Below are 52,720 nucleotides of genomic sequence, written 5' to 3' on the forward strand. Positions count from 1 at the left end.
TGGCCTACCTGTCAGCTGAAAAGCCTTGGGTAAAAATAGGAGAGTATACCCACTTCCTTCCACTTCCTACCAGCCACCACTACACCACTGGTGAAAGGTTCCTTTGGAGGAGGGTCCAAGTGTGTGTTTATACATCTCTTCTTCCCACAACGCTTTACAGTAACCATCTGAATCATTATAAAACATCTAGTACTTGAATTCTCCCCTCTGTCTTTAACTCTCAGCCTCCCTCGTCTCTCCCTCTGTCTCCCTCTTTGTTATTCTTTCCTCCCACATATTCATGTTTTTATGTTCCCTGACAGAATCTATGTGATCGGGCAAAAGTCATACAGTATGCCCCACGACAGAAGCCTGGCAAACTGGGGGGAAATTGCTTAAGGCCATCTCACACACACACACACACACACACACACACCAAAAAAACAATTTTCACAGCACCACTGTGTGCTTGGATTCTCTCCTCCTTCTCTCACGTTCACACAGCACTGACAATGGATTCCTGCCTCAAGTGCTGTGAACTGAAGCTCTTGTGTAACTAATGTGCTACTTTCTGTCTCCCTCCACATTAAGATGTCGCTCAGCAAATTGCTCAGTTTGGCGTGGAGGATAGAATTTGCTCAGTGCGGAGAGAACAGACTATATATGCCCCCCCCCCCCCCCCCCCCCCCACACACACACACACACACACACACATCCCCCCCTTTCAGCAACAGAGCAGACAGAATGTAAATTACCGCTGTTATCCCTGGCCATGAATTTCATCAACACCAGCACTACACACACCTCTTTCAACTCTGAAGGTTGCATTCAAAAGACATTATCCTGTTATGTTCATCAGTGAGGTGTGAATTATTGTGCTGGCAGACAAAGAAGTAATCAACTTGGACCCCCAAAATCCTCTCTGATGGTGCCAGCATCATTTACATTAATTAAGCATCTTCTCTAAAGCACAACTTCATTAAAGACAAACATTAACACTATCAAAACACCTTTTTTTGGAGCTATAAACTTTTTTCTTTTAAAGGCTGTGGAAGTTTTTTTCCTCGTGAATCTTTGGGAGGAGGGTGTCGGCCCTAAACGTCATTCCAAGGGAGTTGCAGTAAATGTGGACTTCCCCAAACTTGGAGTTTGATCAGTCACTGGGGCAATGAGACTGTGGCGCATGATAATAGCAGAGTAGCCGTGTTATTCTATGTTAGGAATATTTATTTTAAGGCGTTTGTTAAGTATGAACTGCAGAAGTGGAGAGATGGACTGGCGGTGGGCAGTTTTCACACTGTTTTTGAACTTACAGTTCACGTACGGGTCTCCCTCCTCATATGACTTGTTCCACGGGTCTGCATACACTGGAGTGGTACAGAGACACAGAAACAGGTAAGTAACGGGACTTTATATTTACGTGGACAGCCATTTTAATGTCTCTGTGTTTGTTAAAAGCCATCATCATAACCAGGGCGTTTCTTGAAACTTCCCCTAAAGGTAGAAGTTGTGCGCCTTTGTTGTGCAGCTGCCAATAAAAATGCGATGAAGTCCAAATCTCTCATTGATTGAGATGACATCAGAGCAGTGAAGATTTATCCACTTATGGTCATCTGTTACCTGTTAACCGTCACTGCGCTTTTATCAGTTTGTGGCTAAATTTGGACCGAGTTTGTCAGTGTTGCCAAAAGGTGATAACATCCAGATAAACGCAGGAATGTTGGTGATTAGTCCAATCTATCATCTACAGCAGACCATGGCAACTTTTCCTAGATAAACTAAAACAGGTTTTAAATGAAAAATCACACTGAAATGACGCAATCTTAAGGAAAGGCGCAGTCAAGCGTTCAAGTTTCATTATCCACAGTCACTAAAAGAAAATCTAAATATCTAATTCTCTGGTGTTTGCAGAGTATTTCTAATAAAGCAGTTCTTGTGTATATCTTTCAGCTCTTGTTTATTTCTGCCTCTCTCCTCAGGAACTGGTGTGCCTATGTGGTGCGGAGGAACGTGAGCTGCGCCGTGCAGGGGAGTGTGGAGAGCTTCCAGGAGCCCGTAGTGGCCCCCTGCCCAGCCTACCAGCCCGACTGCCAGCCACAAGTGACGTGAGCATCCGGGGGAGCCAGGGGAATGGGGTCGAGGGTGCATGTTTGGATGCATGAGATGAGGCTGGAGTTCTGATACAAAATGTTTCCGGAGGCAGAGATATTCACAGTGGCTGAAGAAACTCCACTGGCAGTATTTTCTAGCTGAGGAAGCAAAGGGTTAAACAGGAAGTGTAGCCTTCAGCTAATGAGGACTAGAAATCTCTGGAGCTGAAAGGCAATACAAGTGGTTACTTACCTGAAATTACCCTCTAAGGTAGAACCTAGTGTTAATAGCCAGTAGCAACCAGTGATCGCCTGTGGATGCTTTCTTAAACACAACTGTGTCCTCTTTGGGACACCATACCTGCACTTGTTCCAAGATCAAATACAGCCACAATATGCAGCATGCTTTGTTAAACTAACATAAGAAAAGCAACATAAATGCCATCCAGTTTTTGGAATGTTTCCCATTTAATTTATTTAGTTCCTTGGATATGTAAGTGTAACCGGTGGTTGATATGAAGAGGCCCAGACTGTAGATATCTTTGGAGGTGATCTCCGTTTATTCCTCACAGCAAGTGGCAAAGACAAAATCCTCCGTCAAACACCACCATACAAACTCGAGCCCCTCTTCCACGCAGCACAGTAGCAAAAGGGGCGGCCATGTTACTTTCAATTAAGCACAATAAAACACAGAAAACATACCTGACAGCAAGTGGCAAAAACAAAATCCTGAGCCCCTACGCAAATTAAGTGACACAGGACAAAAGCAATGTTGCTTACCTCTCCCATGGAGCACAACAACAAGTGGGAAGAGGCAAGGCGAGAGACACCCCTTTATAGGTGTGGTACCCCCAAAGATGAATGTAGGGGTATCAAACATTTCACATATTGACTACAGAGGCCTAAACGTGTCAGGTAATAACAACTGAAACAAATTTTTTGTAATTATAATACTTAATATTAAAAATGTACATTTGACTTTGTTACACATATTACTGCTGTGTAATTCCCCCTGTTACACATGATCCTTTATGTCATCCTATCCCCAACAAGCTACAAACTACATTTACAGACTTTGAACAATATCTAATATTCAATCATTCTCTTAATGTCCTTGTGGTGTTCAAGATCACCATCCCAATGGCCAGAATAAATGTTGGCATTGTACTGCAAAGCATGGATGTGTAATATTTGCACATTATTATGTAGTGGATATGTTAAAATTTAACATTTCTTTATGTTTCAACAAAGCTGTGGTAAACGTGGTTACATGTAGGCACAAAAAGCACTTAGAGGGGGGAAAAGATCATGTTTTGGCTTAAAATACCAAGTTTTGGTGGTTTAATTGGAGCTGGAAATGCCGCTGATGTCTCTAAAAAACGAACTAGTTTTGTTGTGTGTTGGTCTGGAACAGTGGTCCGCAGCTTGACAGCTGTCTCACTTAGGTGTCACGCCATCCACCGTCTCCTCCAACTCTCAATGACAAAGTCAGTTTATATATAGGCTACTGTAACACTTCAATTACAAGCCCGAGCTATTATTTGCTTAAATCACTGAAATCAACAGGCCTATATTTATATGGGACAGGCCTTTAATTGCTTTTACACAAAACTGTTGCTCAGCAAAGATCAGGAAATACAGTCAAACTGTTCATTTGAACCAGTATGAATATTACTTGTACAAAAATTAGGCTTCAGGTAATGTATCAATTATGAATCATTCACTTGATCTAGCTCTGACAGACAGCACATCAGAGGGAGAGAGTTACGGCACCCGAGGATTATAGTGTCCAAAACCATTTGATTCCGAGGACCCTTATGGACTAAAGGAATATGAATAACATACAGGGTGATTGAGGAATGGACACATAATTTGACGTAGCCAAAAAAACTTCTGTTAAAAAAAACAAAAAAAAAAACAAGAACTGCTTGGCGATGAGACCAGGCCCAGTGTTTAGGCTATTTGTCAAAATGTGTAGCCACACCTGGCTACTAAAAGGGACTGGGCATTTAATAGGAACTAGGCTTTTGATTGAGGTTTTACAGTATGTAATCTGAACTAAGTTTCTTTAGAAACATTAATGTGATAACATTTGAAATGTACAAATGTAACATAGCCATGGTTTGTAGAAAGGTAACGTGCCAACATTTTCTTCTGGCAATGTGGCTGGGATCACAGCGGCCTTGAGCTTATAACAGCATGCACTGGATAAAAATCAGCCACGGAGCTATTTGAGTAAGATATAGGAGGCTGCTGACCTTCCAAGATCACGAATAACAAAATCACAATAAATGAAAAAGGTCATACATTGGCTTTTACTCAGCATATTTGCTTATATCCACGCCAGAGTTTACTTTTACCTTTTTGAATTACCACTTTGCTAAGTTGTACACCTGTTGCATCAAAGTTAATCAAACTTAATAATATAATTTACACTTCCAGAACAGATGTAGCTCTGCTTTGATACATGTTTTATAAATCTGCACATTTGTGAATCTAATTTATCAGGTGTTCAAATTTGTGTTATCATACACTTAGACATATGCTTTACAGCCACTGATTTGTAATGAGCAAGCACATGGTCCTCTATATAGCATAAATCAATGTTCTTTTCGTAGCCTTTATCATAATGCAAAACTAACAGACCTTGTTGTCAATTCATTTGAAAACCACATCAAAATAAATCTAAGGAGCTGATTTCACTTTCACTTGGACTGAATAAGTCCCCGTAAACGAACAGCTGTGAGCAGTGCATGAGATCCATCATCAGGAAATCTGAAACTGAAAACTTAGTTCGTAGTAATTAGATAAACAAAGCAGTCTGTTCCTCTTAAGGGTGTAATTGTTTTTTTTCGTAAATAAGAGTATCTATACCAGTAAGTGGTGAGTAATACTTTTTATTAATTCTGTACCGGAACATGTTGCATTGCAATTTAACATAGCTTTGTGAATCATTGTTACTTGTGAAACAACACATGCTATCTGTGGTTGAGCTTTGTGATCCGCTCACACAAACACATCCACAGGAGCCACTGTGTTGTGGAAAAGATCCCTGGAAACAGATCATTCTTAGGTCACAGGAGCACATTTCCAAGTTTCTGCGTAAAGCAAGAAGAGCTGGCAGTAAGGCGAGACACCTCGGGTTTTTCCATTTCTAAGTTATGACACAATGCACTGGCTCCACGTATCTCATGTGAGGATGAGATTTAAGGACACAGTTGTTTACAGCCATGATGTTAAAATTTTCATTTTTTATTTGTCGAGCTAGAACAGTGTTATCAGTAAAGGTGAAAGTTTGGGAAATGTGCAAAGATGATTGTCTCAGTCATCAACTTTCCAGATGTTCTGCATGAGATGACCCCAGCCTTCAGGGAAGTGATGTCATCTATTGTTTCTTTGGGGATTGTTTGCCTTGGCTAGTAAGTTGACATTTTCGTCTAACGGGGAACAGCGGAGAAGCTCAAAAAAGCAGACGTTTTGGTGATTGCAGGAGACAACAGTTCCCAGTAAAAATACATACAGTTGGAAGAGTTTTGTCTTTTTGGAAAGGCAGAGTAGATGCAGCATCAACAAGCAAAAAGACAAGAATAACACTTCACAGATGGTCTGGATTTGATATTGGAAATGAAGCTCAGTGTACTCAATGTTATATTCATGTTTGTGTGAGATTCTGAAAAACGTATTACTCTGCCCTGTTTCGCAGATACCAAAATCGGTTTCGACCCACGTACAAGATTGCCTTTAAGACAGTCACAGAGTTGGAGTGGAGATGCTGTCCTGGTTACCAAGGTCTGGACTGTAAAGATTTAAAACCACCCCCAGACCGACAAACAGTTCAGGGAACACAGCCTTACCTCCCACCAAATCCTGGATATACACCCAGACACACACAGAGTAAGACATTTTCTGCTCTACCTTAAGTGTTTTGGTCAGTTCATGCTGAATATCACTGTGTTTCCAGATTTTACTGAGTACCACTGAAGAGCAGAGTATCATTCGTTTGTATTTATTAAGTAAAAATTTAATTTATTTCCTGATGATAGGGCCAGAGCGGAGAGAGACAGGACACCATGAGACGAGGCATGGCGGGACAGATAAGGTGCACCTTCTCGAAGGTGAAGTTCAGCGCTTGTCTCAGACAGTCCAGGATCTCCAGTCCGCTTTGACAGGGTTAACCAGCAACCTCCGCACAGACCTGCAGGAAGACACAAAGAAGATTCTGGTGACACTTCTCAACAACATGCGTCCGCCGGACAGTGCTACAACTGCAGGCACAGAAGAGAGCCCGGCAGTGCTTGATGGTCATCAGGCCACTAGAGGTGGGATCACTGGGGATAAGGCGTTAGAAAAAATAGTGACCCGGTTGGATGATATCAACAATGAGCTGAAAAGCAAGGATGAAGCGTTGGAAGACCTAAGAGGAACCATGTCAAGTCATGAGGGGCAGATCCGCGTCCTGATGGATGCCTCTCAGTCTCAAACTCCAGCCATAGCAGAGTTTGATGTCATACAGACCTTCATTGATGGAAAATTTGAGAAGCTGAAGAAGGAGCTGGACCAGAGTGTAGAGGAACAGATGGCCAAGCTACAAAGCTCATGCAATGACAAGCTCAAGATCTGTGAAGACAGCCGTGATCAAGGTTTGGCCAGCCTCAGCAAGCTGGTGGATGCCAAGGAGGCTGATCTGAGAAAGGAGATCCGTGCCTTACGTCTAGACATGGCTGCCGCAGATGGACCTGTAAGAACTCAAAGGCAGATAGATCCATCCAAAGTGTCAGAGGATCGTAGTGACCACAAAGACCTGTGGCGTGAGATTGACCGTATTGCAGAGGCTCACCGCATCCTGAATGTGCGCATTGACAATGAGCTGGCGCACCTGTCTGGTCCACGGGAAGACATTGATTTTAACCTTATGATGGAGGAGCTGGAGGCACGCATTAATATCACAGAGCAAAATGCAGAGACTCACTGTTTCTACATCGAAGAGAAGCTCACCCGTACAGTAACCGAAGAAGTGGCAGCACTCCGGCAGCTTCTTCAGGAGGGCCTGAACAACATGGAGGACCAGTTTACGAACACGCTGTTAGAAATGACCAACAGCTCCTTCCCCGGAATGTTTAGTTACTCCATGGATGCCATGCAGGCAGAGGTCAACAACAATAAGTTCCTTCTACAAGGTTTGGATGATAAAATCAATGCTGTTGGCGAGATGTGCTCTGCAGGATGTTCAGGCCCGGGAATTAATGAAGGTGCAATAAGATCACCATCCACAAGTTCATCGTCCACGCCTAAAGGTCTAGAGATCTTTTTGAAGGACCTGGGTCGGTATAGGAACGACTTGGATGTTCTTCACACAGATGTCAGCTCCAACACAGACAAGCTTAGGGAACTGGAAGATCTTGTTGATAGACAGTCAGCTGAAAATGATATACGCGTGAAGACGATGGAGGACTTCCAGAGGGGGTTGATCAACCTCCAAGACAATGTACTCAGTCTAGCTGGTGCTGTTACCGGATTAAGTGACTCGTTAAGCAAATACAACCAGGATATGCAAAGAATAAACTCAACATGCTGCCATGCTGAACAGAGTGGCACTGGGAGTCCAACACGGACCAAATGGGCATCAATACCCAGTAGTCAGGCAGATTACACCAGACGTGAGGTGGAGGAGCTGAGGAACAGGCTTGATACGCTCAACAGGCAGGTGTCATCTGAACTGAGCCAATGTAAACACAACACACACGGCATTTCTGCCGTGGATGGACGCGTGACCAGACTTGAAACGGTGTGTGGAAGGTTAGATGGGGTTTCTGCCAACATCAAAGAGCTGAAAGAGGGACTGGAGAGACATGTTGGCGGTATGCGGGACTGCGTGTCCAGGATGAACATCACCTGTGGAAATCACAGCGCAGACATCATCGCACTGCAGAATTCCTTGCAGAGGGTCCAGGCACAGCTGTCTGCATTGGCCAAACATGTTTCAAAGGACATCACTGCCAAAGAACCAGGTGAGTTGTTGGTTCGATGATGCTTTGATGGCTATCTGTGGTAATGTCTTGAGAAGGAAATGGCAGGAGTGATGAAAGGGCCTCTTTGGCTTTCCCTGACATAAACCAAGTCATGGTGCGGTCATATTTATTTATATGATGAGTCTTGAACATAACTCAGTCAGTTTTATCACTGCAGAACTTCAGACAGTGCACACACATGGAATGGATTATTATGTGAATGTTAAACATGCACAGCATTGGTATTTGACTCAAACCTTTTCACTCCCCTGAAGTAAGCAACCAGCTCAGCTAGGGATTGGAATTGATAAGATTTGATTGATACCAATTCCATTATCGATTCTGTTTATTGATCCAATTCCTTTTCCAATACCCTTATTGATTGCTGGTAAATTTTCTTTGTGGGAAATAAAGAGGCCTACACAGGTGTTCAATATCAATGCAATTGTTTTATCATCTCAGAGCACTGTAGAAACAAAGTAGAAAAAACACATGCAAGGGACTCATCATCAGGGACTGTCATCATCTAAAATGGATGAAACAAGAATATTTGTACAGCATTTGTTTTCATTTAGCCTTCAAAGAAAAAAATCTGGTCAGCCTGCATGGCTCTAATGTCATTATAACAGGATATTTGCCCTCGCTAACAGATGTGCTGCTCAATTAGGAAGCAGTGGCACTCAATGCACGAGTGCACTCAATGCACGAGTGCCACTGTCATGAATGCTCATAATAATAGGCTCCGAATCTCATCACTTGCCCCTGCAATTTCATTTTGCGAAAAACACAAACAAACATTGCAACATGCATCGCAGTTTATCAGAAAAACTGCCATGAAATCAGGTATTTCAGGCCGCAGCAATCCTAAAAACAGCCTGCGAAATCCTGGATGGACAGATAAGAGTGTTAAATACGTGGCATTCCTGGAATTTAAGCCTATGTTACATAGAAAGATGTTTAAGCTTATTGCTGGTGTTTCCATCTTTACTTGAAATGATCATTTTCCAGACATTACAAGCAGCACTGTTGTCATCTTTCTTTGTGAAGTGAAGCCATGCTTTAGACAGTTTCTTCCTGCCATGACTCCTTGTTGCAAGTTTCCAGCAATGTAGACGCATTAGTTTGACATTGTGGTTTTGCAATGCATAAGTGGCATGGTGGTCAAGTGGTTAGCATTGTCGCCTCACAGCAAGGGGGTTTCTGGTTCAAACCGTAGGGTGGGGTAGCCCTTCTGTGAAGAGTTTGCATGTTTTCTTTTGGTACTCTGGCTTCCTCCCACAGTCCAAAGACATGCAGGTTAATTGTTGACTCTAAATTGCCTGTAGGTGTGAATGTGAGTGTGAATGGTTGTCTGTCTCTATGTGTCAGCCCTGTGATACTCTGGCTGAGACCTGTCTACGGTGTACCCTGCTCCAGCACCCCCGCATCCCCCAACAGGATAAGCAACTGTCCGAAAAACATGCTGGCACTGATAAAAGGAATTGATAAATGCAGAGGCATACGATCGTACGATCAGCATCAGTTAATTTAGCTTATTATAAAGAGTGGAAACAGGGGAAAACCTTGAGCAAATCTGCCAAAATCTGCCTACCAGCACATCACTTATTAGCATGTCATATCTTAATCTGTAAGGTTTTGTTTTATCTGCCCAAAAAAGAAATGTAAAACATCAAGTTGTGGTTTTACACAGGGTTATATGCTTAAGGTTTTTTAGTACTTTTGGAGACAGGCAGGCTAGCCCTTTCTCCCAGGATCCACTTGTAACCCAAGCTAAACTGACCGGGTGCTGCCTTGAGTTTCATATTGAATTTCATCCAACTCCCAGCAAAAAAAGAAAGCAAATAAGCATATTTATTACTCTTAGGTTTTACTTTTTAGTGTGACTGTAAAGATATATTGTATATAGATTATGGCACAGTTTCAACACTTAAAAGTTATTGGGTTTATTAGCACAGTGAGAAACTGAAATGACTGAATACACACACTCCTTTGCAGCTTCTTCTCTAACTTCCACCATATGAGTTTATCAAGTGTGATTAACATCTGTGTAAACACAAACTTTTCCTGGAGATAATCCTCCATATAATGCATTCTGCTTGCTTGGTTTACATGGAGGCTTGGAGGGGAGGATAAGATCCCATGAATGGCCGCAGGGTATTTCCCGGAGAGGGAGGACACAAGTTCACGGGGCCTCCTGTGCTCGCCTTGAATATGTCATTCAATATGTCCCAGCACCAAGAAGCAGAGGCCCACATTGGAAACTTCCTTTGACTTCCACTCATGTTGTCCTAAGAATTCCCCAGTTTTTATATAAGAAATTAATTTCTTACATGCCGAGGTCAGCCCCTCCTAACTACTCTGATGATTTACTCGCGCTGTTTTGTGCCTCATTGCTCCCTTATGTAAATGTCAGAACACCCGAGCAGCCTGGTCCATCTTTCCCACTCCCTTTATGAACATGTTGAGCTGTGAGGTCTCCTTTCCTGCAGCATGACATTGCCTTTTTACTCATACCACAGGACTGCAGACTTAGATCTCAGTTCCCGGTCGCCTCGTACACAATTACACACCATTACTGTACACACACAGGCTCATACACAATACACCTCCCTCCCTCTCTTTCCTCTTACACATGTACACATACCAACCTCCAGAGATTCCCGTAGGGTGACCTCAGCCTGATGTGTGGAGTCTGGTCCTCATTAAGGGCCCTGACTCACTGCTGGAACCAGTCTTGATGGAGAGGGGAGAAGCAGGGCTCCACACCCAGGACCAGATGCTTCGACTACCCTCAGCTGTGATGTCATGACTGGGGCCCCATCACCCGTGCCTCCCTTTCTTAAACCATCGTCCGAAACAATGGTGCGATAGGGACCTGAGGCGAAAAGGAGTGTGGATGAATTAATGGTTGTGGTGTAGAGAGACGGAGAGCGTGAAGGCATTTATATATTCCATTTCACTCTTTGCCAAATATGGACAGTTATTTCCAAATTGTGATACTTGACTTCATTACTGTACACGTCACATTATACTGCACCTCTGCCCAGAATTCGAAAGTGTGCATTCTGCAGCAGGATTGTGAAACATGTTTGTCAGGTAACTTTAAATCAGGTCTTAGCTTTCATCATACTTACAACATGAAATTTTGGGAAATTTGCTTATTTGCCTTCTTGCTAAGAGTTAGATAAGAAGATTGATGCATGTCTGTATAAAACCCAATGTTTAGGTACAAAAACCACTTTGTTATGGTTAGGAAAAGATCATGTTATTGCTTAAAACACCTGCTTTTGGTGGAACAATCACAGCTGGAAATGGTGCCAATGTCATACCAAAAAGCACCTACATTTGGGGGCACAATCGTGGTTGTAAATGCAGTCAACATCTTGCCAAACACCAGCTTTTGGTGGCACAATTTCTGCTGTTAATTCAGCCAATGTCTTGTCAAAAAACACCTGCTTTTGGTCGCACAATCACAGCTGGAAATGCCATCGATGTCTCGCCAAAAACACTTGGTTTGGTGACACAATCACATGGCTGAAAATGCTGTCGATGTCTCACCAGAAACACCCACTTTTGGTAGCTCAGTTACAGATGGAAATGCTGCCAATGTCTTGTTACAAAACACTTGGTTTTGGTTGCACAATCATGGTTGAAAATGCCGTTGATGTCTTGCCAAAAACACCAGCTTTTGGTGGCACAGTCACAGCTGGAAATGCTGCCGATGTCTTGCCAAAAACACCTGCTTTTGGTAGCACAATCAAGACCGGAAATACTACCAATGTCTGACCAATGTCAACAACCAGTGTCAGCTCATGTTATCAGAACTACGTCACTTAAGAAACACTGATATGATATGTATGAAGCGTTTAAATGAAATGTATCCATGGTTTGCCAAAATGCCCAACACCAACAGTTTTCTTTGGTGAGTGGGCTGCTGTATGCTAAGTATGAAGCTAGTATGAAGCTACTGCTAGGAGCTGGTCTTGTATCCAAATGTGTTTTCCCATCAAACAGTGTTTCCCTCCTTTCAATGTAGCCTATCTCTTGGTGGTTAGGGTTCATGCTTAGGGTAGGGAGAGACACATACTGTTGGGGAAACAGTCTTTGACAATACATCGGCTAATGTAGCTTAGCATGCAGGCTGGAAACAGAGGGAAACGGCTAGACTTGTTCTGCCCACCAGCACCTCAAAAGCTAATAAACATGTTGTTTGTTGTTTGTCTGGGAACCAGTCTTTCACATAGCCCCCAGCAAATTGTTGTTTTCATGCTTTGGTCTTTGTACGAATTCAACAATTTTTTGGACAGAGCCTGCTGAGCTGTTTTCTCTTGTTGACAGCCTTTGTGATAAGATAAATAAGCCGGCTGCTGGTGGAAGTTTCATTTTTACTGTACAGACATGAGAGCAGCTTCAATAATCTTTTCTCACTCTCAGCAAGACAGTGAATAAGTGTATCGCCTTTAACCATGATTGTACTCTCTCTGTGGTCATAGTTTGTATCATAAATCCCATGAGAGAGGGAGGCGGTCTGTGTGGCTGAGGTAGCATGAGGATTTAATGTTTTCCTCAAGTTTGGGAAGGAGAGAGAAATAGTCTAAATGGACATTAAAAAAAATTCCATGAAAAATCCCAGCTCTGTGGGTGTGGTGGTGGTAGTGGTTGAGATCCTACTGAAATGTTTCCTCTCTGCGTTTGAGCTTATATTCTCGACTCGGTCATATGAAGGCCCCGAGGAGGCTGCGAACAGATGAGGTGTTGTAATAACATAACTGAAAGATTAACAGGAATAGCATTGCCCTTACTCAATGTGACTGCTGAATGGAACTGTGTGACTTTAGTTGCAAACTGTTTGGCCCACAGCAGCTGCTGCAGCAGAGGTCTGCCATTACAGCTTATGTGTGTTTGTTTCTGGCTGTTTTCTTTCCGATAGGGAGTTGTGGTTGAGCAGCAGCGACTCTGCTACATATAACACTGATGTATCAAAGTCACTTTAAAAATTAGGCGCGATTAGGCTTGAGGGATGAAGACTATAGACGTTATTAGGAAATGTAAAATATGGAAAATGCTTCTGTTTTCAAAGAACTTACTTGAGCACGCTGTCCCTCGCTCAGATGGTGACTAATCAGCTTTCTTGTGCTGAATTTTCTCATTCGATTCTCAAGATGTTTTTTTTCTACTCCTCCTTTTTCTTTTGGAGGTGATCCCAGTCTTGCTCAAATCACTTCCCTGTCATTTTCTTTCTCTCTCTCTTATCTCTGGATTGCTCTGCTGTTACTCCCTCGTCACTCTCTCTCCTTCTGTCAATTTTTTTTCTTCCAATTTGTCCTTCCAAGAATGCCAGAGGACTTCTTTTCGTCCTCTCCCTCCACCCTGTCCTGTAAGTGTCTATTGACAGGCGAGGCCTTCAGAGAAGAAAAAAAAAGCAGTTGTATTAAAGCGGGTATAAAATGAAGTCTTTGATTTCATGGATCAATGCTTTGCAATTGATCATTCTGACTTTATATAGGAGAGACAGGCAGTAAGATTAACTGTCTGCCGTGATGAGGGAATACAAGAAAAACAAGATATCAAAGGCTTTTTGAAGTCAAAGGATGTCTGCTGGGAAAGAATGGAAAATTGAACTCAACACCGCCACAAACACACGCACTGTATATATTTAGTCAGCCCCAGAATTTTGAGGGGGAGCACTGACTGCAGCAGCTTCCCCAGAGACAGATCTCTGAAGCCTCGACGTGAGGTGTTTCCATCTCTGACCCATGAGCCCATCTGGAAGTCTTCAGAGGAGAATGGACCCAGATACACAAAGGGAGTCCCTGAGGTCTGCCATGCAGTGCACAATTTGAACCTCCCATCATATCACTAGAGGAAAACGGGGTGGAGGATGAAATTGTGTCCATGTGCATAGCAAGGAAAGGAAAAATGTATGCCAGAGAAGGGAGTGATTGCATTATTGTATGCTTAACCACCACACCCTGTTCTGTGCCCCTTGACACCATTTTCCATCGCATGATCAGCTTGTCTGCTGCAATAATCCTTGAGGCTTTCAGACACTTTTGAACACTCACGCATTGTCACCCGAAGCCGTTGAAACGGCAGTGACTACAGCATCCCTCCCCCTGCAGTGTCTCAATCTGCTTTGTGAGCAATAACATCTGGTTTTGGTGATGCTGTTGGTTGCACCAGCACTAGTGTGTATATGTGTGTGTGTGTGTGCCTGTCTGTGTGTTTTTCAACTTTTGTGGTTGCCCCCTTAGTGAGACACAGGCTGAGAGCTCATGGGAAATATGCACTCAGGCAACCAACGTCCTGAAGGAGGCACAGGGAGGAAATGAGGAAGAGATTTCTGATTATCTCAGTACAACATGATTGCTGGGTTTAATTTGTTTTTGATTATACATGTGGTTTCTGAGTAGCTTGTGGTATCACTTGCAGTAAGAAGGAAGAATTCGGTTGATGGCTGATGATGTTTTATTTGATAAGAACAGAGTGGCTTTCATAATCCAGAATAACAGGCAGACTCTAATGTAATACAGTTGCTCTCAGGTACTTTAGGATTGATCACTTTGCCTCAGTGCTAGACCGAATTATTAGGTAACTTTTGATTCATTGGCTGTGGTCGAACTTAGAACGATTAAAATAATTATTCTAGTTTCAGGATGCTAAAAAGTGATTTAATTGTACCCTGAGCATTTGAGCATGAACGTTCATACTTAACCTTAGAAACAGTGCTTTGTCAAAATGATCCCGCAATTAAATATATATATATGTATATTTCCCTCTTACCTGAAGTGCTGTTTATCAATTGAGATTGTTTTGGTGTGAGTTGCCAAGTGTTGGCGATATCGACCATAGAGATGTCTGCCTTTTATCAAATATAATGGAATTAGATGCCACTCCACTTGTGGTACTAATGGTGGCAAAAAAACAAAAAAAGAAAGACTCAGAAGCAATGTCTCTTTTCAGAAATCATGACCTGTTTACCCAAGACAATCTTAAGACCTTGTTGTGAGCAGTTTCATGTAGGATCTATTTTCCTTCTATTGAACTACACCCGGCAACCGAATCACCGCACGGACGTATGCTAGCTCACCTACTACTATCAGCTAGCTAGCTAATGTTTAAGGTCAGCCGAGGAGGATGCCATTTATGTTTACATCTTGCACTCTCACAAGTACGAGCCTCTTGCCTATGAGTAGATGCACTCCTCCTTCTGCACATTAAATCCATCTATCAATCCATTTTCATCCATTTATCCGAGGCCGGGTTGCCTGGGCAGCAGGCCAGGCAAAGCACCCCAGACATCCCTCTCCCCAAAGCGTTCCCAGGTCAGATGAGATATATAATCCCTTCAGCATGTTCTGGATCTGCCCCAGGGCCTCCTACTGGTTGGACATGCCCGAAACTCCTCCAGCGGGAGGCAGCCAGGAGGCATCCTGATCAGATGCCTGAACCACCTCAACTGACCCCTTTTGATGCGAAGGAGCAGCGTCTCTACTTCGAGCTCCCTCCGGATGTCCGAGCTCCTTACCCTATCTCTAAATCTCTAAACAACAAGGTCTGTGAAGAGTAACCAGGTCATGATTTCGAGAGAGAGACATTGCTGTTGAGTTTCTCAAATGTATTTTTGGTGCTTTGGGCACCACTCAACAACTCACACCAGAACTATCCAGATTGATAAATAGTGCTACAGGTGAGAGGAAAAATATGTATTTCTGAGTTTGGGGTGGACTGATCCTTGAAGGTCCACTGACCAGCCTTCTCCAGAGCTTTCAACTACAATTTGTGGTCATTATCAGCAGATGTAGCTACAGATGGCGAGATATGGTTGATAAACTCCAGAAAAATCTTGAATCGAGGACTCAGATCGAGATTAATATATCAAAGTACCATGTGAAGGCTTCTTACATTGCAAAGCCAGTGTTTGAAGAGACACTTGCATTAGCTGATCAGCTGTTTCCTTGATGCTTCAGCATCTATTAGCCTGTTTATATGACAGCTGATCATTACTTGCAGACCAGTAGCATCCAATCAGATTCATGCAGGTGTACAAAGTAGCCTTTATAACATAACAGTTCTCACTTTTACACTGCTCATGCCTTCACATCTGCACTGCCTGCTGCTGCAGCACTTTTCACCACTCTAACATCCTTATGTACTGTACTGTACTGTACTGTACTGTAGCTTCTGTTTGTATTGTTGGTTTTGCTAAGATTTAACATTAATGTAAGTTTACAGTTATCTCTATATTCAGTATCCTATAGGATCATATTGTTGTTATCCCTGCAGTATCTTTGTTAGTATTCCTCGAGTGCTTCCTGAAGGATCAAAGCCTTTTCTGTCTAACCTCACTGTATAATCATTTGGAATAAGTGGTCATTTCCTTGATGTAAGTGTCTTTGGCTGAATTACATTACTGTAATCCTGTTACATGTACTCCAACCTCACCCACAAGGTTTAAACAGCACCACAGACTCGCATCAATCAGGCCATTCAATGTAGAAACTCCTTCACTGAATCTTAAATACGGTTTGACACAATCTGTCGGACACCTGGCTGTGAGACGGGACTGACACAAGGTAGGTACTGTAATTATTTTGGTTATTTGTCCCCAGGACGCTCTCACAGTGTCTCTGCGCTTACCTCAGAGGCCCAGGTGATGTCTGCGCCCTCAGGGGGTCTGGCAGGCGGCCAACTGGTTTCCGTTCAGATGGTTCTCGTTGCCTAAAACTCATACGGACCGCCTGCTCTGCTTTTATGAAGGGTAATAACGGTTGAAAAGAAAAAGCTCAGAGGTGCAGTGAAAGCCGGGTCTAATTTGGCCTGTCATCAAAATTTAAGTCGTTAAAAGTGAATTCACGAGAGAAGGGAGGGATGTGGTCTGAATGTGAGAGAGGAAGTGGGATTTATAAACAAAAAAGTAAATTGGAAGCTTGTGCCTTTGCAGTTGAGGCATTTTCTCTGACTTTCAATTGTTGTGACCAGATGGTAACGCCTATCACATGGTTAGACAGTGAGCCGTAATTTGATATATTTACGATCCTACCACTGTCTGTCTTTTTCTTGCACTTTCTAAGGAATGACCTTAAGACCAGAGAGGCCAGCTCCTTTGCCAGATTCGACTCAGGGCAGAACGAGAATCCAACAAATCCACATCCCTCTCATCATCCCACCGCCGCCATCTAGCCCCAGGCAGCCATACAATCCCAGCCAACCACAGCAGCCCAGCATGCACACGATCAAGATCAGTCCGCCAAACCAGCCGTTCAGACCCCAGCAACCAGCCCACAACACTCTGCCCCTGGTTCCCGTAAGGCCAGTGGTGGAGACGGGGGAGGCCGGACCTCCAGGGTACAGCCGCAGGGTGACTGTGCGGAGAGGGTCCGAGGACTCGTCCAGCATGCCTGTCAAAGGATTTGCTGGAGCTCCAGGTGCGTAGTGCTAATGGTGGTGGTCACCTTTGGTGTTGTAGACCACCGTCACACTGCAGCTCTGATTTACATGTTTTTATAACTGATAGAAATCTGTGGAAACACTGAACCTCTGATTTTAGTTTTACTCAAGACCAGTAGAGGGTATTTTTTTGGATAAACTGTGCTTCTAAAAGTGGTTGTTTTGCAGAATATTTTTTACTCTTACTTGAGTACATTTGCGAAAATGTATGTCTGTTTGCGTCTACTTGAATCAGTAACAGTAGCAACAGTACTTTTTACTTGGGTACCTTTTTTGTTTACTCCACTGATTTAGTAACGCTTTAAATTATAGCCTGAAAATTACAGTACAGAAAAATTAATATATATTAAACTGCAGGCACATAATTGTGTGTACAAGAGAAGAAGTACAAGGAATAAGTGTGTAACAAAGGAAATAAATTACACCTAAGTAATTTTAAATGACCTAAAACAATGATAATAATTACAGGGCACTCACCGGTGGCCAACAGACTCAGCCTATATGTCACAAAAAGGAGCCAAACTACTTGTGGCACTTTTCACTAAGTAAAATATTCAATCAGTAAATATAAAATATGATGTATTGAGTTTCGTTGTACACACATCAGAAAGGGGGAATAGCCCGCCACAATATTGTTTAAATTGTTGTTTAATAAACCAAAGTAAAGGGCCGTCCACACCAAGAACAATAACTAAAATCATAACTATAATGATAATGATGTAAGCATCCATATGATTATGTTTTGTAAAACACTTAAGCTGTGATGCCCTGAATATTGGAATGGATTGTGATTGGCTGTCAATGTTTCTATCGTTCATCAAATTGCTCCGAAATTTATCCCAATGATGTCTTTGACCACTGTCGCTGTTTTTGTTGGTTGTGGTGATTTTAAAACAATAAAGTTATTGTGATAGTTATTGTTAGTGTGGACAGCCCTTTAAGTTTGTCTTTGAGTGACAGTTTGTGTATTTGGCTACAGAATTGTCTGTAATCTGTTAAAATGTTAAAAAAGGTTGCTCATGAGCATCCGTTTCAATTATCAAATGGATCCTACATTTGGTCTTAAAACTGCAATACTGCTCAGCAGCATTTTATCACCATTCAAAAACCATAAACATGACTATTATTTTATAGTTACAGTCTCAGAGGTTCACCCTTCCTCCCATGCTTGGCCTAATGTTTGGTTCCCCAGAAACAACAATAATGTCCTGTATATTGTCAGTAAAACATTCTGCATATTTGAAAGCAATGTCCTTTTCTGAAATGTTTTTTTGGAAGTATGTCACAATTTTAAAATAAATAATACCATTACTAAATTCATTACAATAAAAATACCCTTTTCCCCATCCGTCATGTCTTGTTAACCATAAATATACAATTGTTAAATAGGTACTTAGTAATATAAAAGATACTTTACAGTGTAATCTAATTCAAAGTTAATCCCTTAATGAAACGTTTTTTAATTTGATGTATAGGCTGCACATTTTTACAATAATAATAATAATAATAATAATAATCTGAATGTTAAAAATAACCATCATTCATTTCCATATAATTTTATGTGAAAGCCACAGGGAGCCACTGTGGCTTCGGAGTCCCAGGTTGCCTACCCCTGTCCTACACGCTTGGCACATGGGGGAGAAGTTTCAGTTGGCTGCAATCTGCACCCCTTACCACTAGATGGCACTAAATCCCACACACGAGACCTTTAAACACAATGTTGAACCACCTTATTCCCTGACCTCCCGTCTTCACTTAGTATTTGTGTCAGTTTAAGTACCCATAAGTATTTTATTGTGTCTCCATATGTGCTTAATAACCACACTGTAATTTACAGGCTGTAATCTAAAGCGTTAATCCTGATTCTGATGCACAGAGTCTGCATGCATGAAAGCTGTGACTAGACTCTGTCATCGCTGCCATGACAAGAGGGGTGTTTTATGACACTGTGTCATAACTCTGGCACCACGGACAGCTCGGCTAGACCAGCATTACCACATGTGTGACATAATATAATGTATGTTCCTCTTCGCAACAGTGCTGTCAAACAGTCACATCAGATACGCTCACTGAAATTACATCAGCAATGACCAAATTTGGAATTGAGCCTCGGTCTGTTTGTTCTCATTAGCGTTTTTCACACATGGAGCCCATAAGAAAGGTTTAATTGTTCTTGTACTTTTTTTTATTGTCATCCACACGTAGGAATGCTACACTTAACGGCTTTTAATTGGGGCCAACTCAAATTAGACAGAAGAGACAACAGATAGTCTGACAGCCAGTTTTGGATTGAATTAACTGGACTGCATATAGGATGATTAGGCAAACTATCAAAGAACAAAACAAAGGCTTTGCTTCAGCCTCCACATGGAGTGTTGTAGCAGAAAAGGAATGAAGAACAGTTTTGAAATATGTCCTTTTAATCTAGAAATGAGAATCCTAACCCGAGGAACTGTGCATTCAAAATTCATGCACATCTTCAGGCTTTAATATAGAGCTGTAAAAGTTTTTAATTGCTCTTCATCATCGAAGGGTTTTCACATTTTTTCGTTACAGAGCTGTGGATCCTTGTGGTTGGTTTGTTTTATTTCTGTTTTATGGTTCTTGGTTTTATTTGGAACTCAAACTGCACAAATATCTGCAGGTTTGAATCCATTTCAAGGCTCTGAGGAAACTGTAAATGCCTGAAACTGCTTATAGATCCCATTGTCCCAGAGCAGCTAAACCAACATCAAACTGATTCAAAAAACCACTTGTAAACCCAAAATTGTGCAGCCTAGATTACAACCTGTTTTGTTTTAATTTATACCTTCCCTGGGAAACTGTCCCGCAGTGTTTTTGCCATAATGGTCAGATGGAAAACCAAACAACCGCCTCTGGCAAGAACATTCGCTAACTTTTCTCCTCACATGATTATAAAACATGATGTGTTTGTCATCTGTTTCTTTCACAGGCTATCCACCTCTGCAGCCCGCATCATTCAAGCCTCAATCGACCAGCCGCCAAGGTATTGTAGCAGTTCATTATCATGTTAACAAGGCATGCATCTGCAGACTTTGCCGTTCCACTACATCAGTGTAAAAAATTTGGAGAAGCAGTGAATAATTTATAGCCTGAGAGTGTGAGGGAGAGGGAACTGGATGTGTTTAGTTTAAGGAGGTGTGGGCGGGCTGTAGAAGGATTTTAGCTCCTCTGAAGGAAGTTAGCAGAAAGTTTTACCCTGGGCTCCATGGTGAATGTTACATTTGGTAATCAAAAGGAAAAGGAAATTAATTAAGTAGATAATGGCTTTAGTCACTGGAACAAAGAGCTATTTTTTCTTCCTTTTCAGCTACTTATCAACTCAGAAAAGCACAAGGACACTTCAGTTTATAAATGGATTATGTGTATAAATTTTAAAAACATCATTAGAGATTCATATAAATGACATGTCTTTAAAATAAAAGTGTCAAATCCTCAGCTCACAGCTGTGACTGTGGTAATTAATACACAGTTAACACTTTCTTTTATTGTACCTTGTAGTTCCTGTGGCAGCAAAGGTGCCCTGGAACCCGATGTACCACACTCCAGTTGAAACACCAGGTAAAATCCATCTCTCTCAATCTTAGAAACTGTCAATAAAGAAAAAAGTCATTAGCACAAAAATGAAGATCTGTGAGGAAGTTAAAGGAGCTGTATGAGACATTCAGAGTGTTAATGTAGCAGCAAAACAGTATTTGCTTTGGAAAGATTTAGTGGAATACTGGCGCCCTGAGCAGAGAAATAAGTCACACTGTGTGTGTAGTAATCCGAGCTTCTCTGTTTGTTGTTGTGGTAGACGATCCAGCTGCGTTAGGGCATATGAGTCCCTGTGTGTTTATCTTACAGGTTAGCTAATTGCCCCTGCCCTGCACTGCAGTCATACAGTGGTCACTGCTGATAATGCTGGCCTGCCCCACAGAGGGGAACAACATTGGCATAGAAGCATAGAGCCCACCCTTTGGTTCTCTCTCATGTTAAGAATGTTAGCTCTGTCAGCACTGTTGTTATTGTTAGCACTGTTAGCACAGTTGGCTAGCTGCTGGCTTAGGCCCTGATCACACACATAGCGTGTAGCGCAAAGCGTTATACAGTAGCAGCTGGAGGCACCTTTTTGTAATTGATTTTAATGAGAATGAAGCTTTTTGCTTGCGGTTTTTACATTGCAACATGCCTCGTGTTTCTGCGCTCTAAGCATCTAGTGTTTTTGCTGGAGTGCTCTGAACTCCTTGAGGAGAAAAAACTTGAAACATCAAAAAAATCTCTTTTCTCGTCATGGTCACGACAATAAGTTTACAGTTGGTATACAGCCCCATGATAGACAGTAGGTTGTCAAACTGCCCCTAGTCATCCTAACATATGCCTGGAAACAGCCATCATGGAGGTGAAGCTCCTTGACCAACTGGTGGTATTCTCCGTGATCCACCCTCTTTTTTGGGGCTCATGTACCCACACCGATCTCTGTTTCCCTGTGCCCAACAAACTGTTTGCTGACAGCCTCTCACCCTCAACCACAGCTACAGCAAGTAACCTCTGCCTGAACATTTTAGGAACTAGATACAAGTTGCTAGGGAAAGAAATGGTAGATTGATCACATGGGAAGGTCAGTGTAAGGACATGTTGGTGTAGTTGCCTGGCAACAATAAAAAGCAAAGCAAATTTTTTTTCACTAGTGGCATTCAATTAAAAAAAGGCAGTGTGCTTTCTGTGCGATCAGGGCCTTAGCCACCTCCATGTTGAGAACTGTGTGCAGGCAATCCCAGCCTAGACTGTCACAGATATGCTTTGAATGAAGCATACAGCTCCTTTGAAGTCATGTATTCCAGTTAATGTGCATAAAGTGAGAAATGTCATTCACTTTAGACATGAAACGCTAATCGACTTACATGGTTGTTTTCCGTTACAGTCTCAGCCGACAGCGGAGCCTTTGCAGATCCTTTCTCCTTCTCTGCCGGCCTCACACAGCAGCCCCTCTCTGGAGACTTTGGCTTCATCTGCTTTAACAGAGTTCTAGTCAACGACGGCGGACACTACAATCCCCACACAGGTACACAACAACAACAACAACGACGACGTCTCAATACTTGTGTCACTGTGTTACTGTACATGGGCTTATTGGATACATTTCATGTCAGTCATACAGAGCATATGGGACAAAATGTATTGCTTTGTGTCTGCAACATTTGTGGTTTTACTAGTTTGTTATCAGGTCTTCAAAAAATCAAAACTAAATATTTTTCCTCTTACCTGTAGCGCTATTTATCAATCTAGATTGTTTTGGTGTGTGTTGCAGAGTGTTGAGATATTAGATACTAGATGGCACTAGATCAAAGCACCAGAAACGATGACCTGGGGTCTCATTTATAAACATCGCATGCACAAAATGAGGCCTGAAAGAGGCATACGCCACTTCCAACGCAAAACTTTTGATCTATAAAAACAGACCGATGGGAGAAACTTTGACCCATGCTTACGAACATTTTGGAGACAGGCAATTTGTGATGCAGTTGGTGAGGTTGAAGCCTGATTGTAGAAACTGACGAATATTTTTGGCTTTTGTCCGTACATATATTTTTAGTATGTATCCTATGCATTGTTTTATTAATGAGACCCCTGGTTACTGAAGATCACCTACAGATCTTGTGAGCAGGTTCATGCTGGGATTATTTTCTTTCTACCAAACTTCAACTGCCAGCTGTATCACTGCACAAAGGAAGTGTGGAGCCACTGCTAGCTCTCCTAGGATCTCTACGGCCGAAATCTCCAACACTCTGCAACTCACACCAAAACAATCTTGATTGATTACAAAAAGTGAAACATGTTTTAATGTTCAAATGGGCACCTGAGAATGGTTTTAACAAAGATTTTAAAGAATTTGAACCCACTCATTGAGTCATCCATGAAGGCTCTGAAGACCCACAGGAGGAGCAACAAACAGTAAACATCTAACTCTCCTCATTGATCACACTCACTCTTCCCCTCTCTCATCTCTGCAGGGATCTTCACTGTACCTATAGATGGCCGATACCTTATTTCTGGACTGCTGACTGCAAAGCAGGGCGACCGTGTGGATGCTGTCCTGTCCGTGTCTAACCGCAGCGTCCAGAGGCTGCAGAGCTCAGCTGGGCCCGTGGCTGGTCACCACAGGGGCTCGGCTAATGGTAACTGCGGCTGCGGAGGCTCGGTGTCCTTCAGTCAGATCCTGCCCCTGAGGAAAGGAGACCGCGTGGGCCTGGTGAGGACCGCGGGCCAGCTGGCCACCACCGGGGCCAGGGAGATCCTCTCCACCTACAGCGCCATCTTCCTGTATGCACCACAGGACATGAGATAGCTGGAGCTCAGCTGGGAGGAAACAAGGACTAGTTTGATGACTGGGGGAGATGCTGAAGCGACCATAGTTTTCACTGATTTGCTGTGATGTGGTGCCACTGTGTGACGATCCTCACTTATAAATTCAGTTAAGAAAAGTCATTAAATTGCAATTTGTACGGCATTTGCCAAATATACCTGAATACAAGAAGCAGAATTTGTTTCTAATATATTTGATTATCAAGTTGCCTTTTTGTACCTATTGTGAATGTCTTGTGTAAATAAGTGTTTATAAATTAACATTAAAATGCATAAAATGTAATTATTATTTTAACAAAACCATCTCAGAGACTCAGTATACAGTAACATGTCAGCAGAATATGATATTGTTGGTTGGGCAATAAACCATGATAAATCAAAGTATGAGCTCACTTCATCTTACTGTGTAATCTGCGCTGTAGAGGGAGAGAATGACGACGATTAATAATCATGCATGGAGAGACTGACGTGGATTTAGCAACACAACAAGCTTTTATTAATGTTACAAATTTGGCTGCACTGAGAAAACAGGGTTAGAAGGCAAAGAAACAGTTTGGGTCATTACGTAAAGTGGGTGTGGAATGTGGATGAAAAATAAATTTCCCCTCACCTCACTCCTGAGACTTAAAATATTCCGACAGCAAACTGTAAGAACCAGCAGGAGCGTATTTAGCCTTCAGCTCAGCTTCTGTTAACCTTTAAAAGAAGAGAAAAACACCAATTTCTATTCACGGTTAATTCAGAGGACTCTTTATTTGGTTGTTATTCAATAAAACAAACAAATGTGATATTACCTTACCTCAGGTATTTAAGCTGCAATAACCTTATTCATGTGTTGATGATTAAAAACAAGCAACAGGGTAAAAGTTCCTTTTGTAGCCTGTGGGTGCTGTTGAACTTTTTAACTCTGACTGGACACAGGAATAATGTGGCACACGTGAATGTATTCAGTTAGAAACTTTATTTAATACAAATATGACCACAAGCCACACTCTGTTAGCTTCATTAGGCCTGTATTTTTTTTCTCTTCTTACAAGGTATTTTGTTCTTTAAACATACTTTAAACCACATTTCTGTACAAATCAAACACAGCATACACTTAAGGTATTTCTGTTGGTCAGACACAATCAGATAGCAAGCGTTACCTCCAAACAGAATGAAACAAACACACGAACGATCATACACTTTATAAGAAACGATAAAACAAACAAAAAAAACAAGGCATCGAAGACAGAAGAATGTGATGATCAGCATATATACCGGATCATTTTTTCCACAGCAGTTGAGTGAGAACAAACAATATTTTATATATATTTATACACCACGTACGTATCCCAGGATCATACAGGATGAAGTGTGATTCTTCCACACAAGATGCTTTACTTTCATAGAAAGAATGGAATTTCATTTTGTTAATCATAAGATATATATCTATTTGACTTCACCAAACTTTGTCGAGAACAAGCAAATAAAAATCAAAAGCAAAGCACGCATCTTAATCATCACAAAAACATCTGAGCTACAGAGTGAATGCGGAAACACTTCAGCCAAAATAATGACGATAATAGTGGCAATCTGTACGCAGCCATGATCGGAAATTGTGCTTTTTTTCATTGAATGGTTTTTGACCATTTTGGTTTTTGGTTTTTGACTTGAAGGGAGACTTTGTTATAATTCAGCACGGACGCTGTTTTCACATGATGTTGTGTCAAAGTGGTTAATAGAGACAACAATACTTGAAATTGGTCCACAGTCAGCAACCAAGAAACATTTTGTGCACTGTCAATTTACATCCATTAAAAGTGCTCATTTTTGCCACTGGCAGGCTCAGTGTCTGACATTGTCACGGAAAAGAACACTACATTCATCCTTTCATTCATTCAGTTGTAACCGTTTATCTTGCTCAGGGTCGTGGGGGGTCTGGAGCCTATCCCAGCTGACATTGGGCAAGAGGCTGGGTACAACCTGGACAGGGCGCCAGACTATCACAGGGCCAATTTAGAGTCACCAATTAACCTGCATGTCTTTGGATCGTGGGAGGAAGCCGGAGTACCCGGAGAAAACCAACGCCCCCGCCCTGGGTTTGAACCAGGAACCCTCTTGATGTGAGGCGACAATGCTAAGCACTGCACCACCGTCCCACCCATCACCACAGAGAAATACAATTCTTGTTCTGAAATCTTACGACAGGTGACTTGTTGCAGGATAAACAAAGGCGGAGACGTTCACGAGAGATGGAAGGTGAAGTGCTGGGAAAAGTTGGAGCACAGAAAGCGTAGCTTAGTATTATCTAAAAGATTTTCAGTGTCATGGATGAATATTGAGCTGATTTCCATAAGTCATGATGAGACTTTTCCTTGAACAAGACTTGGTTACACACAAAAAAACTTTAATTTCCCTGCAGGATACTGTCTGTGATGTTATCAGCCGTCCATTTAATGTTCTTATTTTTGCCACTGACAGGCTCGAATTGCCATTGCAAGTGTCTACAGAAAATTTAAATTCTTGTTCTGAAATTTCATGAGAGATGACTTGTTGCAGGATTAACAACAGTGGAAATGTTAGTGAGAGATCGAAGGGAAAGTGCCAGGAAGAGTTTGTTGTGTTGGAGGACAGAAAGCGTCGCTTTGTATTATCTAAAAGATTGTCAATGTCAGGGCTGAATATTTATCTGATTTCAGCAAGTCCACGAGATGTTAGGACGAGACTTTTCCTTGAGCAAGACTTGGTTACACACAACAATAAACAGAACAGCGAAAGGAGAAGAAAATTGTTTAATTTACCTGCAGGGTCAGTGATGTTATCAGACACAATCTAACAATCTGAGCCTGTCAGTGGCAAAAACAAGCACTTAAAATGGACGTAGATTGATGGTGCACATTGCCGCAGCATTCTCTCTGAATACTGTTGTCTCCATTAGTCACTTTGACACAAAAACATTGGAAAACAGGGTCTAGGTCGAAAAATATCAAAGTTTCCCTCCAGGTCTCAGTCGGACTCTATGTTTTTTATTTCTCACTACCACATGTTGTCATGTTACTGTTACACTTGTGCTGGAAGTATGATCCATGGCACATCTGCCCACGTCTTTTTCTATTAACAAACACAATATAATGCCACTGACGTGCTTTCTAATAGCTTCCTCAAGTATTTCCTGTTTATTTCCGAACAAGATCCAATGGCTCTTCCTCTGGTCACCAGAGGCATGGGATCAGTCTTTTGTCTTTTCACATTCACTCACACACACGCAAACATGCACACATGCACACACTATGGGGTAGCGCTGTCCAGCACCCCAAATCCCCACATTTTGCCTCGCAGCCTACAAACATAAACCCTCCTTCAACAATTGCTTATATTAACATATTTTCATAACAGCTGATTTGTCTGTGGTGTCAGAAGGTCACTCACACAACAAAGAGGTAAAACTAGAACTCTTCCTCTTGCATTAATTGCATACTCTGGTCTACTGTCTATGAAGACCTTCAGTGAAGTGCATGTGGGTGAGAGGCGTTCTCAGGGTGCAGCTTAGACAAAGTGCGTTGGATAAGTCTCGGTAAAGCCACTGAGGGAACATAAGCAAAGGGTGAATGAATCCTGCCACCCTGACAGCAGCAGTGCTTGGTGATTAGGTATGTATGCACGCACACACACAAACACACACACACACACACACACTCTTACATATTCCCATCTACAGAGGACCTTGCAAATGGAAAATCCTTCATTTTAAGCCGTCTCTCCAGATCTGCTTATTTCCACCGTTCCGACTCAAGCGTCATCTTTTACATTTACACACATACTTTAATACTAAAGCTGCGGATTCTGAGGTTTGCTGAGGAATGTGTATGTACCTTACATGTTAAAAGTTTCACTGTAAAACAAGGAATACAGATCGTTGTGAGAATGGGATACAAGGCTTAAAAAAAAGAAAAAAAACAAAAGAAACAGATCGTACAAGGCCTAGCAGTTACTGTGAAGTGCATGTTAACCAACGACCAATCATAACAAAATACCAATTTGAAGTATTTCCACATTGCATTGGTGATAAATTACTTTTTTTTTTCAGACAAGCAAAGGCATCACGATAGAAATCAATAACTTAAAACATACCAATTATCATAAATAATGACTGCATTGTTAACAAAACACACTTGATTCGCCAGAGCTTGTAGAACAGAATAAACATTAAAATAACAGCGAGACAATATAACATGAAGCTGCTTCATTTTGTTTTTAAGTCACATCTAAATGTGCATCTTCACATATTGTTGGCAAAACGTATATCCCTGGTATGACCTTGAGAATTAACAATACCTAACATGACTCAGTCAGTACAAGTGTCTTAAACTCTACAGGGGGAAAGTGGTGATCTGAAATCTGTTCCAACTAATGACCACGCAGCAGAGAGAGTCGGGAACAAAACTACACTAACTGTAGCTTTGTGTAAACTAACTGCTGCGTATGGTTCGTAGCAGTTGTTTACCTGCCACTATCACTATTTTACTTTATGTTACAAGACAGAATAAAGATCCTTCCTGCTTTGAACATTTCATATCACTTCTTCAGGGCGTTCAGGAAATGTGAAAAACTTGATTCAAGAAAAACAATGTCTTTTCCTTCTGCGCAGCGCACACTCTGGTGCTAAGGGCTAATGCCTCGCGTGGGGCTTCAGTCGTGTCCCTGATGGCAAATGCAGACCATCCTGTTTGCTAGAAGTTACAGAGAGAAATCTCAGATCTTTATCCCTGTGCTGTGATGGGGACTACAGAATTCTTGCTGGGTTCGTATTCCTTCACAGGCAAGAGGAAACATGATCATTTAGGTGGTGATTAGTATCGTCTCCCGGGGGTGACAATTTTAAGGGGATTATTCATCAGGATTTAACTTCCACTCAACTATAATTACTGTTTACCAGCTTATTTTGTGTTTATGGTGATAACCCTGTTACTGTGTGTGCATGTCTGAGAACTATATATGAAAGTTTAGGTTTCAGTCCATGTGTTTTCTGGAGATGCGTTCAAGTGCACAGCCCAGTTGCATGTATATGAGCACCTGGATATCCATATGTGCTGGATTAGAGCAGTTCATCAGGGTTGAAGTCTGGTATGGGCTGTCTCCAGTAACAGAAAGAGCTGTACTCGGGCAGGACAAAGGCCTCGTTCTGCTCCTTACTCAGCAGAGGGAACACATGCTCCACCAGCTCACTAAGCCGACTGTAACTGAGGTCAGAGAGACAGGAAGAGAGACAGAGAAGCGGGGATGGACAGATGGAGTGAAGAGAGATAATTAAGGGTCGAATACTGAATTGTGGAACAATTACTTACAGCTTGTTGGCAATCATGCAAAAAGATTTGACACACTTGTTAAAATGCTTTACTTAAAATACATAAATGCAGGACATCAAACTTAAAGCTGAAAACATTTTCTGGCAACTTGAGTGCAGTGAAATAAGGTGGCATACACTCAGTTACCAGTTTATTAGGTACACCTTTCTGAAACTAATGGTACAGTCCTGCAGTAAATTCTACTTTGAAGAAGGTTATAATTGTTTAAACTGCTTCAAAAAGTTGTTGACTAAACTGCAGGATCATTTTGTATATCTGAGGTATTTCTGTTATTTAGCCAGCCCTCACTGATACAAATTCAATTCAATTCAATTTTATTTATAAAGCCCAATATCACAAATCACAATTTGCCTCACAGGGCTTTACAGCATACAACATCCCTCTGTCCTTAAGACCCTCACAGCGGATAAGGAAAAACTCCCAAAAAAAAACCCCTTTAACGGGGAAAAAAAACGGTAGAAACCTCAGGAAGAGCAACTGAGGAGGGATCCCTCTTCCAGGACGGACAGACGTGCAATAGATGTCGTACAGAACAGATCAGCATAATAAATTAACAGTAATCCATATGACACAATGAGACAGAGAGAGAGAGAGAGAGAGAGAGAGAGAGAGAGAGAGAGAGAGAGAGAGAGAGAGAGAGAGAGAGAGAGAGAGAGAGAGAGAGAGAGAGAGAGAGAGAGAGAGAGATATGCAGGTAATGACAGTAGCTTACAACAACATTAATGATGTTGGAATATAATGGGGTGGACATAATGGCACAATCTCAGTACAACAAGGTAAGATAAATTAAGATAAGTAAAGCCTTTATTGATCCCCAGAGGGGGAATTTGGGTGTTGCAGCAGCACAAGTGCCAAAATAAGTACAGGTACATAGAGACAGGTAAAAAAATAATAATTAGAAGTATAAATAAAAATAAGGATGAAAATATAAAATATAAAAGTGAAATTAGACTAAAAATTACAATGCAAGCAGTGTACCAACCATCAGAGTTGTACTGCAACATCATCTAATAATGCCATAAGGTAGGACTGACTGACTCCATTAGTTTTAACTGAGTGTACCTAATAAACTGACATCTGGGTTTGTATATGACATCATTAAGTTGTTATCATTAGCATTATGTGAAATTTTGTGTCTGGCAAGCTGACAAAAAAGTTCAATCCTGTAATCACCCTATTTTTTGTTCTGTTTTGTTTTCTACAATCTTCCAAGAGAAATATCTTGCTCTTTAGATGCTAAATTTTCCTCTATATTTACTGAGCTGAGAGCAACTGCACAGTGGCGTGATAAATCTCTGTGGGTGTCTCACTACGCCAGAGCACTTTCACATAACACAAAGTCATTTAAAAAAAAAAATCTTTCATTCATATAAAATATTGACTGATGCAGCTTTAAGTTAATATTTCTTTAGTCTCAATATTCAATTTGGCGGGTAACTGTAAGATTTGGGGTTCTCATGGTACCAATGTCTTGTTTTTATTATTGTGATACTTTAAAGTGAGACAAACAAATCCAGACAATGTACTTACGAGGACTTGTTGCCCTTGGTCTGCTCCTGGATCAGCTCTCCCTTTGGGTTGACTGTGAAGATCCGACACACTGGAACTCCCACCTCCTTATAGGCAAACACATCCTGTATGGAGACAAAAGAAATGGAGACATAAAAGAATATGAATAAAACTAGTTTATACATGATGAAAAATTAGCCACTGGGCCTTTAAAAGCCATCTGAGAACACACTCTATCATGTAATTTTCAGAAAGCAGTTCTCATACATAATACACAGGGGTACAAACTGACATAAGTGCGTTAATAACATTAACCAAAGATTTCCTGTTTGTGTTCCACCTAATGGCAATATTTCCAGACTGAATGTTCTGATGGGTGAGTGCAAGGCTGTGTGTGTTTGTGTGGGTTGTTTTTTTGTGTGTTTTCTTTTCTTTGGCAAGCGTTACAGACAGACAGAGGTTTGATGGCCGACCCAGTGTTTCATATGGGTGTTGGTGTTTATGCAGCTGAAGATGGGACGCTGTGCCCTGCTTGAGCCCCCGTCAACAGACGATGTCACATGGGACCCGCACTCCCGCCAGTGACCTCAGCCCAAGTTCAGCCCAGTACTGATTTCATATGTTTATGTCTGTTAATTGATAGCCAACGTGTCATGTTGGTCTTGCAATACATCATGTCAGCGGTGGCTTCTGGAAAACACGGCTTGCTGTCATGTAAAAAACGAGCGCTTTAATGTCTGGGAGTCTGACATCTTCAAACATTCATTAACTCACATTAGCTCTATTCCCAAAGGCAGCGTAGAATGGCTGCTTGTTATGCTGGAACAGGTTCTTGATATCTGTAAGGCATTCAATCTTGAAGATCTCTGGTTTCTTCTCAATCACCTCCCTGAAGCAAACAGACAGATTGATTAGAGTGCCACACACATGCATGTCCTTATCGTGGGTCAAATCTGAATTAGAGTTAACATCGTAAAATACATGCTAAGCTTCTCCCAATCATCTTCCTCTCTAATCTCTTTCAGATATATTTAGTTTTTTCCTGTAGATACATGTGAAATAATGTGTGAATTATTGAACCCCCCCCCCCCCCCCCAAATATTAGTTTACAATCATCAGTTTATTAGCTTTCCTGAAGCTCTGATGGTAGGGATGTCTCTGTTAATGCAAATTAAATCAAGAGAACCATATAAATATAGAATAAATGTGAAATTTATGGACATGACACAAAAATCCACATGCTGCAGGTTGCTATGGTGACACATTAACCATGATGTATAAGGTAAAGGTCACAGAAGAATCCAAATGAAATGATATATGATTAACATGACAACACAGCAGAGCAGCTTCTCAGTGTTCATCTAAACTAGTAACTAACAAGTTTGTTTACTTGTGTCACCTTTGACAGAGAATACAGACAATGGAGATGGCTTTTGGCATAGTTAAAGATTGAAATTACACTACGCTAACATATGCCATCACAAATTATTTCGAAAAGGGATCAGTCGCATCCTGTGCTAAATCTTGTTCACCGAGAGACCAATCATTTTCGCAATTACCAGCTACATTGTACTTTGTCAGCGTCACTTTGAGTATGTTACTTGGTCTCCTATAGAATTCCATCCACATCTCCATGCTGCTGCACAGAAATCTACAGAAATCAGCTGGTTGTTGTTCTCTTTGGTCGAACTAGCTAATTAATAAACATGTCAATCAACCATCAAAGGCGCTGCTTTGGCAGCTGTCCTCTCTTTGAAGATGCAGCTCTCAGCTCATTCAGAACCGACTGTGGAAACCAGGAAATGAAGATGAAAAAAAAAATAGAGTTGTTAAGAGAGCAAGAAGATGTTGAACATGCGTAGATTTCTAAGAGCTGATGGCAAGGCTACCAACAGTTAGAAATTCATGAGTTTGAGTTTTCTGTGGCCTTAACAACCTCGGCATACGAAAGGCTTATTATAATGAACGAGGATTTGGGGAGGATTTGGAGTAGGAAACTTAATATTTAATGTGAAATTAAGTTTCCAGACAAAAAGGATTATAGTTTGAAGGGGAACAAATATGGTATGGTTTGAAATCAGATCACAAGATTCATAATAAGGAGCATTTAATGTATGTGATAGCTTTGGGAAAAAGACGTACTTGGCTTAGTAATAGTGAAACATTTATGTTGTATGTTCTTGTACCTGTGGAAGGCGGAGAAAAGGCTGCTGGGAGACAGCATGAGAGGCCCTCGGGGTAGAATGATGCCTCCGTCATTGACCCACTGCAGATAACCTCTTGTCATGTCCGCCATGCCAATAGCCCGCGCTGAGCAGTACAAGAACTTATAGCCGTTCCTGCCGATGGGGAGAGTGGTGCTCATTAACAGTTGTTCCAATACACTTTAATATCATGACCATCATTAGCAATTACTAAGAATAGCTCTTTAATAAGATCAGATGCTTTCGTAATGTGCAGATGTCACACAATCCATCATCTATCCTCTATACCTGTTTATACTAGAGGGTCACAAGGGGCTGGAGCCAATCAATCACAGGAGTGATGCATAGAGACAGCCAACTCACGCTCACATTCACACCTACCTATTAAGAGCTGCCAATTAACCAAATCAGCGTGGCAAACTCCACACACAAAGGCCCCAGCTGGCCGGTTTGAACCCAAAACCTTCTCGCTACAAGGTGACAGCGCTAATCACTGCTGCCCTGAGGTCGAACCAATTCACTGGAAATTCTACTAACAGGTACAGATGGGTGACAAATTAAAGGGAGAACCAACATGAAGTGTTTCAGTATGGAGGCAGGCCAACACAAGCCTCCAAAACAGCTTCAGTGCTGTTCCTTGCCAAGTCTGTGGTACATAATGCAGGGATGAACACCACTCTTCCACAAGATATTCTCTCATTTATACAACTATTAGTTAATCTAGTAATCTCATTGACTATGTTTACATGCACATTAATATTCCATTATAACTCAGAATATGACAATATTCTGACGATATTCCTTTTTTGAAGAAGTTATGTCTGACACACTGATGTTATTCAGGTGTTAGGGGCATTTTTTGGACATAAATAAAAGACATTCAGAATATTCGTCTTAACTGGGGTTTTTATTGTAGTTTGCATCGCACGGCCTCTTGTCTGTTTACAGTCAGCTTTTAAACGTTGTACACAAACCAACAAGCCCGCAGTTTTCCAAGCTGTTGTTAGAAACGCATACACAAAAAAAGTCCACATTTCTGGATGGACAGAGAAACACACCTACTTTTAAACATTATGAAAGACTTGGATATCAACAGATTTTTGGTTATGCACTAATATTGCAATGCCGAGCTTTTCAAGAAAACGACTGAAGAAATGAAAGAGGGAGGCTGTGTTCGCACGGTTAAACGAAAACCTTATTTTGATGCAAAGAGGCAAAATGACACAAGCAGCTCCAGCTGTTCCAAATTTTGACGTTATCAAAGACATGTTGGGGCACTTAAATTGGAGTATGCACGGCTGCATGCAAAGGAATATTCATTCATTCGTTCTCCGTAACCGCTTATCCTGTTAGGGGTCACAAGAGTGCTGAAGCCTATCCTAGCTGACACTGGGTGAGAGGCGGGGTACACCCTGGACAGGTCACCAGACTATCACAGGGCTGACACATAGAGACAGACAACCACTCACACTCACATTCACACCTACGGACAATATAGAGCTGGAGTACCCAGAGAAAACCCACACTGACACAGGGAGAACATGAAAACCCAACGCCGAAGGGCTCCCCCACCTTGGGTTCGAATCAGGAACACTCTTGCTGTGAGGCAACAATGCTAACGACTGCACCACCGTTTAGTGGGAATATTTTTTTATCTGGAATAAGAGTCAAATTCAGAATATTTTGTGCATGTAAATGTGCACATTGAGATTTACTACTCAATCTGATTTCAGCAAATAAGAAGAAAAACAAACCTAGCCAGACACAACAAAATAATCAGAGACTATTACAGACATGACTAAATAGATTTGAAGATGAAAGTTTATATCATATTATTGGGTGTTATTGAGATGGTAGTGGAGACTATTGTCTCACATGATGGTCGAAAATCTTTCAAACATATGAAACTATTCTGAGTTCTGATGACTGTAAAGGCTGTGGCATTTTATTTATGTCTTTCATGCTCATCAAACCATTTAGCGAGCCCTGATGCATGGAAGCATCTGCATTTGATATGTTTCTCCCGTCTGTTATTCAGTTTTTCCTTTAATTTGTCCTCCATCTGTATAGTAGATTCTATTTATTATCACTACTAATGGCCACAGTAGCCTTTTTCCGCCTGTGTGGTTCAAGTTTCCTTTTGTCTGCATGACTAAAGCAGCAAAAACAGGTCGAAATTAAAGTTTTTAAACCCACAAAAGAAACCATGATGAGAAAAGTGGTTGAACGCTGACATGGAGTTTCATGGTGTTTTTACCTTCTACAATAATTCTGTCCTGGATATAGTTAAACTTCCTGAGTCATCAACCTCAAGCACCCCACGCAAACACTGGGAGAGCATATCAACTCCACAGAGAGACTATTGGGAATCAAACCCAGACAGTGCTAACCACTGACCAACCATTCATCCTTCCTCTGTGATTAATCAATGTTGTCGTGCACTTACTCAGCTACTGAGTGGTAGAGCTTTGCAATGCCCTGGTGGGTCCAGTCCTTCCCCAGCTGTGGCAGGATCTGTCCAAACACATCTGACCTAAACATTCAAACAAACACAAAGAGATATTAGTGGCATAAAGACGGAGATATCTTCATCTGCCAGGTAACAGGCTCCTAAATCGTAGCAGATGTAGAGTAAACGAGTCATAGGAAACATGTGCTTGAAAGAAGAAACTAGATCGGTCGTACAGACCATTCAAGAAGGTCATATAAAGCACCATAACTACTTTACCATTTCATCATAAACAGAACATTATGGACCATTCTCCACTAATGAGGATTACGGGCCCATAGGGCGAGCACTGTCTCAACCGCAGCTTATGGCTGCGTGTGCTTACAGACAGAAATGTAAATGGCCTCATTATAATAGTCCCTGTGCTCTTCACCCTGTTACTCAAAGAAAGCCACATGTCACAGGTTGGCCTGAAGGGTCACAGGGATAATAAGCTTCAGTCAATCTGGACCTGTTTGATGTAAACCACCTATGAACCTCATAAGAGTGGGCGTCAGGCAGATATCAGACTTGTATCAAAAGAGATGGGGCTTGCTTTAGCTAATTAAAAAGCTTAAAACCGGATTATGGACTTAATATCTGCTGTTTGAGAGGGACTTTAATTTATCAATGGTGATGAAACTGCAAAGAAAAGATTCTAGGAAGGGGAAAAACGTGCTTTAAAACTATTTTATCATCTTCCTCCCTTTTGTATACTAAGCCAAGCTATCACATGTTCTGCAACAGCTTCAGTCACTGTTTATTCACCTGCTGGCCTTCATCTCTGATGATCACACAGCCCATCAAATAAGGAGCGTTATTTCACAGTATGTGGGCAATTTATAGACATGAGAGACTCAAATTAGTATAACACTTGTACATGTGCTGTCTTACTGAAGCACAAATTACTTTCTTTCTGGCGATGTGGATGTTTACAGATCATGATCCAAAACGAACATGCGTCATCTGTTACACAGACACTTTTGCATCATTTCACACTATATATTACAAAAGTGCAAAAAGGTTTTTACAAGAGTACGAGCCATGTTCACAGCAGAGATTCGCAACGTGACAAGTTGAATCTCACAACAACTTGCAAAGTGCCAGTCGACAACGTTCTCAAAACCAGTTTACACCAATGCAACAAGAGATTTGGTGCGCGGTCTCCATAGCGATGACTTTCTATGCTTAAGGTTTAACTACCAGCTTTTCAGGTTAAATTAACAATCATAAGAGTACTTTGTGAATATATGTGTGTGACATGTGCACATACAGCCAGCAGCAGCAGCGACACGTCATGAGGATGAGATGGCCTCTGGCTCAGCGGGTATAGAGGGCTGTTGTCAGAGAATGCCACAGCAAACACACACAACACTTGCTGACAGGTTGTAACTAACTTGGCCGGCTGACTTTGCTACAAGCCATTTGGCTGCTGACACAGGTGACGTGCCTTACGCTCTAAAACCAGCCACTGGCGATTTAACAAGCTGAGTCACAGCAGACACAATCAGCTGACTTGAGTTGAGCTGGGACAGGCCAGTTCACACTATAACAACTTTCCCCTGAGACGTACGTAAATGGTTTCACCTCATTGTTGATCTTTGCTCTGAACTGGGCTTAACAGAAGAATATACTACAAGCACGCACAAGCTGCTGATATTATATGCAACTTAAGGGAAGCTAAATCCCATGCACTGGTGGAGACCTGATGAGCCCTGGACAATTTACTGCACTGTTCAGTACTCCCCACAATCAGTACAGTTAAAGAATACTTTCACTAGAAGCTAGTTTGCCACAAACTCTTGTTCAGCATTCACATGTGCATTCATGAAAGTAGAATAACACCACATGGAAGTTCAGCACCATTACACTGCTGAGGTTATCAAATTGTTGTGAGTGACTTGGAGGCACATACTTGGTGATAGTGCCATCGATGTCAGAGATAATGACTTTGTCATCCCAGTTCCACAGGTAGATGGTGCCCTCGCAGCGACATGTGCCCTGGTATTGAGTGGTGATGCTGAACGTCACATCGTTAGGTCCCTCCTTCAGTTTCAGACTGGCCTGGTAACACAAAGGAAGACGGTGAAGGACATCTTAAGGCGCAGGCGATTTCATTCACTAACTTGTTGCAACAGTGTGGGCTTTACTTTGCACTTTGATTTGTTTTACCATGGTGCAGTGAACATGTACAGGTCTTTAGAGCCCCCTACAGACTGTTAGAGGAGCTAACACAATGCAGTTCATAGCTGGCCAGCAGAGGGAGCTCTACACTATGAAATCAACCCTTTCAAGTACAAATCTCATTGACTTTTCTACACCTCCAGTTTATAACCTCATCAATATTGTAATCTGAAAACCAACCAGATTTTTATTTAAAAATTAAACTGTCAAAAAAAAGTTAAACTTCAACTTATAAGACTAATTAAGCAGCAGAATGCTATACTTTTAAAGAGGTTGGCAAGAGATGATTTTGAGGAAGGAAACATGTACTTACTATCTGATCAGAGGAGAGGCGTAGTGACTTCCTGTAAGTGTGTGGGCTGGGGTGGTGCTGACCATCTACTGGCTGCAGTCTCTCCTGACAGGATGCAGCGCTCACCTCCTTGGCCTCTTCATCGCTGGATGAGTCTCCTGCTTTAGGCCTAAAGGGAAACAATATGTATGTGTATCTATATATATAGATAAATTACTTGGAAACAAATCAAGTCAGTGAAGTAGTCCTTGTGGTTGTATATATTTCAGAACTATTTTCCTGCTCCTATTTAATAATTCTGTGCAACTTAAAAACTGCTCAAGACCTGAAGCTGATTAAAACACTATATTAAATTTCACTGAACACACTCAGCCCTTCATTATCTGCCATGTAACCTTGCCAAAACAGCTTGGTTCATTGACTTAATTCTCTCACAATATAATGTAATTATGCTGAGTTGTTATAAAACAGATTTACAAAGCTGTGGATTTTCTCTGACAATGTCATCCCAGAGTTCAACATGCCACTGGACTCACTTGACTCTAACGAGCACTAATAAACCTTTGGGACCACTTACGGCAAGGGCAGTTTCTCCTGAGACATGGAAGGTCCTTCCTCTTCCAGATGAGACTCCTCCTTGGTTTCAAGCTTCGTCTCTGACTGGAAGAACAAAGGGAAAATGTGGATGTGAGTCTCACAAAAAAATATTTTTCAGTGCAAGTTTTAATACTTGTGATAACGTGTGCACACCTGCTTGATTGCACTATCTGCCCTTTTTCGCCAGAACCACCAGCGACCTGACTTCTTTGGCATTTTCTCCTTCACCCAGGCCTCCTCTGTAGCCTACACAAAAAGACAAAGACAGTTACTGACAAGCTAGTTGCCAGTTTACAATGATCCATATATAATGACACCACACAGAGCAGAAATCCAAGATCAGTTACCTTTGGTAAGTTCTTCTGAAATGCTTGTAGACTTAAAATCAAGGGTGCAGCTAGTGCCCAATTATAATATCTGGGAACAAAAGCATTACGTAAGAGACGCTATCGACCCCGCACTTAGAAAATATATCTCTTGTATATCTTATGTGTGAAATAAATATGCTTACTTACCTATTTCCTATCTTTACAACCAGGTTGGGGTTATCTATAATTGCTGGGTTTTCAGCAAATTCATGATAGGTGATGATGTGCTCCATGAACCTTTCTGCAAACACAAAAGACAGGGAACATTAATTAAGGACAGCACATGAAAAGGTCAGCGGTGGTGAGCCATATCATCTTACTTAACGCCAGACAGAAAGGTCAGGAAACTTTTTCTTCCCTCAGCCACATCAGCTGAGGGCTTATAAGACACGCTCAGAAAAGTTTACAAAAGCACGCACATGTAGATGATAAATACTTGTATTTAATTGGCATCAAATGACGTTTTGACACTTCCAGAACAGTCACAAGAGATAAAGTACTGTTTCAGCCCTTGTAAAATAGACACTTGTGGCCTTAAATGGAAATGTGGGTGCCTTCACTTTTACCATTACACAAAGCAGTCTGGTTTTTTCTATGTAATAGAGCCTCCACCAACAGTGGCTGGACGCCTTCTAATGACGTTAATGCAGTTGGTAAAACTTTGTAGTTACACAATGAATTTAGTTTTTTTTCTCTACTGGCTGAAGGTAACTTTCTATCCTGCATAAAAGTCCTAAGTGCACTTTCGCCTACATTTTTTATGAGGGCCATTCTGGCGTACCTTTGGATATTTCAGCATTTTCTGTGAGGCCTCCGCACAGAGAAAGAGTGACGTCTGGGAGGTCACTAGCTGAGTCAGACAGACACTCTGTCCCGCTGTCAGCAGCTGCACTGCCCACTGACTGCGGGGACTGTGAACCAGAGTGCATCTCTGAGTCCATCCAGTGCTTTGTCGCTGCCTCAGACTCGCTGAAGGAACAAAGAGAGAACAACATATCATAATGCTGGTCTAGAAAGAGAATATTTTTGCTTCTTTAGTTTTAAAATAGACCTAATTTAGCTTTCCATTTTTAATTAGAACAGGTCAAGCTGTGACATTAATTAGGTGCCTCTTTCATAATCTAACCTCTTAGGAAAATATCGTGCAGCAACATCAGGTTCAAGTACATTCAGGTCATCTAGGTAGATATCCTCAGGACCCTGATGTTGGCTCCTCTTTGGGACACCTACATCAAACAACAGAAACATTTACCAGTTAATGTGCGATCATAACTAAAAAGGAGATGTCTCAAAGAGGCTGCAATAACGCACCTTTCTTCTTTGAGGGTGAATCACTCTGTTGGCTGCTGAAAGGGGTGGAGGTTGCCACATTGGGTGGCAAAACATCCAGGGGCTCCGTGGGGGAAACAGGACTTACAGAGGTTATGGTACCAACAGATGCCAGAGGAATCACAGGTGTCATAGTGGTAATAGGGGTGCGTGGCTCGGGCTTAACAATGGTACACACTGAGGAGGAGGAGGAGGAGGAGGCACCCTCTCCCCTTTCGATCTCAGACTCGTTCTCCATGGCCTCAGAGCTGAGGATGACGCGGAAGTGGGTGCTCTCTGATGGGGTGATGGTCACGGTTTTTAGAAGCTCTGGTTTCTCTTTTTTGGTGACCTGGATTTTGGATATCAGGGGGAAAAGGTCACTAAGAGGAGAGTATGACAAGAACTATGTATCTGTCAATGAGAGTGATCCAGGTAATGATAAGAAAAAATCTTATGTGAAATAACTTTGATCAAAATGACAAAATTTCGCCTAGAGTGACCAAAATCTTCGATATAATCTGATGACTAAAAAGGAATAGGAACAGTTTTCATCGACTAAAACTATAGTAAAATAGTTATGGCCTTGTTTAACCTATAACTTGACTACAAAAAAAACCAAAAAAACAAACAAAAAAAAAACAGGATGAAATTAATATGATAAAAAATTAACAAGGATATTCACCACAGAATTAACACCAAATAAAAAAAAGCTTATAAAATTAAAACTAGCGCCTCACTACAATTCATTGTGCTAACTTAAGTGTTGTGTTTGTTTTAATTTTATTTTTTAACATTTCATATTATTCTGCAGGAAAGCTATATTTCTTATGTTCCAAGCTGTTCCCAATAACCAAGTGCACGCTGCTGTGGTTAAGTTGTGTCTGTGAGATAGAGCAGATAATATGTTGCACGTGTTGGCTGCCAATAAATAAACAGTTGTCAATTAGTGATTCTTTCTTATCTCTTAGTTGTAATACTTGATTTACAACATTGTTAAGAATAGTTAAATAAATATAATGCTACACAATAAAAGGCTTCAAATAAACCCAGTGACTGGTATCAGCAGATACTGCTTCTGGCACTTAATTATCTGACCAAAAATCATGACAGGAGAGAGGTGCTTACCCTGGTTGTTTCTGGAAACTCCCCCCAGGTCCACTGCATGTGGGACTCAGCTCTGAGTAAACTCTCTGAGGGCCTGACCATCAGCTCGGAGTCACTCTTTGGGGAAAAGGCCTGAGACAAGCCGTGACTAAAGGGATAGATAAGCAAATGCAAACAATCAATAAGATAGAGTCTATTTACGTATCTCGGCCACACTCTTGCTGACGGCCCTCTGTTCATGTCAATACATACCTGTCACTCGCAGGCCAGTCCCCATCAGACATTGGATAACCATCGAGGCTGTGTCTAGCTGCGGGTAATTTGGGGTCAATATCTCGCATTGTGGTCACTGAAGGTGACCTATATAGAGAGAGTGAAATGGATACATAATTAATCTGTGTTTAAACAGATCCCTGCTATAACAGTGAGCACTGACCCTAAACCTACCTTGAGACATGTGCAGCAGCTTCCTCGTCAGAGCTCATGTCCATCTCAAAGATCTCTTCATTTTGCCCAGTGCTGGACATAGCAGCAGTCGTAGCAGCAGGTGCGTTAGCAGCAATAGCATTACTGGTAGTGACTGACATGGGCGGGGTCAGCTCCTCTCTTCGGGGGTCTCCTTTATGCTTCTTCCTCCGTCGTTTCTTCTTTTTTGTGGCCACGGTGCTTGGAGCAGGAGGCTCGGGTGGGTCCTCTGGGTCAGCGGGGTCATCCTCCAGATCCTTTGGTGGCCTGTGCTCAACCTCGGAGATCCAGAAAAGGTGACTCTCGGTGGGGATTGGAGAGGTGGCCAGGTGGGCAGGGACAATCTGCTTAAGGATCGATGAGAATCAGTGACTTGAGGCTTAGGATACATTTAAACAAGTGCAAACCAAACAAGCATTAATGGTTCTTAGTGTCTGATCCTAGCCTCAGACTGAAGTCCAGTAAAACAGGGTTGTTGTCACTGGATAGCTGTCACAATTAGAGTTTGGAAAGCTTGAGCAAAAGGTCTCCAGTCAAATGTGGCAGCTACACAGCTGTGGAGCCATTATTTCCTCGCACAAACATTTCCCTACACGTGTGCTTTGCAGTCAGAGTTAAGACTGTTGTTGGTTCTGGTTAAGGCATTGTGATCACATTTAATTGAATAACAAATATATCAAAGGATGAGGACATTAGCTGCTCGGCTCAAACACTAAACAATCTTATTTAAAAAAGGTCTCTGCTTGACAAGCAACACAGCACATTAGAAACCCGGACAGATGCTGCTGTCGATGTGTGATTGAAAAATAATTTGCAGCCCATTCAATATCTCACTTAACTTTTGCTGCTAAGCTTCACATAGCAAAAGCAAATCTAAATCAAAGTCTGTGTTAATAACCCACAGCTGTATTGTCATTTCATTCTTATTTTTCAAACAGCGGGTGACTTAATTACTGTGTGTAGTTAATTGGGTACTTACATTCAGCTGCTCAGCTTCCTGGACAAAAAAGGCCTCTCCATTGTCACCAAGCTTCATGTGCAGCTCCACTGGCTCTCCATTCACTTCAATGTCAATCTGGAAGAATTTGGCAGATTTAAGCAAAACAATGGTACTTTTCATGCGGAAATATGTTTGCTTGATGTCTAATTAGCATGCATGTATGTATATATACATCTGACTATGCCTTTCTGTTTTGTTATACATCCAACATTACATGTCAGGCCACATAGAGAGCCTGCAGCTACATACAGCCCCATCTTTTTCTGGGGGCTTTACAAAACCTAATAACTGTATGGGTCCTCTGGGCTTGCATTCAGAGGAGCCTGCCAATAGAACAGGGCCATTCATGTTTGCCGGGCAAACCCCCAGCGGACCCGAGGCCATTCAGAAACTTGACACCATAAACGCAAAAACCAGATCACGTCTGGCACTGCAGAGACTAAAGAAGAGGCAGAATTTGACTCACAAGCGCTCAGCCTGCTCTGAAAACCTGAAACCAAATCATCAATATTAATTCTCAACCAACAGCCACCAACATCATCTGTTTCTCCTGTGATCCGTCATGTTGTATCTTTCCTTTTGCTGATGTCCTTTAATGCCGCTGTGGTTTCTAAACAGCCTCAAGATTTAATTTCACCCCCTCAGGGTTGCTAAGGGCAATTTATGGATGGTGAGTGATGGCTGGGAATTTCAAGGCCCAATTAATATTGAGTCGGAATAAATGAGGGTAGTCTTCAGTCTCTCACAGCTGGTGACAGGTTACATTCACTTGACTGAGTTGTGGATTTGCCAACACCATGCTGGATTACTGGTATTACTAGAGGCAATGGATGCCTGCAGATGCTCAAAATTAAGTCTTTGTATTGGGTTGTTTCTCTCTGGCAGCACAATGTGACTTTTGAAGTTTGTGTTTACTGCGGGCTGGAAGAGCAGAAAGCGGATGAAAATAACTATTTATGCATAGCTGAGTTTACTTATGCCCAAGTGATTTTAGAATCAAAAAGTACTTAAAAACATTTCAGGTTGCCAACAAAAGTGACTAGTGTATGGGCAGACACACACGCCATCCACAGCCAAAATTTAATTAGTGTTTGGCTGGCAGCTACAACTTAATTCCCACTCTGAATTTTTTAGAAATATCTGCATATCAGTGACAAATATCGCATCATTTATGGGATCCAGTAACTTCTAAAAACATATAAATATATATTGCAGCAGCCCTCGAGGATGTGACAAGTGATCTCAGGGACGCACGCATAGCTGTTTGTTACACAACAGCCCTTGTTGTTGAGGCCATCTTCTTCACATGTCCTCCCCTTCCCACTCATTCAAGTTGTAGAGCTGTTGCCATGGAAACCACTCATTCAGTCCTTCCTCTGAGCCCATCAGCATTCTGGGTAGGTGGTGAGACAGTGTCAATCCCCCACAAATCATTACCCACTCTGATCCTCAAGCAAGTGAATAAGCTTTATTCAACTCGGAGCATAACATTGCTCTTCTATTAATAGAATCCATGGACAAAGTCACCATTGATAGTGATGTGGTCGGAAAAGTCATTTAATTATAAACGCTATCTAGTTTTAGCCCCTGTTAATTATTGGCTGAACACCATGGAATATTCTGAATCTTTACATAAAATGATAAACTCAAGTAACCTCAGTTTCACACACAAGAAAGTTTGTTTTAACTGATGCTGAGACAGGTTTCTGTTACAAATCTCTCAGAAGGTCTGCTGTTTTAAAATTCATATTTGGCTTCATATTTACTTACTTACAACAACATAAAAACTACCACAAACACAGGCTTAACTTGCTCTCACTATCCATCAACTAGGCCAACACAAAGGTGCAACAAAATGTCATTCTCTCAAGTGAGAAGTGGGTGCTATAAATAGCCCCATTGTTCCTTGGCCATGATTAATTGGATCTTATCTCCAGGCCAGAATATAAAGTAAAAACTACTAACAAGGAGGGAGAAAAGCCCAATACAACCCATCTCCCAAATGCTTTCCTAAATGATTCAAAAACGCTCCACTGAAGCTATTAATTCTGGCAGAAGCGACATGAGAATAGGTAACCTTGTAGTGGTAAATGGGGCAACTTATATTCAGTGAAGCACACAGATGACCCAAGCCATGGATCTTCTTTATTTAGCCATTTACATACACAAAATATTTTGGCTTATAACAGCTGCCTACTTAACCATTTACATGGCTAATGAAAATGAATATTGCACAGCCATGCATACTCCCATTAAGGTGCCATAACGTGTTGTTTATCACATCAAAGTATGGAAAAGTGATATGGCTCGAGCCACAGTTTTTCACTGATGGTGAACTTGTTGGACTTTGGGAACACAGCTTCCCTCTTTCATTCCTTCAACCACGACCAAATGGTTAGCGTTGCGATATTTGTGCATTTCCAAAAACCTGCTGATATCCAAGTCTTTCATGATGTTTAAAAGTAGGTGTGTTACTCATTGTGACCAGAAATGTGAGCTTTTCTTTTGGGGATGCATCTCTACCCCAGCCTTGCCAACCGCTGTTTGGTTGGTTCGTGTACAACGTATCCATGGCAACGCACAGAGCTGACCATAAATGGGGAAGAGACCAAGTGTCAGAAACTGCAGTAAAAACCCCAATTGACAAGTATATTCTGAATACACTGTCCAAAGAATGTTCCTAAAACCCAAATACTACCGGCATATACCACATATCTAACTCGGAAAATACTACATTTGGAAATGGGTTTAAATTGGGAATATCCAAAAGGAATATACCGTTTACATGACCGCATCAAATTCAGAATACTTTCACATTTGGAATAAAAGTGTAATATAAGTGTGCATGTAGACGTGGTTAATGTTTTGTACAACTTATGAGAGTTTAAAAGTCAAAACTGACATTCAGCAAAGCTTCCTCAAAGAGAAACCCTTGGAAGGTTAATGTGACCTAATGTTCAGGGAGAGCCTTATCTTGGGCTCCTCGTGTAGTACTAGCCACACTTACTGTAAGAACTAATGCTTGTCTTCAAGATTGATTATACTGTATGGCTTTTCAAAACATTCACTAAAGTACACACAGTGAGGAACAGGGCCTTCTCCTTCGAAGATGAAGCATTCTTACATACAGTCCTTCTCACAACTGCGCATTTAGAAACATTTCCTGAGGGAGATTCATAAACTTGAACTTTCTTGACATGGCGCTCACTAATTTGTATAATTATATGACTTTAAAATGTTAGTGAGAAAAAACAAGGAAAAAAGATACTAAATTCTTCAACTTACCACTTTCTCTTTGGAGCGCAGTACACCCAGCTTGCCGAAGCGCACATGGAATGGTGAGCACTGGTAGGTGCCATCCCTCTGGCGGACAACAACAACATCAATGCAGCCCGACAGCGTGGCCTGATTAATGCCTTTATACAGTTCTTTGACAGTTACCAGCACCTGACCTGCCAGCTGGCCAACGTAGTTCATCGTGTCCGCCTGAAGGAGGAAGAAGAATATTAGCTGAGTTAAGGGAAAGACAGGATGAGGATGTGCTGCTCAGCAAAAGTCCACAGGAGTAGACCGTTTTGGCCCGTACAAGTTGTGAAATGTAGTTGTTTTCCACTTGACTCTCTCAGTCTATCAACTGTCGTCTCGTCTTTTAAATATCGTCTTCTGGACAGTCGCACGGTTTTATTTCTCTTTTGCTTTCATCTCTCAGCTCCCTCTCTGCCTGCCTGCCTGCCCTGTGGTGTCTGTTATCTCCTGACTTGTTTACAGCCTGCCTCTGTTACACTGTCACTGGCCGCTGTCCCACATGAGCTGCATCAGAGAGGGGGGCTGACGGCTGGACTGAAACAATGCGAAGAGACAACCTCACAAAGAGTTCCCACTGCCGCGCTGCAATGGGAGCAGCTGACTTCCTGTTTACATTCATAACTCTGCTAAGTATATCAAATAGATGCTAAAAGCCATGGTTGTGTGGCTATAATTATTCGCACTTGGATTAACCCTGCACATTTTCTCAGAACACTTTTTTTGTTGTGCGGGAGAAGCAGTTTCAAAGACTGTAAAGTAATTTACAAGCAATCTGTTGAAGCTACTAAATCAGAGAGCAAATTGCACACAGGCCTAGGTTAATCATACAAACTTTCTGCCTGTGTTACTGAACTAGATTATTTACAGTCTACACAGTATACACAGTCTAACTATTAACATAGCAAACATGATTTTGGTTTGTTCAGGTCAGGGTCTAGTTTAGTGGGGCTTGTAAACACGTCCCCTGCTGACTTCATTGGGTTTATGCAACTTGAAATAGTCCTATCTCACACTGACCTTTTGTTCAGACTCCAGCAATGAGAGCAGTGGGGGGGGGGGGGGGGGTGATGTAGAGTAGAGAATAGGGGCATTTGTGCATGGGTGGCATCATGGAATATGGCAAACTGGCATGATATGTTTCATCAGAGCGTGAGCTAATGAATACAACGCAATAAATTATTAATATACTGCAGGGTACTTAGAGTAATTCCCACACTTCCAACCACACACAGGCAGGCAGCCATTGTGATATCAAACAGCCAACACTGTAAGCCGACAGTTCAAAGGGTCGTAGAGGGGTTTAGATGATTTGATATGGGGCCTATTAACAACAGGAAGCTCTCAATTCTTTCAAAGAACTTCACCCCACATTTGTAGACAAAGAGGAGCATGGAAAAATACAAGTTATGCCCAAGTTAAGGTCCTTTGTTCTTCCTTCTGGAAGATAATAAGGAACTATAGGCTAAAGGAAAATATTCAGTCATATTGAAACCCTGGAAAAATCTGTCATTCAAAAGTTTATTTTATTATGACTGCCTGTATGGTGTAAGGAAGTTCTAAACTAATAGAAAGGTTACTGAAAAGCTTGTGTACTACAAGACAAAGAGGCTGCCAGAACCATAATAGACTATTCACAGAAGAAAATGCGTTTTATGTTGTTCAGTGCAGCAAGTATTGGTACAAACACAGTGATTCAATAGGCATCAAGCAAGAAGACAAAAACTGTTGAATCAAACATGGTATAAAAAAAAGGCAACACACATTAGCTAAAAGGTAATTTCACTTTGCCACTGTCAGAGTTCAAATATCCACATGTCACATGTTGTTGGTCAGTTCTATGTATGTTGGTTCTCTATCTGGATTTTTTTGTATCTCTGGAAACCAGAACAGTCTTGTTGCTATCAAGCAAATTACATGCGGCATAAATTTGCATCATTACGTAATAAACTTTCACTTTTAATTTGATACCACAGAAAGTCCCACTGCAGATGTATCAAGTGCAGAGCTCCTGGACTGATAGTGTTAACACAAAGCGCAGAGACACACAAAGACATTTGTCTTTAACAAACAGCCATAAATCTCATTATATAACTGGGAATATTTGACATTAAAAGTAAAAATGACCTTTACACGGGAGCTGTCTGAAAAGCTGCCAGTATTCAGTGATTTATCAAGAGCACAGTCACATGTGACAAACATGCTTTACCTTCTGCCATCCAGTGTCTTTTCCTTCTTTAGGTGTCAACTCAAAAGTAGAAGTCCACACAGCAAGTAGCTACACTGCCAGACCCTGAACTACAAATTAAAACAGGACAGCCTTGATATTTTGGACATGAAAAGATGAGCAGATTTAACAGACAATGCAGGCTTCCTGACTAGCCAGATTACTTCAGACCATCTCAAATACAAACACTTCTGTCACAGTCCCTAAAAAAAAACAGTCTCCAATGTAGCCCTAAAGCTGACATCATCCATCTGATTCACTGTATTCAGGTGTCAAGCCACTAGGCTTGGCGACAATCATATGCCAATAAATCCAAGCAGTGTGCCAAACCAAACAAAACATGATGACTAACAGTATACCGTGCCTTCCAGCATCAGGCCAAAGCTGTGACCGACTAAGAGACCTGTCAGCACTGACTCACCAGGGACCAAGACGACCTCAGAGACAAGGACTCATCCTGTTCACTGTTGTCTGTGTTGTCGTCTGTGTTGTTTCCCAGGAGCTCCCAGTCCCCCCAGGACCTCTGTCTCTTCATCACTTTTTAGTAGAGCACCAGCTCTCACTTTACTCAGCTCAGGACACTCCACTGGGACCAATGTTGTCTTCCCTCAGATAATGATGATAGTGTCGCCCTGCCATACTAAATCTAATCTCAAATGTGGCCCACCTTATCACTTTGGAATAGCCCTCCCAAGGGTAAATACCAGTACACTGCTATCTGACGTGATTGTGCAACACTGTCATAAACTTTGTCATCCTTCTTCTGGGCTATTATGTGCATGATGTGCACTTGTGCTTATCCAGTCAGCTGACAGGACACTAAGGCTTCAGCCAATGGGATGGCCTCTTTAAGGTGGCGGTGTATGGCTGATAAGAGGCAGCTAATTCCTGTGAACGGCTATGCAGTGTTTTTACCTGATAAGAGCACAAGCTCAGGGAAAAACAGGCAATATTCTGCAGTGTGACATTCCTCTCAGTCAGTCACATGTACGATACCATCATTGCTGCGTGTGCTAATCACAACAGGTTGATGGCATTCCTCAGCTCCAGGAATCAACCAATGGGATATTCAGGACATTGGACTTTAACATGTTGATCTTTTGTTGTGTATTACCCTTGAACTTCTTGACATCATGAGCATGTGATCACGACAGTGAACAGGTGAAAGCTCTGTAAATACCAAGGGTATAATCTCTGCAGGGGTTAGCCTATATTAAATATCACTACATCTTGCCACAATTAGCCCAAGTACTAATTTTAGTCGTATTGACATCCAATACAGATAGAACTGGTACATTCATGAGACTGCAGTCCATGCCATGATGAATTCAAACATGTTTTGTCATCAGGAAGTTGTCACTGGTCCGACTTCCAGCATCCTCCAGCCTGGTTTAGCTCCTAAGTGAGTGCCTTAGATAAACATAATGCATGAGGCTCCTCCAAAAAGGCCTCTTCCCCACTGTCCCATCTGCTAAGCCTTTTGTAAACACTATCAAACAAAACACACAGGCCTACTGGGTGCAAGGCTGTTGAGTCATCCTCCCCCTGTGCTAGGATCTGTTCTGTGTTTGAATATTTGACAAGATCCATGCATAAATAGATTTATACTTTCCTTTTATAAATGAAATGTGCTATGTACTGAGTCACAAACAACCCAGGAGAAACTGAATACACTAAGCAAATATCAATGTAGAAAGCCCTTGTCTTTACATATAGTGTACTGGTACCATTATGAGTCACGAGACAAGGCATCTGAGTATTATGGTCTTAGTTAGTTTGAAATTGATTTGTCCACAGAAACAGATCCCATCTAGTCTATCATGACATTTCAAAACTTTTTGGCTTCGCCACACCTGCTGTATTTCCTCTCTAGAGTCCTCAATCAACGAATATTAAAACCAAAACTCCAGTAGCATGTGTAAAGTAAAGGTAAAAACTGGTCAGGTCTGAGCTCCCAAACAACCCATCAAACCACTTTCCCTCTCCTCTAGGATGGCACAACCCACGGTAAATAGAAATCAAGCACAATTTTCAATAATTAGACAAATAAATTGTCCTGGTTGTGGTTTAGCTTTTTCTATAGTATGCATTTTCTTTCCTTACTTTACTTCATTGCTTTATAAAGTTGTTTACCTCATGTAGGTGGGAAATGTAAAGGATTTTCAGCAGAAAATGCTTGACTATGTACAGAAAATAAAATAAAAACTTCAAGAACATGCAGGAGTCAATGAGTTCAACTTCTGTCTAGACAGCTTTCTCATCTATAACGCTGTGTTTTTGTTTTATAGTTTAACCATTTCCCCAGTCTGTTTCAAACTGTCCTTCATTCATCCGTATCCTGTATGGTCTTTGTTTGTTTTACTGCATAATTATGGTTTTCATCTGTAATGATCTAGTGAACATTTGCTGTGACCTAGTGACAAAAGAATATGTCCTGTGACTGAGTGAGACAAACACCCAACACATGGCTCATTTTACACTCACACACTTAAGTATTAGGTTACACCAAACTGCACCAAAATGAGCCTACTTATTATGTGTGTAACATAAACCATGGCAACCACAACCCCAGACAGACAGGCGGTGTTGGCTTTCATTACTGCACATTATATAGTGCAGGAAAAACAAATATTTAAGGATTGAAGAGGCCAAAAGCACTGCAATGTTTTTTTTGTTTTAAATACAGGTACAACAACCATTATTTACTCAATCTTTTAGGCACAAGGCATACTTCTCATGTTTGGTAAACTACAATCCTCTGCACTGAGATTCAATGCACACTCACTGTGTTAAATCAGTCAAAACCAGGAAACTTCTGGAAAATGTAGTTTTTAAATAGCACCCACAGGCAGGTGGTTTGTTTGGTGAGTTGGCAGCACTGCTTTGCTTAACGTTACAAGCCAAGTAAAACACCTCTCACAGTCCACTAACAACAAAACGTGAATTAACACAAGATACAAGCTAACGTTAGCTGCATGTCGCAGATAATTTGGGGCTAAAAATGCTAATTTCGGGGATTAAATCTGCCATGTTGCTTGATTGAAATGTCACCAGTGCGCGAGCGCTCGAACGTTACATGAACGGAAAATGCGGAAACACACGAACAGAAAGCAAAAACTGAATTTTAAATAATGTTTACAAAGCGCTGTAAAGCCTGGGAATTAGTGGTGATTCAGAAAATACACAGTGGGGGAGAAACTAGTGGGGGAAAATAAATGAATGGGGACGGGGCTCAGCTAACTGCTCGCCTGTCCAGTTAACCCGCAGCTAGCTTTAATGTTATGGTGGGGTTACCGTTAACGGTGAAACGGTAACAGGGTAAGAATAGGTGCTAACGCTAGGTCGCCGGTTTCAATGAAAAGCGGTTAATTTGTTACACTATGAATGAATTCACAATTACATAACATTAACTGTTTCCTCTGGGTTATATTAATGTATCATAGCTAAAAATGTTAGCCAGCATACAAGCTAGCTAACGTTAGCTGACGGTACATTCAGATATGCATTATCACAGGCAGCAGCAGCAAACGGCTATCAAACCGGGTGAAATCATCCTACCGCTGACTACTTACCTCTCTGTTACTCCAGCGGGGTGCTGCAGATGAAGGACGTTACGGTGTCCTCAGTGAGTCCCCATTATTTTGCCTGTGAAACTCCTCGGAAGCCTCCTGACGTGTCCGTGACTGGACCACCGTGGCTGACTGGTTGTGCTGGAAGCAGGGAGCTGAAGTTGACGGGACAAGGAGCCGCACAGTGGCGGCGCACTCTCACAGCTGGTGCCACTCTGTCAGCCAGGGTTACATTAGGATAGCTTCACAACAGTGTATAGGAACTTAGAGGTTTATTTGTAATACTTTGCCCCGAGTTTAGAGGACATTTACTGACATATATAACACAAAGGATCACATATATGGGTGAGAGGTAACCTCAGTTTAATGTGCAATGCTTGGGACTCTTGGCTCCTCTTTAACAACCCTGCACACAACTCATGATGAACAGCACCAGCAATAAATGCAGGCAGAAATCAGATGCCACCATTAGCTGTTGTCTAATAGGCCATCATCAATCCCCCAGACTCTAAAGGTTTTTGCAAATCAAATTTAATGAAGGCATTTTTCTCACTGAATGACCCATTTGTGGGAGATTATGTAAAGTCAAAGGGAAACCTCTCTAATGCATAAGCACCTTTATTACAAGGAGTGCCTTGAGAAGAGAAAACAGACTATTATTTACCTTGTAAAACAGACACACTACCTCACACTAAATGCTGCAGGGCAGCTCTCTCTACATTTTCCTTGTATTGTACTTGAAATACAACATTCCCCCTACTTTCAACACATATTTCTAACAGTGTCAGTCGCCCATAAGACAAGCTCTATTGAAAAACCTTCAAAAGTATTCAAGTTATGCCTGTGCAACTTACACAC

The 52,720-nt window shown here is 41.6% G+C and overlaps 2 protein-coding genes across 6 annotated transcripts; one reads left to right on the forward strand and one right to left on the reverse strand.

The window, feature by feature from the left end:
* Positions 1–1,109: 1,109 nt before the first annotated feature.
* emilin2a (elastin microfibril interfacer 2a) lies at positions 1,110–24,274 on the forward strand. Its single transcript, XM_033651510.2, has 9 exons — positions 1,110–1,374; positions 1,959–2,084; positions 5,773–5,963; positions 6,113–8,077; positions 17,152–17,505; positions 20,481–20,534; positions 21,050–21,109; positions 22,452–22,592; positions 23,542–24,274. The coding sequence occupies exons 1-9, from the start codon at positions 1,193–1,195 to the stop codon at positions 23,874–23,876; spliced, it is 3,408 nt and encodes a 1,135-aa protein (XP_033507401.2). The 5' UTR covers positions 1,110–1,192; the 3' UTR covers positions 23,877–24,274.
* A 568-nt stretch (positions 24,275–24,842) lies between these two features.
* lpin2 (lipin 2) lies at positions 24,843–52,069 on the reverse strand. Of its 5 annotated transcripts, XM_033650644.2 has the most exons (21): positions 48,715–49,034; positions 48,276–48,364; positions 46,049–46,249; positions 42,743–42,838; positions 41,746–42,110; positions 41,551–41,658; positions 41,320–41,446; positions 40,195–40,543; positions 40,010–40,109; positions 39,665–39,852; positions 39,031–39,124; positions 38,863–38,932; positions 38,669–38,761; positions 38,496–38,578; positions 37,940–38,087; positions 37,358–37,506; positions 35,401–35,487; positions 32,937–33,089; positions 31,525–31,639; positions 30,772–30,875; positions 24,843–29,115 (listed from the first exon to the last, which is right to left on the reverse strand). In XM_033650644.2, exons 3-21 carry the CDS (start codon positions 46,238–46,240, stop codon positions 28,971–28,973), a joined length of 2,766 nt encoding a protein of 921 aa, XP_033506535.2. In that variant the 5' UTR covers positions 46,241–46,249; positions 48,276–48,364; positions 48,715–49,034; the 3' UTR covers positions 24,843–28,970. The 5 variants fall into 5 exon arrangements, with proteins under 5 accessions (XP_033506535.2, XP_033506534.2, XP_033506532.2 ...); XM_033650643.2 differs by lacking the exons at positions 48,276–48,364; positions 48,715–49,034 and adding an exon at positions 51,866–52,069; XM_033650641.2 differs by lacking the exon at positions 48,276–48,364.
* Positions 52,070–52,720: the final 651 nt, after the last annotated feature.

This window comes from Epinephelus lanceolatus, chromosome 12, assembly GCF_041903045.1.
Source record: "Epinephelus lanceolatus isolate andai-2023 chromosome 12, ASM4190304v1, whole genome shotgun sequence".
Lineage (NCBI taxonomy): Eukaryota > Metazoa > Chordata > Actinopteri > Perciformes > Serranidae > Epinephelus > Epinephelus lanceolatus.

Coding starts and splice junctions, on each gene's coding strand:
- emilin2a (XM_033651510.2), top strand. CDS start 1,193: ATGTTAGGAATATTTATTTTAAGGCGTTTGTTAAGTATGAACTGCAGA. Junction 8,078..17,151: donor CATCACTGCCAAAGAACCAG/GTGAGTTGTTGG, acceptor GCACTTTCTAAG/GAATGACCTTAAGACCAGAG. Junction 20,535..21,049: donor TCAATCGACCAGCCGCCAAG/GTATTGTAGCAG, acceptor TGTACCTTGTAG/TTCCTGTGGCAGCAAAGGTG.
- lpin2 (XM_033650641.2), bottom strand. CDS start 48,828: ATGAAGAGACAGAGGTCCTGGGGGGACTGGGAGCTCCTGGGAAACAAC. Junction 40,544..41,319: donor AGTTTCCAGAAACAACCAGG/GTAAGCACCTCT, acceptor TCCAAAATCCAG/GTCACCAAAAAAGAGAAACC. Junction 39,125..39,664: donor AAATGCTGAAATATCCAAAG/GTACGCCAGAAT, acceptor TTGTGTTTGCAG/AAAGGTTCATGGAGCACATC.